This window comes from Drosophila gunungcola, unplaced genomic scaffold (genome assembly GCF_025200985.1).
Source record: "Drosophila gunungcola strain Sukarami unplaced genomic scaffold, Dgunungcola_SK_2 000174F, whole genome shotgun sequence".
Classification (NCBI taxonomy): domain Eukaryota; kingdom Metazoa; phylum Arthropoda; class Insecta; order Diptera; family Drosophilidae; genus Drosophila; species Drosophila gunungcola.
The window spans coordinates 61,536-126,797 of NW_026453335.1; the positions used below are offsets into that span (position 1 = coordinate 61,536).

At 37.7% G+C, this 65,262-nt stretch overlaps 1 protein-coding gene and 2 long non-coding RNA genes across 23 annotated transcripts; 1 reads left to right on the forward strand and 2 right to left on the reverse strand.

Moving 5' to 3' along the window:
• Positions 1-24,981: 24,981 nt before the first annotated feature.
• Positions 24,982-25,488, reverse strand: LOC128265905 (uncharacterized). Of its 2 annotated transcripts, none has more exons than XR_008268952.1 (3): positions 25,399-25,488; positions 25,185-25,346; positions 24,982-25,037 (listed from the first exon to the last, which is right to left on the reverse strand). It is a non-coding gene; the product is annotated as an uncharacterized LOC128265905 (long non-coding RNA). The 2 variants fall into 2 exon arrangements; XR_008268953.1 differs by lacking the exon at positions 24,982-25,037 and adding an exon at positions 25,092-25,107.
• An 8,368-nt stretch (positions 25,489-33,856) lies between these two features.
• LOC128265904 (uncharacterized) lies at positions 33,857-34,465 on the forward strand. The gene is made up of 3 exons (XR_008268951.1): positions 33,857-34,133; positions 34,201-34,292; positions 34,352-34,465. It is a non-coding gene; the product is annotated as an uncharacterized LOC128265904 (long non-coding RNA).
• A 15,068-nt stretch (positions 34,466-49,533) lies between these two features.
• On the reverse strand, positions 49,534-56,495 carry LOC128265902 (uncharacterized). Of its 20 annotated transcripts, none has more exons than XR_008268943.1 (17): positions 56,333-56,495; positions 56,207-56,274; positions 55,807-56,125; positions 55,598-55,665; positions 53,880-54,052; positions 53,630-53,830; positions 53,503-53,569; positions 52,955-52,982; positions 52,826-52,893; positions 52,428-52,748; positions 52,324-52,354; positions 52,198-52,257; positions 51,859-52,139; positions 51,556-51,798; positions 50,283-50,350; positions 49,711-50,224; positions 49,534-49,646 (listed from the first exon to the last, which is right to left on the reverse strand). XR_008268943.1 is itself a non-coding variant. In XM_053002133.1 (6 exons), exons 3-6 carry the CDS (start codon positions 55,853-55,855, stop codon positions 51,146-51,148), a joined length of 369 nt encoding a protein of 122 aa, XP_052858093.1. In that variant the 5' UTR covers positions 55,856-56,125; positions 56,207-56,274; positions 56,333-56,495; the 3' UTR covers positions 50,568-51,145. The 20 variants fall into 20 exon arrangements, 3 of the variants coding, with proteins under 3 accessions (XP_052858093.1, XP_052858094.1, XP_052858092.1); XR_008268940.1 differs by having other exon boundaries at positions 52,952-52,982; XR_008268937.1 differs by having other exon boundaries at positions 49,711-49,863; positions 49,926-50,224; positions 52,952-53,569.
• Between the last annotated feature and the right edge of the window lie 8,767 nt (positions 56,496-65,262).

Sequence of the window (65,262 nt, forward strand, 5' to 3'; positions counted from 1 at the left end):
TTTATTTCAAAACGGAGCACGCCCGCTCTGAGACATGTTAGACCGTAGGTGTTGAAATCTGTGTGTGTTTTGGTCATATCTATCGGCCGAAGCTCAGCCGCGCCTCCTCCGCCCCACTCTTGGCTTCTAGTGCTGTCTGTAACAAGCTATATAAATGGCGCCACCTAAACTTCGATCGTTTTATAGGAGGAATACTTAGTATGAAGGTTGTTGGCTGAGTATCGGGTATATAACAGTCCGGAAACTCGACAATAGCTTTCTTTCTTGTTTTTCTTTGGAAACAGAACAGAAAAACAGAAAATTTATATTTATATATTATACTGGGCCGACTTTTAAAGACTGTTAAGAAAAAGCAAACCGGCTGATGCGGCTACGAATCCAAAGGTCCTCGTTGCAAATGCAGCTTGAGCAATGTTGGCCCGAAAAAGAAGTTTTTTTTTCTGTAATATAGACAAAATTGCCCATAAATCGTAGACAATGGCCCATTTCTGTTTTAGAAAAAAATTTTGAGTGCAGGAATCTCCGGACCATTGTCCCAACTCTTGAGCGTGCTGCTAGGACCAATTATTATATCAATGCACACTGGCCATTAGTTCCGATTTTTGGCCAAAAGTCATTTTATTTGAGACGAAAAATTATTTATCATTCAACTTAATTTTAAACATTTTTTAAACAAAGCTTCTTATCTACACAGCCATATATTTGTTCGGGCGTTAACAAAAAAAAAGCTAAAATGTGAATACAAAACCTATTTTTGAATTAGCCCTTAAAAATACCTGTTCATCAATCCGTAGCTTAAGTTGTTTGGAAGTTGTGGGCGTGTTTTTTTAGGCGTTTTCCCGGTAAACTAACGAGTTTTCCAAAAAGTGTTAGAACAAATGTTCAGCGCGAGCTGTTTAATACAGTTAATCAAAAATTTCACCATGCAAACAAGCAAGATAACAAATGTCGTAATTTTAAAAAGGCTCTATAAATTTTATTTCTTGAATATTTTTTGAACCGACTATCGGATTGAGATGACCGAGGTGTCATTAGACGCGAAATTAAAGTCAGAACACAACAGTGCCACAAAAGTCCTCCGTCCCCAACATCTCCACTGTAAGGACAACATTTTTAAAGATTCAATTTCAAGCAAATTCAAATGATAAATAAAAAATTCTAGTGAAAAGAGATAAATACTTAGGTGATCAAACTTCTTGTGAAGTAATTGAAATTGATTCAAATGTCAAGTAAAAAGTGCCATTGAGCTGGCCTTCTTTCTTATTATGAAATATCTACAAAAACATTAAAAATCATGCATTTTTTACTTAAGGGTACCCTCTGGAAATGAAGTGATTCCTTTAAAAATAAGTTCTTTGATCAATTAACTACCAAAATCACCCGACGATTTCGCGCGGTTTTGCTTTAGTTTTCGAGAATGCGAAAAGGAGGCATTTTAGAAGTCAAGTCAAGTCTGTCCGTCTGTCCGTCCGTTTCTATGCAAACTAGTCCAAAAGTTGACTTTCTATTGCAGGCAGTATATAAGTCGGAACGAGCCGGATCGGACGACTATAGCATGTAGCTCCTATAGGGACAATCGGAAAAATAAATAAAACAAAATTATAACTTTGTTTTTAATTTTTTGTTTAGTTCTTCGACATGAAGTTATGGTAAAATATTTAAGAATTACGGTTTAAATTTCATACAAATCGGACGACTATATCATATAGCTCCCATAGATCCAGTAAAAATAAATTTGTTTTTTTTTAATGTAACTTTTCTATTTTGTAATATTTTTTTTAATTCTTTTAGACTAATTAATAATTTGACAGTTTGACATATACGCAAGTAAATCATAATTTTAATGTTTTCAAGAAAATTTGGTTTTTGCAATAGCTGCAAGGGTATATGAACTTCGGCTTGCCGAAGCTTGCTTCCTTTCTTGTTTTTTATTGGTTTTTCTTATACTTCAATGTGTTTATAATGAATTGAATCCCTTTTTTTCTCGAAATGAAGTATGCGTTAATTAAATGTTGAATTCTTGTTAAATATGTTGAAAAGATCAATCTTTCAAGAAAACAATCTGCATTATTTAAGCTTACTAGCTACACAGCTAGATTTTTGGCCAAAAAAATTAGATTTCTGGCCCAGTGTGCAATGTCAAGAGTTGTTCGCTTTGTTAATTCCATTGCCTGGAAACGTTTCAATCAGCTAGGGAACAGGGAAATTTAAGCCGAGGCAATCGCTTAATATATATTTTGCAATTACTGCTTAAGTGTAACTCTACACTGAATGAATATAACAGAGTTTAATAACACAGGCTAAACAAATTTTTGTGCTGACCCAATCTCCTTAAACCAAAATCTGTAAACATGCTGTTGTTATTAGAAAAAAATCAATGGCTTTTAGACTGATACAACAGCTAAAACACTGATAGTACCTTTAATTTAATTTTTTCTTTTATTTTGTATGCGATACAAAATGTACTGAAGTACTTTTAATTTTATATATATAAAATAAAATAACAAAATATAAGTTTTTGTTTTTTTTGTATACTATGGTTCATCAAGACAATCGTTAATCTACTATTTGGATAACTTTTGGAAAATGTAAAATGTACCAAAATATTTCGATGTTTTCAGCGATATATCGATGTTTTGAAACATCGATGTACTCACTCACAACTTTATGGCAAGTGCTGATAATTGAGTCTGAAAATGATGACCCTAACAAAGAAAGTGATTTATAAAATTTATGCAATCTTTTATGACTACTTATTTATTTTATTGTCTTCAGTAGTTAACCGGTGCAGTGCTACGTGGATCCCAGAGACCGAGTTAACGCGCATTGAAACAAGACTTTTTCGCAGAGGCGCTGCGACGGAAAACAATAATCTGCAAGAAATCGTCAATGAATGAATCGTTAATGAGTTAAATTTTTGACTCATTTCATTTAATTAATCTTAAGAAAATATGTAACCCATCTACCCATATCCATAGCCTTAACTAAAAAACCTATGTTAAGCCTCAACTATTTTAATTAATAATATTTGGTATATCTTGCCAGAAATAATTAGTAATAGTTTAAAAACAATAATCTGGAAGAAATCGTAATTGAATGAATCGTTAACAAGTTAATGGTTATGAGTCATTTAATTTAATTAATCCTATCCCATATCCAAAGCCTTAACAAAACAAGAAAGGAAGTAAGCTTCGGCAAGCCGAAGTTCGTATACCCTTGCAACTATTGCAAATATTATATATTCTTGAAAACATTAAAATTATGATTTACTTGAAGCTGTGATGATTTGCAGCTCAATTATTTGATATTTCCTATGACAGCTACATGATATCGTTTTCCGATTTTAATAAAATTAAAAGCGTAATTTTGAACAGTCAAATTATTAATTAATCAAAAAGAATTTTTAAAAAAAATTACAAAACACAAATATTAAACTAAAAAAAAAATTTTTTTTTAATATTTTAATTGTTTCCAAGGGAGCTATAAGATATAGTAGTCCGATTTTGATGAAATTTAAACCATAATTCTGATTATTTAACCATTGCTTTATGCCGAAGAACTAAAAAATAAAAAATTAAAAAACAGCAAAGTTATAATTTTTTTTCATGTATTTTTCGGATTGATCCTATGGGAGCTATATGTTATAGTCGTCCGATTTTGATTAAATTTAAACCGTAATTCTAAATATTCAACCATTACTAAATGTCGAAGAACTAATCAAAAATATAAAAAAAAAGGGCAAAGTTATAATATTGTTTCATTTATTTTTTCGATTGTTCCTATGGGAGCTATAATGAATTGAATTACACCATTTGGTTGCTATTTATATTATCTTCTCGAATTCGCAATGATAATTTTTATTTTTATTTTTATAGGTTTTGCTGAGAAATAAATGATTATATTTAAGTTTTTTTTTCCGTTCTATACGGAAATGTGACAAGATTGAAATGTGTGCTTGTGGTTAAACAATTTAGGAGAGGCCATCTAGCCATGTCCGACCGTCCGCCTGTCCGTCCGTTTCTACACAAACTAGTCTCTCAGTTTTAAAGCTATGTGGATGTAACTTTTCCAAAAATTTTCTTTCTATTGCAGGGAAAACATAAGTCGGAACGAGCCGGATCGGACGGATGAAAAAGCATATAGCTCCCATAGGAACAATCGGAAAAGTAAATACAAAAAAAATTAGAACTCTTCTGTTTTTTTACCCTTGCAGAGGGTATTATAATTTCAGTCAGAAGTTTGCAACGCAGTGAAGGAGACGTTTCCGACCCTATAAAGTATATATATTCTTGATCAGCATCACTAGTAGAGTCGATCTAGCCATGTCCGTCTGTCCGTCCGTCTGTCCGTCTGTCCGTCTGTCCGTCCGTTTCTATGCAAACTAGTCTCTCCGTTTTAAAGCTATCTGCATGAAACTTTCCCAAAAGTTGTCTTTCTAAAGCAGGTAGTATATAAGTCGGATCGAGCCGGATCGGACGACTATAGCATATAGCTCCCATAGGAACAATCGGAAAAATAAATGAAAAAAATTATAACTTTGCTGTTTTTAAATTTTTTTTTTTAGTTCTTCGACATATAGTATTGGGTTATTATTTTAGAATTACGGTTTAAATTTCATCAAAATCGGACGACTATATCAGATAGCTCCCATAGAAATATTAAAAATATAGAAAATAACTATCTAATATTTGAGCTGCAAATCATCATAGCTTCAATGTTTTTCAACATATACGCAATTAAATCATAATTTTAATGTTTTCAAAAGTATTTAATTCCTCCAATAGCTGCAAGGGTATATGAACTTCGGCTTGCCGAAGTTTGCTTCCTTTCTTGTTTATTTAAGAATTCTATTTCCCAATTCCATAAAAAAAAATTTTTTCTGCAATCTCTTACCTTATGAGCCAAAATAAATGGCAATTAAAAAGCAAATTAACTACACACTAAACGTAAACCCTTATGTACACAATTCTGAAAAAAAACACACAAAATGGGGCTAGTAGATGTAAAAGAAGTGGACTCAACCGCTAACGTAATCAATAATATCGATACCGATTTAACAAACATCTTATTATCAATAATTGTTTTCATTATGAGCGGATTCATTTTTTATAATGCCTATATGTACCACAACAAGTGCATATCAAAACAGAAGCCAGGCTAACGATCTGGATAAGATATAAATTAATAGACCGCGAAAATTTGTTATAAAAATGTGTTAAAAAAAAAATACAAATTATATACAAACATGTATATGTTGACAGGGACATATTTAAGAAAGAACTAAATGTTATAAAAAAAAACTGTACCTTATCTTGAATTATTATTATTGAAAATGAAAAAAAATAATTAAAAACTAAAAATGAATACACGAGATTGCATTATAATTACTATCGATAAGGAACTAAATTTTGAGAATAGAGTATTGCCATAGTTAGAAACGGAGCAGAACCTCTATTAATTTCAGATTTCGAATATGAATATATAAAAAGGTACAATCTAGATTTTTCTCCATAAATAGTTTTAAGTACCATTCCAGGTGTACAAGTAAGATCAATCATAAACGATAATGAAATACTTGACCTTGTTGCCCTTGACTCCTCCTGCATCGGAATATATGGGGAGTTTCACAACAGTTTGCTGCATCGTTATGTTTTCACGCCACAACCAACCTTAGGTACCGCATTGATTTTAAATCAAGTTCCTAATGTCTTGTCAATCATGCCCGGTCAGTAAAAGCAGGCCAAGTAGTGTTGGCCATAGCCCTCGTTAAAATAAAACGACGCATTAGAGAGTATCAAGTAGCTCCCAGGTCAACTATATAACTGAACGTTTAGCCAAACATTTTTAATGGTATTTCATACCTCCGCCACAGAAACTAGAGATCCCAGCACTAAAAAAGTAGTGCCTAAACGACTGCGAGGGACCACTGTGCTCGCCCAATTGCGAGTACACCTGTGCAGCCAGCACCGGTGCCCAATCACGTTAGACCAAGGAAAAGTGAACCAACAGCGCTTCCTAGAGCGCATATTTTTTTTCACCGTACACTGCGTTGCACAATTTTTTTTATTTTGCACTGCGATGCATATTTTTTTAATAGTATATAAAAAATAATGGAAAAATTGAGCGATATTAAAGTTGCCCATTTAGCGTGTAGCCTGAAAACCATGCAAAAACTAGGCAGATTTCTGTGTAAAATTTCTTTTTCTCATTTAAGAATTCTATTTCCCAATTCCATAAAAAAAATTTTTTTCTGCAATCTCTTACCTTATGAGCCAGTATAAATGGCAATTAAAAAGCAAATTAACTACACACAACACGTAAACCCTTATATACACAATTCTGAAAAAACACCCAAAATGTGTCTAGTAGATGTAAAAGAAGTGGACTCAACCGCTAACGTAATCAATAAAATTGAATCAAAAAATATCGATACCGATTTAACAAACATCTTATTATCAATAATTGTTTTCATTATGAGCGGATTCATTTTGTATATCAAAAAGGGCTGTAAACCGAAGCCAGGCTAACGATCTGGGTAAGATATAAATTAATAAACCGCGAACAATTGTTATAAAAATATTATATAGAAAAATATAAAAAATAACAAAATGTTATCAAAAAAAAAAAAAAAAAAAATTTGACCTTATTTTGAATTATTATTATTAAAAATGAAATAAAAATAATTAAAAATTAAAAATGAATACACGGGATTGCATTATAATTACTATCGATAAGGAACCAAATTTTGAGAATAGAGTATTAGCCATAGTTAGAAACGGAGCAAAGCCTCTATTAATTTCAGATTTCGAATATGAATGTATTAAACCATTGCTCAAATACACAAAAAGCTATAGTATTGAGTATCATTCCAGGTGTACAAGACAGATCAGTCATAAACTGAAATGCTTGAAAGAAATCTTTTAATGATGGTTTCAAAGAAATAATTCTTATTCCATTTAAAATGGAATGGATGAGTTATACAAGAAGTTAAATAATTTAAAAAGTGTACAGTACAGCAAATTATGGTAAATAAACATGCTGAAATATATGTAAACCGCTTGAACACAGCGCGTATACTAATACATGACCAGAGAGACCGGATAGACAGAGCCCATTGGTCTCAAGTATCTAGGTTCTTGATCTTAACTTAATACTTACAAAACAAAGGTACAATTAAACTATTTTTGTACCAACTACAATATATTAAATACTCCATTGGCAGTAGAAACTAGAGACGATCCAGAATTATCAGGTTCGCCAGCACTTGAGCCGGCTGAGACAGATGACCCCGTCTAGACAGGTCCCGAAATAGAGGAAAAAGATATTAATTACCTCACCATTCCCGCCGTCCTTATTCAATCTGAATTATCAGATCAGGACTTAACAGACTCCGATACAAACGATAGCCTTATAGAAGAAAAACCGACCACAATGGCCGATGAAACCATTGCCCAAAGGCCATACATAAGAAACATATCGAATGCCATTCCCAAGTTCAACAGGCAAGGCTACACCTTCAAAGATTCATAACAGCTTTCAAGTTTGTTAACCTTACAAAAGGCATATTCGAAGTTTTGGCTGTAGAAGTCAATAAATCTATAATAAAAGGATCGACGTTATACAGAGTTCAAAACGACACAACGATAGATGCCATAATCAAAAAACTGCAAGACACTCTAGCCGGCAAAACATCCGACGTAGTTAAAGCCAAAATGGCAAAAAAAAAATACAGAAAGGCAAACAGCAGAATAGTTTACAACAGAAATAGACAACCTACGATAGCTCCTTGAAGCTTCGTATATTGATGAAGCCCTATCGGCCGAACACGCTGACAAATTCAGCACAAAGGAAGCCATCACCACAATGGTTAAAAATTGTGAGTATGGCCGCCATAAAACAATATTGGAAGCAGGCAATCTTGCAACTATGAACGAAGCAGACACCAAGTACAGTACTGAAATGACGGACAATGCCAATTCAATATTGTACACCCAAAGATGAAACAACTATCGCGGCAATAACGTCAGAAACAATTTTCGCGTTAGGGGTAACAATAGAGGTAACTATCACAATAACGGATGTCACCAAAGCAACGGATATTACCAAAACAACGGCTATAACCAAAACAACGGTTACAACCGAAATAATAACCAAAATAACAATTATTATAGAAACAATTACAGAGGTGGAAACAACAGCGGTGGAAACAACCGTGGGGGAAACAACAATGACAACAATAATCAAAACAACAACGTTAGGGTAGCCCAAACGAATTCGGGAAACTCCCAAACACCTTTAGATACACAGCAGTAGATAACATCAAAATTCACACCATAAATCTCAGTCAGAGTACATTCGTCAGTTTCATAAACGAAGCAACAGGAAAGAATTAGTTTTTCTACTAGATACAGGAGCGGAATATCCATATTAAAGGAAAATTCCGATATTTCTCAACACATTCAAAATAATCATATAATAATCATACAGGGAATAAGTCAGGAAGTTTTCAAATCGAAAGGCTCAACTCTCATTAAAATACAAACTTCTAAATATATAATCCCCACACGATTTCCATATCGTAAATTTACATTTCGCTATTCCTTGTGATGGAATACTAGGAATCGATTTTATTAAAAGATACGACTGTCAACTAGACTTAAAGCCGTCTGAAGACGCTTCACGTGATTACCATTCGGTTTAAAAATAGCGCCAAATTCTTTTCAGAGAATGATGACTACAGCTTTCTCTGAATTGGAACCTTCGCAAGCATTTCTTTATATGGATGATTTAATAGTCATAGGTTGTTCCGAAAAACATACAGGGAATAAGCCAGGAAGTTATCAAATCGAAAGGCTCAACTCTCATTGAAGTACAAACTTCTAAATATATAATCCCACACGATTTCCATATCGTAAATTTACATTTCGCTATTCCTTGTGATGGAATACTAGGAATCGATTTTATTAAAAGTCATAACTGTAAACTAGACTTCAAGCCGTCTAAAGACTGGCTTATAATTAGACCAAATAACCTCAAATATCCGATTTATGTTCCAATAACATAACATCCCTAATTCTGCCAGCAACATTCCAATTCGTCCGAAAAATTTAAATAAATTCAGAAGAAGACAGTGTATTAATTCCGAATCAAGAAATCCAGCATGGTATTTACATTGCAAATACCATAGCAACAGTCCAAAATGCATACATAGTAGTTTACATTAACAATATTTAACATGAACCACTTTCAAACTACGATGTAGTACAAACAGACTTAAAAAAACGAGAAAAAACTTCCCGCCATAATTCAATAAACAACTTACAAAACTATGCACCCAGTATAGCGATGTATTCGGACTAGAAAATCACTACCAATAATTTTTATAAACAAAACTGAGATTAAATGATGAACCCGTATACATAAAATATTATAGAAATCCAAAAAGACGAGATTCAAAAACAAGTTCAAAAACTCATTAATGACAAAATAGTGGAACCCTCTGTATCACCTTATAACAGCCCACTTCTATTAGTACCCAAAAAGTCACTTCCAAATTCGGAAAAGAAAAAATGTAGGACATAAGTTCACAGATAAAGGAATCTTGCCTGACGACAAAAAATACGACGTCATTCAAAATTATCCAGTCCCACATAATGCGGACAGCGCTAGAAGATTCATTGCATTATTAAAGACGGATTATAAAAAATGTTGCTGAATATTCCCGTCACATAACAAAATTATGTAAGAAAGATGTAAAATTCGAACTGAATGCCAAACGCCTTCGAACATCTTAATTCAGCATTAATAAACACAACTCTGTTACAACACCCAAATTTTAGCAAAGAATTTTGCATAATTACAGATTCTAGCAAAGATGCTTGTGGAGCAGTCCTAACACAAAACAAATGTGGACTACAGCTTCCATTTACATTTACAGCTTTCATTTACAAAAGGTGAAAGCAACAAGAACAAGAACTAGCAGCTATTCATTGGGCAATAACACATTTCAGACCATATATGTATAGTAGGACACTTCTTCGTCAAAACAGATCACGTACCTACTTATATTCAATGGTAAACCCCAGATCCCAATTAACACGAATGAGACTTGAACTAGAGGAATATAATTTTACGGTAGTGTAGTATGCACACATATTGAATACTGTACCAAGAGTACTTAAAGTATACACACTGTAACACTTTGTTGCAGTGTTTACATAATCAAACATGCCCCGGTCATAAACCCATCTGTCCGAAATATGAACCGATCGCTATGCCTTGGACTAAACACCGAAAGTGCTAGCGTCGGCAAGTGTGAGAGGCAATCCGCTTCTTACACCAATGCGGGAAATTGGCAAATAGGATGCAAATATAAATTCTGAGTGAATAGAGTGAGAGTAATGGGAAAACGCGGAGGCCAGAAAAACAAAATAAATAAAATAATTGCTCACATTATGTGGCTATTATACACGAATACGCCGCCCACATGGGCAACAGCAGAAAAATTAACTGCTGAGCTTGATTTTTTAAAAGAATGCCTCCAGCTACGCTAACCAAATACCGCCAAAAAAACCACGCTCATCAGGGTGGCCATACTCCCGGAGGGTTTCCCGGCGGCCAGCCTGACCGCAGAGGAACTATCCGGGCTCCAGCAGTCGGTCATGGACGAGATGCTCACGTCAGCGTGGAGCGGCCCCGTCGTGTTCAGGGGAATCCACTTCAGGGTGGGTTACCTGATTATCGACTGCCTAGATGAAGGCTCAGCTGATTGGCTCAAGATTGCCGTACCTCAGCTGCGGACGTGGAAGGTAGTACCCCTAGAAACTCGCACGGGAGCAGACATCCCGGCAGCTTACAAAGCCACGTTGATCTGCCCGAGGAGCTCCGACCGGAACAATGAGGAGATATTGGCCTTCATTGGTTTCCAAAACCGGGTCGAGACGGACGCCTGGAAGGTCGTCTCCAGGAAGAACGACGGAGCTGGTGCACTCCTGGTCGTAGGGATGGACCAGACCGGAAGGTACGAGATAGTGGAGCGTGACCACAAGCCCAACTTCCGGTTTGGCTACGTCACCGTGAGCGGTCTGAAAAAGACTAAAAAAGCTCCGGAAGAGACGCCATATGTAAGGCTGTCGAGGATACCCTCGAACCACTGAATGTGGAGCCCAAGCTGCAGAGTGGGGAGCAGGATGGACAATCCATCACCAGCATGGACTTTGGGGACGACCAAGGGGATGGACACCCTATGTCATCCCAAGAGCTGGCCCAGGAGCTCCTCCTGGACGACAGCTGCGAAGAAGCCGAGGTTACCGTGATAGACGGTGGTGGAGAGACTTGCTCTCTCTCTTCACCAAACATCACAGAGCACCAAACCTCGGAGTGATGGCTGCAACAAGCAGCACTCGGCTAGCCCAGGTAAACATCCATCGGGCCAAAGCAGCATCTGCTGTCTTGGCGAGGATGTTCACCTCCCAACACCTCGGGCTAGCCCTTGTACAGGAGCCATGGTGGCACCATGGCATAAAAGGCCTGTACACGAAGGACACTAAGGTAATATGCGATCCAGGAGGATCTCCTCCCAGATCATGCATCGTTATAAAGAAAGATATCAATTATAGTATCTTTTCAGAGTTCATGAGCAGAGACTGCGTCGCCGTAACCATCAACGGCACAGAAGCTGCACCGAAGCTAGCAACGGCCTCCGCCTACTTTGCCGGGGAGGAGGCCTGTCCACCGCCAGGAATACCCGGGCTAGTGGATCACTGCCGGACGAACAAGATCCCCCTCATCATAGGATGTGATGCCAACGCACATCACGTGATCTGGGGTAGCACGGATGTCAACAACAGAGACTGTCCGCTGCAAAACACACAGCATGCTTTTAACAGCACGCTCGCCCTTAACAGCACGTTCGCGCCATCCGCGCTAAGCTTGCCTTTAACAGCACGTTTTGCTTAACAGCACGCTTAACAGCACGCATGTTCACGGGTGCTTGCGATAAATTTTAACAGCACGCTTGGCGCTTAACAGCACGCTCGCATGTTCACGGGCGATTGCGAAAACTTATCGATACTATCGACTTTCGACCCGACTGGCCAGCTGACCGATCTTGCTGATCAACACTGGCAACCTCGCGCTCTTATGCTTGAAACTAGGATTACTAAGATTTTAAGCTTAAATCTATATTTGGAAACTTAACACGTAATGAGAACTTAACATAATACTGCCTTCAATGGCTGAGATACTGGTTTGTTTGAGTGGTAAAATGTGAGGCGCCTTGAGCGTCCTCACAAAACGGAGCAGAGCCTCTATTAATTTCAGATTTCGAATATGAATATATAAATAGGTACAATCTAGATTTTTCTCCATTAATAGTTTTGAGTACCATTCCAGGTGTACAAGTAAGATCAGTCATAAACGATAATGAAATACTTGGAAGAAATCTTTTAATGATGGTTTAAAAAATAATTCTTAAAAGTGATTTTGACAAATCTTACAAGTTATTATCAAGAAACCGGCCAGTACAGCAAATTATAGTAAATAAACATGCTGAAATATTAGTAAACCGCTTCAACACAGCGCGTGTACTAATACATGACCAGAGAGACCTGATAGACAAAGCCCATTGGTCTCAAGTATCTAGGTTCAAATTGCGATCGAACTTAAAACTTATTAAACAAAGGTACAACTTAACTGTTTCTGTACCAACTATATTAAATACTCCATTGACAGTAGAAACTAGAGACGATCCAGAATTATCAGATTCACCAGCACTTGAGCCCGAGTTCAACAGGCAAGGCTACACCTTCAAAGATTCATAACAGCTTTGAAGTTGGTTAACCTGACAAAAGGAATATTCGAAGTTTTTTTTTCAAATCTCATTGAAATACAAACTTCTAAATATGTAATCCCACACGATTTCCATATCGTAAATTTACATTTCGCTATTCCTTGTGATGGAATACTAGGAATCGATTTATTAAAAGATACGACTGTAAACTAGACTTAAAGCCGTCTGAAGACTGGCTTATAATTAGACCAAATAACCTCAAATATCCGATTTATGTTCCAATAACATACAGTTCTGGCAACAACTCCCTAATTCTGCCAGCAAGATTCCAAGTCGTCCGAAAAATTGAAATAAATTAAGAAGAAGACAGTGTATTAGATCCGAATCAAGAAATCCAGCATGGTTTTAAATGGTATGGTAAATACCATAGCAACAGTCCAAAATTCATACATAAGACTATTAAACACAACAAACACAGATCAGGTAGTTTACATCAACAATATTCAACATTAACCACTTTAAAACTACGATGTAGTACAAACACACTTAAAAAACCGAGAAAATATTGTATTAACTCAGCTTTCAAAAAACTTTCCGCCACAATTTAATAAACAACTAACAAAACTATGCACCCAGTATAGGAATGTATTCGGACTTAAAACCGAATCGATCACTACCAATAATTTTTATAAACAAATACTTATATTAAATGATGATGAACCCGTATACATAAAAATTATAGAAATCCTCATACTACGATGTAGTACAAAAAGACTTAAAAAACCGAGAAATGATTGTATTAACTCAACTTTCAAAAAAAATTCCCGCCACAATTTAATAAACAACTAACAAAACTATGTACCCAGTATAGCGATGTATTCGGACTAGAAACCGAATCGATCACTACCAATAATTTTTATAAACAAAAACTGATATTAAATGATGATGAACCCATATACATAAAAAATTATAGAAATCATCATAGTCAACAAGACGAGATTCAAAAACAAGTTCAAAAACTCATTAATGACAAAATACCCAAAAATTCACTTCCAAATTCGGAAAAGAAAAAATGGCGATTAGTTTTTGACTATCGACAGATTAAAAACAACTCTTGTCTGATAAATTTCCACTCCCTAGAATTGATGATATTTTAAATTAGCTAGGTAGAGCAAAATATTTCTCATTCCTTCACTTAAGGTCCGGTTTTCACCAAATTGAACTCAAAAAAAGTTCACGGGATTTAACATCCTTTTCAACAAACAATGGTTCATATCGCTTCACGCGATTACCTTCGCAAGCATTTCTTTATATGGATGATTTAATAGTCATCGGTTGTTCCGAAAAACATATTCAGAAGAATTTAACTGAAGTTTCCGAGAAATGTAGGCAACACAACCTAAAGTTACATCCTGAAAAAAGTTCATTTTTTATGCACGGAGTCACTTTTCTAGGACATAAGTGCACAGATAAAGGAATCTTTCCTGACGACAAAATATACGACATCATTCAAAATTATCCAGTCCCACATGATGCGGACAGAAGATTCATTGCATTTTGTAATTATTACAGACGGTTGCTAAATATTCCCGTCACATAACAAGATTATGTAAGAAAGATGTAAAATTCGAATGGACAACTGAATGCCAAAAACGCCTTCGAACATCTTAAATCAGCATTAATAAGCACAACTCTGTTACAATACCCAGATTTTAGCAGAGAATATTGGATAAATACAGATGCTAGCAAATATGCTTGTGGAGCAGTCCTAACACAAAACAAATGTGGACTACAGCTTCCAGTTGCGTACGCCTCAAGATCATTTACAAAAGGTGAAAGCAACAAGAACACGAACTTGCAGCTATTCAATGGGCAATAACACATTTCAGACCATCTATTTATGGTAGACACTTCACCGTCAAAACCTACTTATTTTCAATGGTAGATCCAAATTAACACGAATGAGACTTGAATTAGAGGAATATAATTTTACGGTAGTGTAGTATGCACACATATTGAATACCAACTGTACCAAGACTACTTAAAGGGTGCACACTGTAACACTTTGTTGCAGTGTTTACATAATCAAACATGCCCCGGTTATAAACCCAACTGTCCGAAATATGAACCGATCGCTATGCCTTGGACTACCTACCGAAAGTGCTAGCGTCGGCAAGTGTGAGAGGCAATCCGCCCCTTACACCAATGCGGGAAATTGGCAAATAGGATGCAAATATAAATTCTGAGTGAATAGAGTGAGAGTAATAGGCAAACGCGGAGGCCAGAAAAACAAAATAAATAAAAGAATTGCTCACATTAAGTGGCTATTAACCACAATTACGCCGTTCACATGGGCAACAACAGAAAAATTAACTGCTGAGCTTGATTTTTTAAAAGAATGCCTCCAGCTACGTAAACCAAATACCGCAACTCACTCGAATAATATTAAAGTTATAAATGGAAAAATAATTAATAAACCACCATCTCCAAAGCCTTTGCCGTGTAGCGGCGCCTGAACCGCTTGTTTGTTTTGGCTTGAAAACTGGCGATTATTTTTGTATTTAGCGACCTTTGGAGAGTAGCCAGATGCCTAGCCAAATTTAGTGTCGGAAATTAGTGTATAGCAAAAAAAAGTACTAGTTAGTATTTTTGCGGGTGATGCCAGATAGTTCTGCAATCAGCTGTTGCTGAGAAGCTTGTCATAAGCCGAAATTTTTCAGCTGTCAGAAATTTCTAGAAAAGGCCGCAACCGACGCCGCTTGATTTTTGAACTTCCTTCTTAAATAAACCGGCGTGGCAGTCAGACGTGTGCAATTTTATCCGTTCCCAATCGGCAAAGTGGGGAAAAAATATATACACGCGGTATTTCGAAGTGCTCGCAAAGTGATTTTTCCCGCCAATAATTCAAGCAAAGAAGTGAGTTGTGTGGGGTTTTCGCTAAGTATTTTTCAAGTGCTGAATTTTCAATTTCTTTTAAAAGGCTGAAATTGTACGTTACCTGATACGGCCGCCACAGCCGCCACGGCAAACCAGCACGAGCGCATGTGCAAGAAGCCCAGTTAACTTTCGCCGACGTTCCGGGGAGCACCCACATCAGCCAGCAATTGAATCTGTCCTGTGGAGCACCTACGCTGCCCAGCGATTCGGAGTCGCCCTGAGGAGCACCTGCATTTGCCAGTGATCAGCAGTTGAAGCAGGGAGCACCCCCAAATTTTATTCAGTGATTAGCAGTCGCAGCAGTTGAAACAGTGAACTCTCGTTAAATTTAACGAGGAATTACCTCGGCCAAATAAGCATTATAGGCTAGGGAAAAATAAAATGTCCAATTAGATCGGCCCTAACCCAAATTCAAATTTAAAAAAAAAAAAAAAATGTAAAATCTAGGCTTGGGCTCGATCTTAACCTCATTTGTAACCTAAAAAAAAAAAAAATATCCAGCTTGCGAAAAATGTTCACGTGCATATCAGCCAATCAGCTACACTGGGAGAAATTCCTAACCATGTGTTAACGTAAATCAAGAAAATGTATTAAAAGAATGCGATTGAATATTGAAGTGACTATAATTTTGTTATGAAAAAAAAATTAATTTAATTAAATAATTAATAAGATTTAAATTAAGTTATGATTCATCTAGTGCGCGATTAATTTACGGTTCCTATCTCCCTGCAAAAGTTTTCTTAAATTCGTTTTGATTCAAAAAAAAATTAATTAGAAAATGTTTTTGAGTGCACATATAATATAATATATATTATATTATTTTATTATATACAATAATTATATAAAATAATAACCATGTCAAAGCAGAAATGCCTTGATTTCTTTTCCAGCCTACCTACGTCGGAAGATCGATCGTCCGCCGAGGAACCAGCTGTGTGAGTTGTTTTACCTTTATTTCAAATTATTTAAAAATTAAAATATTAATGCCAATTAAATTCTCATAAACAAAAAAAATATATATATATATATATATCAATGCCGAAAATTCAAGAAAGCCATTACTTCTAAAATTAACTATGAAAAAAAAAAATTTAATTTTAAATAAAATTAAAAGTAATTATCTAGCGATCCACTGATGAATGATGAATTAAGAATGAGTATTAATAATCATGAAAGAACAAATTATTTAATTTCCTTGAACATATAATTATTTATTTATTTTTAAAGATCATTTTGTTTAATATACCCTATACTTATTTTTAACTATTTTTACTATACATATGTACTTTACATTAATAATTATATACACCTGTGAAGCCCAGTATTTACCCATGAGGTTTAACGCGTATTATATTTTATTTTTTCTCGCCGAAATTGTTTCTCTCTTCCGTAAATTATCTAAGAAAGATAAAATGTTACTTGCAATTGAATTAAAAATTAAAATGGAAGCTTAATGAACTAACTAACTGAACTTGGGCAGTATGCGAGCCAAATTACATCTACGGCGACGCAAACAACAAATTTCTCTCTCTTTCTTTTACACTGTCCCCTTTCATTAATATCTCAAAACTCTTCTTTTTTAAATTTATGCATCTTTTCTTTCTGGTTAAGTATCTAGCTTTTGATATTGTCGCATGCACGCTCAATTCTGATTTTATTAATAGTAATACGTAGACAGTGTCAAGATCTGTACGAGCAAGACCTCCACCCCCCAAGCCGACGAGCTAGAGCCGGAATATTTAGCGTGCCCAGCCAATACAGATCCTTGAAAAAATTAAAGTACTTTGCACTTTAGTCGAACGTTACACGCTCAGCCGAAGAAACCTTACGTCTGCCCGAACGACTGCCCTGGACCACTGGACACCGCAGCATAAAAATACACATGCATAAGAAGACCTGTGCGAAGACCGGCACAGGCCCCGCCTGAGCTCGTAGGCTCGGGACATCTGCAGCAGAGAATTCAACAAGAGCGAGAGGCACACCGCCCCTTGCGCCTTCGAAGGAGCGTCAGCGAAGCCAAGCCGGCGACGACCAGCTGACGCGGGGAACACCGAACAAAAAAAAAACATTTTATTACCATTTGCACTGCGTTGCATAGTTTTTTAATTGCACTGCGATGCATATTTTTTTAATAATATAATATAATTTTGTAAAACTGAGCGGACTCTTTCTGCCCACTTAGAAGTATGTCCCGTAAAGCCAACGAAAAATTAGGTAGAACATGTAAACACAAAATTACTCATCTCAAAACAAAAATATCTATTTAAAAAAAAAAAAAACAATTTAATCATATTATTTCCATGAGCCTATATACATGGCACATTAATTATAATTTGAGAAACAGACCAAAAATAATTGGAATAAATTATAAAACACCCAAAATGGGTTAAGTAGACTCAACGGCAAACATTGAAAATAAGGTCGAATCTGAAAAAATTGATACGGAAATGATCACAACAATGCTAATAATAGCAGTTATAATGTTAGCAAATGCGCTTTTAAAATTATTTAAATTGCACAATAAGATTCCAAAGTCAAGCAAACGACTTGGACAAAATTTAAAACTTGCCCATCATAATTGCGATCATTATTGGCATTAATGAAATAAAAAAAAAATGTATTAACATATAATAAAAATTACATTAATTCCCAATATCATCCTTATTTTTTTTTAAACCAACAATGATCACTATATAAGCCATGACAAAGGTCTATAGGAATGACCCAAATTTTCAACATAGAATTCTACAATTGGTCTCAACGACCCCGAGGAGCATATTAGAGCTCGAATACAGTTACATTGATTTATTCAGGTTAGATATTTCACCAATGATTCATTGCTCGTGAACACAAAAAGGAATTGTATTACCAACAATTCCAGGAGTTTTTGTTGTTTAAAAAAGTAAATGAATATTTAGGACGAACACTAGATTTCGTCCCTTACAAAAAGCCTTAGTATTGAATGGGAGGAATTATTTACCCATACCCATAAAATTAAAGAAGCATTTATTAAATCCTATAAAAGTTTAATCCAAAAAAGGCCAATACAACAAGAGGAAAACGTGGAGGACAAGCCTATCTAGGTACTTTTCGTGGTAGAGGAGGCCGTGGTAACTACATCGGTCAATACCAATACCAAAACAATGGATATAACCGATACAACGGATATAATCAAAGTTATAATAACCGGACCAACAACTATAATAATAATATAATATAATAATAATAATAATAATAATAATAATAATAATAATAATAATAATAATAATAATAATAATAATAATAATAATAATAATAATAATAATAATAATAATAATAATAATAATAATAATAATAATAATAATAATAATAATAATAATAATAATAATAATAATAATAATTTTTACAAACAAAAAATTAGATTGAAAGATGATGAACCAGTTTATATTAAAAACTACAGAATTCCTCACAGTCAAAATGAAGAAGTAGATAAACAAGTCGATAATTTAATCAAAGATAAAATCATAGAACCTTCAGTTTCAGAATGTAACAGTCCATTATTAATTGTACCCAAAAAGTCACTACCCAATTCAACCGATAAAAGATGGCGTTTAGTAATTGACTACCGCCAAATCAATAAGAAAATCTTATCCGATAAATTCCCATTTCCAAGAATAGACGAAATTCTCGATCAGCTAGGCAGAGCAAAATACTTCTCATGTTTAGATGTAAGGTCAGGATTTTATCAAATAGAACTCGAAGAAAACTCTCGGAATATAACGTCATTTTCCACGAGCAATGGCTCCTATCGTTTCACGCGATTACCTTATGGCTTAAAAAAGGACCAAATTCTTTCCAAATAATGATGACAATTGAATTTTCAGGTATCGAACCTTCACAGGCTTTCCTTTATACGGATGACCTAATTGTCATCGGTTGTTCAGAAAAGCATATGATTAAAAACCTCACAAACGTTTTTGATTTATGCAGGAAACAAAACCTTAAATTGCACCCAGAAAAGTGCACATTTTTCAGACACGAAGTTACCTTATTTGGGCATAAGTCTACTGACAAAGGTATTCTACCAGACAACAAGAAATATGAGGTCATAGAAAAATACCCAGTCCCAACGGACGCAGATAGCGCTAGAAGATTTGTTGCATTCTGCAATTTTTACAGAAGATTCATTACAAATTTTTTTTCGATTTTTCACGACACATAACGCGATTATGCAAAAAAAATACAACTGATGAATCCAACATTATTACAGTATCCCGACTTTAATAACAACGGATGCAAGTAAACAAGCATGCGAAGCCGTTCTAACACAAGAACATAATGGAAACATCTACCAGTACATTCACAAAAGCAGAAAATAATAAAAACACAACAGAACAAGAATTAGCAGCTATACATTGGGCAATTTAGACCATATATATACTGAAAAAACTTCACAGTAAAAACAGACCACAGACCACTAACCTATCTAATTTCAATGACTAACCCAAGTTCAAAACTAACCAGAATGAGACCCTTTGACTAGCACTGAAACGCCACAAATGGCTTTCGACAGGATAAAGTTGGATACGATCGGTCCACTACCCTAATCTGCAATTAAACAAAATTTCTTGTAGCAATACCAATACCAAATAGAAGTAGCAAAAGCTATATTTGAAGATTTTATTTTGAAGTACGGTCCAATGAAGACGTTCATTACGGATATGGAAACAGAATATAAAAATGCAATAATAGAAGAATTATGCAAAAATTTGAATATCAAAAACATAACTTCTACCGCTCATCATCATCAGACTGTAGGTTCCAGCAGAACATTTTATGAGTTCATCCGATCATACATTTATTAATTTATTTATTGATTTATAGTTAACAATGAACTGCTAACTTACACATATATGCTAAAAATAAGTCTAACTTAAACTAACTAAATATTATATGATTCAAGAAAAGCATAAATGTTTTAAGATATCCGATCAATAGAATTTTTCAAAGATATTGCAGGATATACTGCATTATAAGGGCTCATGAAGGGCAAAGTTGGATCTACAAATTGGCAAGTGAATAGGGCGAAAAGTACGAGTAATTTTTAAGAGAACAGCGTTGTTAATATAGCTAAGCAGGAGGACAGAATTCACATCACCTATGAGAAGCTTGTGCAAAATAATTACTCCGCTGCACATTCTACGATGCTTTAAATACTTTAAATTAGTATTAACATTGAAGAATAAAGTGGCAAACGCCTCACCGGGTCCCAATTCAGCTGTCGAAGAGCAAATAATAAAAATTGCTTCTGGACTGACTCGATTAATTTTTGTTGATCAATATATTGAGGGCTCCAAACACATTCACAGTATTCCAAAATAGGGCGAACCGTGCAAATGTAAAGAGTTTTTGTTGTATATACATTCAAATATTTTAATTTTTAATTTAACAATGGCGTTTTCTCTGGGTGTACTTACAGGGTCTGCTTCAGGCGTTTAATATCTTCTTTTATAGTGACAATCCGCTCCTCTGGCTCTTTTAGCGCCATAGATCCCCGCGATATTTGCTCCTTCAGCAACTGGATTTGCTCCTGCCGCCTCACCTCCCTGTTTGAATTTCAGGGTCGCGAAGAGGTTGCGCGACTCCTCCTCCTTCGAAGCTACCTCGATGTTCACCTGCAAAGGGAAGGGGGGTAAGCATGGGCAGGGCTATTAATTCTCCGATTCGATGGATTTGATATTTAATGCTTATTTTAGTTTACTGGAAGCTGGAAAAAAAATTTAAAAAGGTATTTTTCAAAGTCCGATATTAAAGCACCTTATCTGCATCATAGCATTTCTATATTTTTCAATGTGCTTCTTCTTCCAAATACACATTTCTTATGAGTACAAAAGAATAATGCCATTGGCCAACAATTATTAACATAATCTTGACTGGGAAAATAATTGGTGAAGAAAAAGTTCGCTTTATTGCCATTACTCACTAAATTAGTTTGGAAACTAACACTCCCTCTTAACAAAATTGAGTATCTGCTATTTGACATGTTTTAAGTAATAGCAAGCTGGCGAACTTTTCCCGTATAACATACGTAAGTGGAAACCTAACACCCAGAGAAAAATCTTTTTAAGTCCAAATATTTTCACTTTGGATTAAATATTTTCGGTAATGATTTAGCCCCGAGGGGTGTTGTGTTTAAATCAAAGTATCTCACACTTTAATTTTTATTTTTAAAAAAAATTTAAGTCAACAATTTTCCTGTTGGATAAGCCAAACGTGAATAATGACATTATCAAGTTTTTAGTTTATTTTAAGTAAGCTTTTATTTTTAAACATTCAAATATTTTAATTTTTAATTTTACTATGGGGTTTTCTCTGGGTGAACTTACAGGGTCTGCTTCAGGCGTTTAATCTCTTCTTGCATAGTGACAATCCGCACTTCTTGCTCTTTTAGCGCCATAGCAACTGGATGACATGCTCCTGCCGCCTCATCTCCCTCTGCTTGAAATTCAGGATCCCGAAGAGTTTGCGCAACTCCTCCTCCTTCGAGGCCAGCTCGTTGTTCACCTGCAAAGAGAAAGGGGGTAAGCATGGGCAGGGCTATTAATTCCCGGCCGCGGGACCTGACTGATCAGCGTGTCTTTCTCGCCAACTTGACAGTTTCTTTTGTCCAGTTTGGATCGGTTCTCCTGCTCGGTCTTCTGCAGGCTGTTTATCAAGTGGTTCCGAGCGGTGAGCATCTGCTGATCGAGATCGATCTTCTCCCGCAATTTGGTCATCTCTTTGCTAAACCGATCCTAAACTTGAGATTGGGTCTCCGATTCGTTGGATTTGATATTTAATGCCACTTTTAGTTCACTGGAATTACTTATTTTAGATGTGAAAACGTTACATTTTATTTTGTTATTATTCAATCGACCAATTTCGGAATTCATGTATTATAATTTAAAACATTTTATATATTTATATAAAAACAAGTAGAAGCCATTTTAAATCCAAAATTTTTAATTTTAAATCGAGCAATTTGTTGTACTAACAGCCCAATAATTTTTGAAAGCTGCAAATAAGATTTGGTTAAAAATTAAGATTGCTCTTAATATTACGATATTTCACAGATTAGTTAAGTTCTTAAAGTATGCGGGAAAAAAAATTGAGTGCTTACTTTTGGACATGTTTAATAATAGGAACGATATACAAGAGAATTAATAGCATTTGCTATATACTCACGCAGATTCTTGGGCAATCGGTGCAGATCGTCGGCGTGAACAACGATTTTGCACTTCTCGTTCACCACCACGGCCACAAACTTGTAGACTTCTTGAAGCTTTTGGGGTGCCAAGGTGCGGATTTTGTGCATGAACTCCGACTGCAAGTTCTCCAGCTTCTTGTGCTGCATCTCCAAGCCTCGCACCTTGTTCAATCAAATCGGGAATTGAGTCAGCAGCTACTCACCAGCTTCCGTCGTTGACTTAGCTTTTGGGCGCGGCATACATTTAGTCCGCTTGACAGAGTCCTTGTCCACTTCAGGTTTACGTTCATGATCGCCCACTGTATTCTCGGAGGCTAGAAGCAAGGGCAAGGAACACGCACTGTCACTGGTTACTGCCTCCAAGGGAGTGGCCCGAACTGGGGAAGTGTTTCTCTTCGGGTCACCTGCAAGCCTGCGGATAGGTATGCGACTGGTCGGGATTGATCTGGGTCTGCGGATGGTCGGGATGCGACTGGGACTGGTATCGGGTGGAAGTAAGAGCCTATGGAAAATGTTTAGCATTCACAAGTACCACGTTAAAATGATTCACTTCTACTCACCCAAGAAGGACCAATGGGTGCGGGCTTTTTAACTTTTCCCTTGGACCTCAGCTTTGAGGCCTTATTACCTATCAAAGAAATCAGAGGTCCATTAGCAATACCTTAATACCGAAATTCAAATCTTATCACGAACTGGAGCCGACATGATGCTATTTTGCTGTAGAAAAAGTGATGAAATTGTAACCGATTATATTTTGATCAACAAAACGAAAAAATATAAAAAAAAGTTTGGCCTGTATGATTCAGGATGTAAGAGGTACACAAATATTTTCTTTTGGACTGCTTCGACTTTTGAAGTATACTGAATGATAAGGCGTAGCCCTAAGTTATACTATAAATATAACTTTTACCACTGTACCCGGTGTTTTCCAGGCTACTTTACTTAGGATGGGAGTATGAAAACAAATGAGCACTATCAAAAACTGCGAAGCTTTGGATAAAACGGAAGGCATTTCGCTCTCTGATGCACATCGTCTGTGGGCAAAATTTGCATTCAGTTGCTGTTCGTTCGCTTTCCGTGTAAGTTCTCAGTTCTAAGTTCGATCTGCCTAATGTGGTTTTAGATAATATTTGATACAAGATCCGTCAATATTAGGGACTACGAGTACCCAGCTTTAGACAGTCGGCACTTTTTAATTAAATCTAATCAGGGACGTAGACAGTCTGTATAGTACATATGTACAAACAAGCCGCCCATTTAGATACTTGGTCTCATGAGCCAGGTTGCCAAAATTCCAAAGATTGTACAGCCAGCCAAGATGGAAGTTATCGAATCTATGGTAATGATTATAATCACGTTTATGAAATATAATAATAAATATAAAGCTAATAAATCAGACATTTAAATGCTATTTAAGTAGCTTACTTGTGCACAATCTTGTTGAAATCATTGAAGGAGGCGTACATGAACAGGGTGCCAAAGCAAGCGGCCAACGAGAAGAACATTTGGGTGATGGCCGTATATCAAACATGTTGAATCAGCACCTGCGACCATTGTGGCTTTAGGAAATACACAATTCCATGCCAGGCTCCTGGCAATGTAACAGCCTGGATCAAAGTATAAGAATCTTTGCCTGAGCTCCTAGTGCCATTAGACAAAAGTGTTCCGATGATAACCCAAGTGGCTAAGAGAAACAATACCAGATCCCAGCTAGGAGTTCCTAGACCATTGTCCTCCAATGTTTCTGGTTCCCGGTGTTTTCCAGGCTATTATGCTTAGGATGGGAGTAATGAAACTAGAGAGCACTATCAACAAATGCCAAGCTTTGGATGAAACGGAAGGCCTGCAAAGTAGAACGTGGTTTCGCTCTCTGATGCACATCGTCTGAGGGGAAAATTTGAATTCAGTTGCTGTTCGTGCGCTTTCCGAGTAAGTTATCAGTTCTAAGTTCGATCTGCCTAATGGGGTTTAAGATAATATTTGGTACAAGACCCGTCAATATTAGGGAATACGAGTACCAAATGGGCCTTACAATGCCAGTGTAGTACTAAAGAGAACACCTAAATGTGCTTTTGATGATTTAATCTATCGGATTTGTTTTTAATACCCCTATGGGAGCTGTTATTTTGCTTACTTTTGCTTTAGACAGTCGGCGCTTTTTAATTAAATTTAATCAGTGACGTAGAAAGTGTGTATAGTACATATGTACAAACAAGCCGCCCATGAACATACTTGAACTTGGCAATCGCCTCCGGGTATGAAATGAATGCCAGCTCCACCCCTAACCACCTGCAAAATGTCCGAGGTACTGGTGTCATGAGCCAGGTAGCCAAAATTCCAAAGATTATACAGCCAGCCAAGATGGAAGTTATCGAATCTATTATAATCACGTCTCTGAAAATATTAAAGCTAATAAATCAGACATTAAGCCATTTGAGTAGCTTACTTGTGCACATTCTTGTTGAATTTATTAAAGGAGGCGTACATAAACAGGGTGTCAAAGCAAGCGGCCAACGAGAAAAACATTTGGGTGATGGCCGCTTACCAAAAATGTAAATTCAGCATGTGGCTTTAGAAAATACACAAATCTATGCCAGGCACCTAGCAATGTAACAGCGCGGATCAAAATGACTAACATCACCTAGGGAACAGGGCCAGAATATAAGAAGCTTTTTCTAAGCTCCTTGTGCCTTTAGACAAAATTGTTCCGATGATAACCCAAGTGGCTAAGAGAAACAATATCAGATCAGATATCAGATATCAGAAGAGAAACTGTAAGATCAGATGTATTTAGGCGGCGCAAGCAGCGGCCTCGCATGAGAGGGAGAGTGTTATGCTCACATGGTAACCGAATGGTCGGCCGCGCATGCAGACATGCCGACTCAGCATTTAGGATGTGCATGACATTGTTGTGCGGGTCGAATTGCTTTGCACTTGAAGTGCTGGGAATATTCGGACATAAACAAATGCTACAATGTTACAGTGATATAAGCGGTACAGTGTGTACCCTATATATGAGCATACTACATACCACTCGCTCACATTCAAAGTTAAAGAATGACCTCTCAGAGAGATCCTCTTAAAGTTCATGTTACTTAACATAGGTTTAACATAACATAAGTATCGTATATTGGTGTTGCATAATTATTTGTATTGTGTAAGAATCGGTATAATAATATATGTGTGTTAGCGTGTGTATGAGCCTAATACAATTCAGCCAACCTGTTATACGGATTTAATGATCCTGCTTTATTTTGGAAACAATTTTGACAAATTAGTCTTATGTCTAACTTAACGGAGAAGGAGTATTTTCATGGTCTGCCATTTCGATTGCGCCAAGAGCCAAATTCAAACTGACTACCCTTAAAATACCAGAGCTTATCTTCTTGCTCTCCGGTTCTCTCTCTCTCTCTCTCTCTTGGGCGACCGGGCCTCACTCGACGACTACGCCACTCTATAAGATATCTTGCAATGCCGTCGCGCTACGAGTAGAGCAGGAGTTCCTAGAATTCATGTTTTATCAGGAACCAATGTCTTACCAGCTACTTATGCTTTAGCGCTCATCGAATTCAAATACTTCTGAGAACTGCGACACGGCCTTCCTGACCTGCACACTTCCTCGTGTATGCGTGACCCAATAAGCTTTATTATGTTTATTATTTCATAAACATGCAACCAATAACAGCGTTTCTTGTTATATCTCAACAACATTAATTTCACAATTTCTCTTTTTTTCCAATTGGACACCAACTCGTCCTCCTCCCGCCACGTATCCACGCAGGATCATGGTGCAGTCTCACACAATTCTTTTCGCCCAGCATTATTATAGGATTTACACATACACTCCCGCCAAGCATCCCCATAGGATCATGGTGCAGCCGTATGCACATATGCTCCCGCCACGCATTCACACAGAATCGTGGTGCAGTCTTACATAATTGTTCTCGCCAAGCAACCTCGTTGGATTTACACATACACACCCGCCAAGCATCCCCATAGTATAATGGTGCAGCCGTATACACATATCCTCCCGCCACGCATTCACACAGAATCGAGGTGCAGTCTCACACAACTATTCTCGCCAAGCATCCTCGTATGATCTACACATACGCTCCCACCAAGCATCCCCATAGGATCATGGTACAGCCGTATACACAAATGCTCCCGCCACACATTCACACAGAATCGTGGTGCAGAGTAAGCCATCGGAATCGGATGGAGTTCTGCCTGCACTTTACCTTTAGAGCCTTTTGATATTTTGCATTTAATGCAATTTTCTACGAAACGCCTAACATATTTTGACATGTGGGCAAACCAATAGTGCGCATAAACTTTATCTAATGTCTTCACCCAACCCAAGTGCATTACAGCTTCGTGTACGTGGTTTATTACAGCCCATCTGTAAGCTCTGGGTATTAGGGGCAGACAGCGTGTTCTTCCGTTGCGTTGGATTTTTCGATGAAGCATACCTTTTCTCAACTCATAAGTTTTTAGTAAATATTCCTCTAATTCGTCGTTACGTAGCTTTTTGATTATTTCAGAAACATATTTTGACAAGTGGGCAAACCAATAGTGCGCATAAACTTTATCTAATGTCTTCTCCCAACCCAAGTGCATTACAGCTTCGTGTGCGTGGTTTATTACAGCCCATCTGTAAGCTCTGGGTATTACGGGCAGACAGCGTGTTCTTCCGTTGCGTTGGATTTTTCGATGAAGCATACCTTTTCTTTTTAGTAAATATTCCTCTAATTCGTCGTTACGTAGCTTTTCGATTATTTCAGAAACTTCTGGATCTCGCTGTTGTTCGGCGAGTAGCCAGTTGTCGGAGACCTCGGTTAAATTTATGCGCTTCTCGACTACCTTTTCTAATTGGGAATCTTTTGGACTGGTAGAGGATTCCGAGACAGAAAATCAGCATGAGCCATTCTCTCCCCTTTCCTATATTCAATGCAAAACTGAAAAGCCTGCAAGTACCCCCACCACCGGTGTACCCTCGGCGTCAATGTGGTCTTGGAACGACTTGCCCTTAATGAATCGCAATCCGTAAAAATCACAAATTCGAGACCCTGCAAATAATGCCTGAAATGTTTAACGGCGTTCACCACTGCAAAAGTTTCTAACTCGTAAGAATGGTATTTGGACTCGACTGGAGTTGTGCATTTACTAAAATACTCGATTACATACGGCTTTTTATCTATTCGGTGCATCAAAATGGCACCATAACCAACCATACTTGCATCTGTATGCAACTCGACAGGGTGTTTGGGATCGAAGATGGTCAATACTGGAGAACTTGTCAAAATTTCTATTATTTTCTGTCTTAGTTGTTCATGTTCGTCTTTCCATGTAAATTCCTTGCATTTTTGATTAGTTTGTAAAAATAATGGTTTTAATAACTCTGAAAATTTTGGCACAAACTGCCGGAAGTAGGAAACCAATCCTATGAACTGTCTTAACTGAGGTACCGTCTGAAGAGGTGGTAGTTCCACAAGTGCTTTTATTTTGAGACCGTTTGGTCGTATTTCTCCCGCACTAACTTCATACCCTAGGTAATTTATTTTCTGTGTGAGGAATGTATCCTTGTTTATCTTAAACGAGAAACCGGCTTCCATTAAAATTTTAAATACTTCATTTAATATTGGTCCTCAAGAACTAGTGGGATGGTTCGAAGGGAGGCTTAGCTGAGGCCACCAGGCGGGTCGCAGGTTGCGGATAGCGAACGACCTTCTGGGAAGGTTAGTTGCGAATAAGCGCAAGCAAATAAGCAACCCCGGACAAACAGCGGGTATACCGATGGAGGTATACCGACAAGACGCTTGTTTGGCCGTCTTAACACCGTAGCCTTACACAACTCACAACTACCTACCTCCATCCTATCCCCCACATCTCACCTCGGTGCCGGACTAAGGTGTCATTCGACCCGTGCCGATAGTAAGCATAGACTGGGGCCCGAGTTAACAAATAGACCAGTCGCAAACGGAGGGTTCAGGCAAGTGGCGACCGTCTGTCCTAACTACGCCTTACCGGTACGGCGGATCTCTGCCCGGGCGGACTATATACTTCTCCGCAACTCGTGGGGCCCCATGAAGAAGATCAAAAACATAAAAATCCCGCAGGATATCCCTGCAACCGGTGTCAAGGAGCCGAGGGAGCAGCCGGCATTGGGGGCAGCATCGGCTGGCAAACGGCTGAACACCAGCCGCACACCACCAACGGACACCCCCAAGAGGTCTAGGCACGGCACTGGGGCTAGTGAGACGTCCTCACGGGTACCTGTTCAAGAGGGGCCTAGCACAGCAGCAGCAGCAGAAAAGGCAAAGGTGCAGGCCAGGAAGATACCTTCCCAGCCCCACCAAAACCAGAAGCCGACAACCGCTGGAGGACGACCCTCTAGCTCGGCACCACCGGTCATCGGACCCCAACCGACATACGCGGAGGCTGCCAAGAAAGCTACGCTCATCAGGGTGGCCATACTCCCGGAGGGTTTCCCGGCGGCCAGCCTGACCGCAGAGGAACTATCCGGGCTCCAGGAGTCGGTCATGGACGAGATGCTCACGTCAGCGTGGAGCGGTCCGGTCGTGTTTAGGGGAATCCCCTTAAGGGTGGGTTACCTGATTATCGACTGCCTGGATGAAGGCTCAGCTGAGTGGCTTGAGGTTGCCGTACCTCAGCTGCGGACGTGGAAGAGAGTACCCTAGAAACCCGCACGGGAGCAGACAACCCGGCACCTTACAAAGCCACGTTGTTCTGCCCGAGGAGCTCAGACCGGACCAATGAGGAGATACTAGCCTTAATTGGTTTCCAAAACCGTGTCGAGACGGACGCCTGGAAGGTCATCTCCAGGAAGAACGAAGGAGCTGGTGCACTCCTGGTCGTAGGGATGGACCAGACCGGAAGGGATGAGATAGTGGAGCGTGACCACAAGCTCAACTTCCGGTTTGGCCACGTCACCGTGAGCGGTCTGAAAAAGATTAAGAAAGCTCCGGAAGAGACGCCCAATGACCACATCTGTAAGGCTGTCGAGGATACCCTCGAACCACTGAACTTGGAGCCGAAGTTGCAGAGTGGGGAGCAGGATGGACAATCCATCACCAGCATGGACATTGGATGGACACCCTATGTCATCCCAAGAGCTGGCCGAGGAGCTCCTCCTGGACGACAGCTGCGAAGAAGCCGAGGTTACCGTGATAGACGGTGGTGGAGAGACTTGCTCTCTCTCTTCACCAGACATCACGGAGCACCAAACCTCGGAATGATGGCTGCAACAAGCAGCACTCGGCTAGCCCAGGTAACATCCATCGGGCCAAAGCAGCATCTGCTGTCTTGGCGAGGAGGTTCACCTCCCAACATCTCGGGCTAGCCCTAGTACAGGAGCCATGGTGGCACCATGGCATAAAAGGCCTGTACACGAAAGACACTAAGGTAAAATGCGATCCAGGAGGATTACCTCCCAGATCATGCATCGTTATAAGGAAAGATATCAATTATAGTATCTTTTCAGAGTTCATGAGCAGAGAATGCGTCGCCGTAACCATCAACAGCACAGAAGCTGCACCGAAGCTAGCAGTGGCCTCCGCCTACTTTGCCGGGGAGGAGGCCTGACCACCGCAAGGAATACCCGGGCTCGTGGACCACTGCCGGACTAACAAGATCCCCCTCATCATAGGATGTGATGCCAACGCGCATCATGTGATCTGGGGCAGCACGGATGTCAACAACAGAGGTGAGCAATTACTAGAATTTATTTTAAACAATAACCTAGAGATCTGTAATGTCGGCGCCAGGCCGACATTTGTTACTAGGGTACGGGAAGAGGTGCTAGACATAACTCTAGCAACCAATTCATTTAAACCCCACATTAAGAACTGGCATGTGTCACCAGAAGAATCTATGTCCGACCACAGGACAATTTTGTTTGAGGTAGCCTTCAACACAAAAAGATGTAACCCTAAAAGAAACCCCAGAAAAACAAACTGGGACAAATTCAGGTCAACTCTAGAGCTCAATCTTTCCAACGAACCGTCAGGATACCCAAGACATCCCTTGGAATTAGATAGAGCGGTAGACAACCTAGGCCACAAAATAGTGAATGCCTTTAAAGACAGTTGTTCTCTAGGCAGACAGAAGCGGGAAACAGACGCACCATGGTGGAATGCTAGTCTTGAACGACTACGTGTAACCACTCGGAAGCTCTTCAACAAATCAAAAACTGATAGGAACTGGGAACTATACAGGCGAAGCCTGACGCTCTACAACAAAGGGATCAGAAAAGCCGAACGGAAAAACTATAGGAACTTGTGTGAGGCAATAAGTAACGTCAACGAGGGCGCGAGACTGCACAAAAAAATGGCTAAAAGTGCAACGGATAGTAATTTAGCCCTAAGTAAAGGGAATAACACCTTCACCTCCACGGATCGGGAGAAATTATAATTGCTATTTGACACGCATTTCCCGGGAAGTACTCCCACTACGAGAAACATAATGCGTGATCAACATAGAACCCCTAGGACAGTAGCTAGTGACTGGGCAGCAGCCAAGTCTATAGTTACGCCCAAGAAACTCAAATGGGCTATTGGAACCTTCCAACCATTTAAATCACCGGGATTAGACATGATCTCTCCAGCTTTCTTACAGCAGGGGCAGGAACTACTCCTAACCCGCCTTTGAAGACTAATGGTGAGCAGCCTAGCCCTTGGGTACATCCCAAGTGCATGATCGGGAAGAAAGACATCACCAGCCCAAAGTCCTTCAGACCTATCAGCTTAACTTCGTATTGTCTTAAAACGCTAGAAAAACTGGTAGACTACAATATCAGAAGAACAGCTCTCAGAGACTGTCCTCTGCAAAACACACAGCATTCATACAAAGCAGGTCGTTCAACACACACTGCACTTTATCAACTATGTCGCACTCTAGAAGGGGCAATTGACAGCAAAGAAATAGCTATCTGTGCCTTTCTAGACATAGAGGGAGCCTATCCCCCACATCTCACCTCGGTGCCGGACTAAGGTGTCATTCGACCCGTGCCGATAGTAAGCCTGGCTGGGGGCCCGAGTTAACAAATAGCCCAGTCGCAAACGGAGGGTTCAGGCAAGTGGCGACCGTCTGTCCTAACTACGCCTTACGGCGGATCTCTGCCCGGGCGGACTATATACTTCTCCGCAACTCGTGGGACCCCATGAAGAAGATCAAAAACATAAAAATCCCGCAGGATATCCCTGCAACCGGTGTCAAGGAGCCGAGGGATTCGATTTTCTGTAAACAACGCCGTTTCTAATTCTTCCTTAATTTTCTGTATATTGATATCTTTTAATTGACATATTAAAAGATTGTCCTCAAAACTAGTGGTTTCTACTATTAAAATATAACATCTGCTCAGAGCATCTACGTGTGCATTTTTGTTCCGGATCTATGAATCAGTTCATAATCATAATTTTGCAGTTCAAGTGCCCATCGGGCGATTCTAGGATTTAGTTCGACTCTGTTTAATGTCAGAGCTAAAGAATTGCAGTCGGTTATTATCTTAAAATGTTTACCATGAAGATAGATTCGAAATCTACGCAGGGCATAGATGATAGCTAGGGTTTCCAGCTCGAAGCTGTGGTATTTTGCCTCAGTCTCTGTACTTCGCTTTGAAAAGTTGAATACGGGATGGAGTTTTCCATCTCTAGCGCTGGCATCGCAATGTAATTCAACCTCATCTTTATGATTATGTATGGCTAAGAAACAGACTAGTTCTCTTTCTTGGAAAGAAAATTCCTTGTCTTTCCTTAAAGTGCCATAAAGTGGCTTAGTTAATGTGGAGAAATCTTTTATAAGCCTTCTAAAATAGGAACATAGTCCTAAAAAGCTTTGTACGTTATGTACTTTTTCGGGAATTGGGAAGATTTTAATTTTAATCCTTCTTTGGCAATAAAAAATCCTCAGACTACGCTGAGAATTACCTCTTAATTTGGTAACGAGTAGCATTCGTAGGCAGTCATTATCTAAGTTGTGTATGTTCTTAAGGTGATCTACCCAGTTGCGTGCACAAATGTTTCCGTCGAAGTTGATGGCAGCTTCTTTGGCAAACGAGAGTGAGGCTGGTGATCCAGCCCTGGACGATGGAACTCCCTGTGTGACATACCGTGCACCTTCCGCGTTGCCACCTAATCCGTTTCCTGTAGCGATTGGAGTTGGATTGAAGGCGTTGCCATCCGATGAATCTCCAATTGGCTGTTCGGGCGCAACGTGTGTCTCTGCCTGTTGTTGTTGATGTTGGATGGTGCCGCAAGTTTCAGCCTGCTGCAACGCATTCTGCTGCGCAATAAGTGTGTAACACCGTCGGAGACGCCCTCCTGTAGTGCGGGCGATGCGCTTTCAGGGTTTGTGTTGACCTCTTCACGTTCTGTTCCAGAGGCGCCAGCTTGATCTTGTCCAGCATTCTGGTCAACTTCGGCCTCTGGTACTTGGCCTCGTTGTTCAGGTGGTATCTGCCCTAGACGAGCCATCAACTCGGTTTTAATACCTTGGGTTGATAAACCCAATGCTGAAAGCCATCTTTTCAGCTGGACGACCGTAAATTGGTTTAAATTTTCCTCGTTCATGGCGTTGATTTGACCACTTCTGAAATTGTGGTAGGCGTTTGTCAACTCTTTATTCTAACACGTCTTAATGCTACCACTCGCTCACACTCAAAGTCTCAGAGAGATCTTCTTCCAGTTCATGTTTAACATAACTTAACATAAGTATCGTATATTGGTGTTGTATAATTATTAGTATTGTGTAAGTACTTTTGCTTTTTCCTGGCCGGCATGTTCGAAAAACAAAAACAAATCGCATGGGCTTCATCTAGCGAAGTTCAAAACAAAGCAGGCTGACAAAATTCTGTCCGCACTTCTGCCACTGCCGAAGTTCAAACTTTTTTGTTGTTGTTCATTTCGAAGTAATTCGGAGCAGCGGCTGAAGATGGGAGAGGGTTGGACGGAGAGAAAACGGAGAAAAAAATCAAAATGTCAAGAACAAAAGGAACTGTGTATACTTTTGAATACCCTATTTTAGAAGTGCTAGTGTATTTATTTATTTTTAAGATGATATATAATTGACACCCTGGCACCGCTAGGCAGAAATTTCGGTTTCGTTGCAACAGAGTGAGGAAGTGTTTTTAAAATTGAAAATTTTAGGCAATTATTAATTAATCAGGTAAGTGCATAAATATAAATAAATAAACAAAGCTGACGGCACTGCTGCTGATTTTCCTTAAAAAAAGTCCAAGGATGCAGAGGAACCCTATTCTTTCACGTTTAAAAAATAGGAGGAGCTGGTGGCGTTAAAATATGCTCGACTACTACAACCGCCTATGTAAGTAAAATATTTATGAAGAAGATGAGTGTGCAATTAATTCTGTGTTTTTTCTACAGATTGAGACCATCACCGCCATTCTTCGGCGAAATAATTTGCCTAAGTCGATTAAAGGAGTTTTGGCAGAGCACCTTCTTTGCGACTTCAATATAGACGGTTTAAATGGAAAAAAGGCCCTTAAGGCCTTTCCAGGATTTTTTTCCGTTATAGTCGGTATGTATAATTAAGCAAAATGTATCAGATTATTTATTTTATTCTAATATACATATCTGTTTTGTTTACAGACAGCAAATCTGCGTTGGGAGGCCAGCTGCCGACGAAAAAGGCCCTTGCGCACGCCTTATCTTGCGCAAAAAACAACGCAAACAAAAAAAAAAAACAAAAATAAATGTTAAAACACTAATTTTAATAAATGTTTATAAATTGAATTTCTGATGTTTTTATACCCTTGCAGAGGGTGTTATAATTTCAGTCAGAAGTTTGCAACGCAGTGAAGGAGACGTTTCCGACCCTATAAAGTATATATATTCTTGATCAGCATCATTAGTAGAGTCGATCTAGCCATGTCCGTCTGTCCGTCCATCTGTCCGTCCGTCTGTCCGTCCGTTTATATGCAAACTAGTCTCTCAGTTTTTAAGCTATCTGCATGAAACTTTCCCAAAAGTTGTCTTTCTATTGCAGGTAGTATATAAGTCGGAGCGAGCCGGATCGGACGACTATAACATATAGCTCCCATAGGAACAATCGGAAAAATAAATGAAAAAAATTATAACTTTTCTGTTTTTAATTTTTTTTTAGTTTTTCGAGATATAGTAATGGTTAAATATTTCAGAATTACGTTTAAATTTCATCAAAATCGGACGACTATAGCATATAGCTCCCATAGAAACAATCATAAAAATAAATGAAAAAAAATTATAACTTTTCTGTTTTTTAATTTTTTTTTTAGTTCTTCGAGATAAAGTAATGGATAAATATTTCAGAATTACGGTTTAAATTTCATCAAAATCGGACGACTATAGCATATAGCTCCCATAGAAACAACCATAAAAATAAATTTAAAAAAATTATAACTTTTCTCTTTTTTAATTTTTTTTTTAGTTCTTCGAGATATAGTAATGGATAAATATTTCAGAATTACGGTTAAAATTTCATCAAAATAGGACGACTAAATCATATAGCTCCCATAGAAATAATAAAATTATATAAAATAACTACCTAATAATTGAGCTGCAAATCATCATTGCTTCAATGTTTTTAGACATATACGCAAGTAAATCATAATTTTAATGTTTTCAAAATATTTAATTCTTGCAATAGCTGCAAGGGTATATAAACTTCGGCTTGCCGAAGTTGGCTTCCTTTCTTGTTTTTATATAAACCCTGCAAAAGTAATATGCCGCACGCATATTGTTTCAGAAGATTTGTTTATCGATCCATGACGCGTGGCTTTCATCAAAACCAAACCCCTTAACTTTGAGTTGATTCTTTCGTTTCCTTAAAATTTTCTCTACTAAAAATGCATTAGGATCTTTTACTCGTTGAAGTTCCGGTTCATTAAATGATCCATTAATAGGTTCACTCTTATAATCCTCAAAGTCATATGTTACAGGATAAGTTGCCTTTACCTTTATTATTTTGAATACCTCAGCCATAAAATTGGGTTCCTACCCTTTCATAAATACACCCTTATATTTACTTATTCGAACGTAGTCCCCACTGAAAATTTGTGTTGTGGAAATATCTTGGGCATATTATAAATTGATTTTAATATGAATTCTTCATTTTCAATGCATACATCCACTGGATTCATTTTAATGGTTCTGTGGTATGAATTATTATATTCATACACAAGATCTTTGATTTTGTGTATCCATATATATTTTTCCTGCATACTAAACGTTTTCATATTGTATTTTTTAATGATCTTTAAATCGTTGTTGTTTTTCTTTCAGCAAATTTCCAAATGTAGAATTAAAACATTATTTTCCTTTATTTGATTGAATATTTTTTGGAGCAGTTTTAGCTGTTTTAAATATAGTCTTCATTGCCTCCACTACATCCCGCATTTCAACTTTAAATTTTGTACTAATAGTACTCGAACCCGAAAATGACTTCATGATCCTGATTCTTTCTGGGTTTTTTATTGCTTTTAACTTGACACATGTCCATACCCTGTAGTTCTGAAATTCCCTTCCCTGCCTTTTCCTGGCCGGCATGTTCGAAAAACAAAAACAAATCGCATGGGCTTCATCTAGCGAAGTTCAAAACAAAGCAGGCTGACAAAATTCTGTCGGCACTTCTGCCACTGCCGAAGCTCGAACTTTTTTGTTGTTATTTATTTCGAAGTAATTCGGAGCAGCGACTGAAAAAGGGAGAGGGTTGGACGGAGAGAAAACTGAGAAAAAAATCAAAATGTCAAGAACAAAGGAACTGTGTAGACTTTTGAATACCCTTTTTTAGAAGCGCTAGTATATTTATTAATTTTTAAGATGATATATAAATGATTTTTATTGATAAATGTAATAACATTTTGGAAGTTATTGTAAAGTTGCTATAGGCAACGCCAAAATGTTAATATTTGATTATCTGCCTAATGTGATTTTAACTACAAGGCATTGTTGTGGTCGGATATACCCTGGCACGCGTCAGGCAGAAATTTCGGTTGCGTTCTCCCCATTCCCTTTGCACTTGAATTCGACTGCAACAGAGTGAGGAGTGTTTTTTAAAGTGAAAATTTTAGGCAATTATTAATTAATCAGGTAAGTGTATAAATATAAATAAATAAACAATAAATAAATAAATATATTTGCACATTTGAAATTCGGCGTCTAAGCGCGGCTAAAGTGTATTAGCTGGATGGTACTCCAATCATTGTTTAAACCGTTGTGAAATTAAATCGCGGTAAAATAAAGTTGTTAAAAAAACGCCTGCCACGGAATCCATTTGTGCAAATAAATTTATTTGCTGTTATTGTAAAAATTATGCGCGTCTCAAAAGTTCCGTTAGGTCAGGTTGAAAAGTTTCAAAAAAAAATTGTACACTGAAACCAATAATCAAGAACAAAAATTTCACGGTGTTTAAAAAATTAATAATAGGAAAAATAAAATAAACAAAAAATGTTAAAACATAAATATATAAATAAAATTATATTTATTTATTTTATTTAATATATTATTTTATTAATTTTATTTATTATTATTTTATCTGCTGTTATTAATTTTTTTAATAATAAATGAAATAAATAAATAATTATATTAAATAAAATAAATATATTAATAATAATAAATAAAATAAATATAATAAATATAATAAATAAATATAATTTTATTTATATATTTATGTTTTTACATTTTTTTTGTTTATTTTATTTTTATTTTATTTTATTTTTATTCGTGATAAAAATTTCACACAAACTGCTTTTTTATCATAATATTTTTTCCAAATAATATTTTTTATTTATACACTCTTTTCCCCGTATTTTTATATTTTTCTTTATAAATAATTACAAACAAATAAATAATAGCACAATAAAATACGTTAATAAGAAGTCATTCAATTGTCCAAATTAAAATTAGCAAAGGGAGAAAATGGTTGGCTCAAGGCATATTAATAAATTAGCTGCAAAGAAAGGCAGGCTTTATTGAGGCGATGTGCTCTACGAAGTCAAAATGAAATGAAAAGCGAGGGCGTAGATGTAGGTGCAGGGCCTAGCACATCAGTGAATAGGGAATCTTTGAAGCCACTTTTGGGGGAAGATGAAATAGGAGTTAGTGCTATTGACGAAGTTAGCTTAGTTTCACATGCACGTGATGACTGTGATTTGAATACACAATTAAAAAATTGGTATTTAAAACATAAGCCAACACGGGAATGTGCCATGGAACTTATTGAGATTTTAAATGCTCATAAGTTGAAAATAAAGCCCTTTTATAAATTTAATTGTTTCGAAAAACCCGAAATAAATAAAGTAGAGGGCGGCTCCTATTTACATATCGGATTATCAAAACAATTAAATAAATTATCAGATTTTCCCAGACGGACTTCCAATTTTTAAAAGTTCTAGGGCACAGTTATGGCCCGTTCTACTAAGAATAAATAATATCAATGGTCGCCCAGTTTTGCCCATTGGAGTTTTTATTGGCCATAATAAGCCATTTAATTGCGACGAGTTTTGTCGAAATTTACGTCCGAGATGTCCGAAATAAATAAAACGGTTTAACCATCAATAAAAAAAAATTGGTTTGGAAATAAGAGCCGTCGTTTGCGATGCTCCTGCTCGATCATTTATTACTGGCACGCCTGGACATACGTCTAGCCATGGCTGTAGCATATGCACTCAAGTGGGACAAAAAGTAGATTCTGTATTGACATTTAGTACTGAACGCGGTGAATTGATTACAGATGAAAACTTCCGTGACAGGACATACCGTCACCATCATAAAGTAGAATATTTAACTTTATTTTTTCCGCTTTAGAAAAACTTGGGGTTCTAATGGTGACTCAAGTCCCTCTGGATTGCATGCACCTTATTGAATTGGGTGTCATGAGAAAATTTTTAAAAAGACTAGTTGAAAATAAAATAACAAAAGATTATAGAGTTCCCAAACCAAATAAACTACAAATATCCGAATGTTTGAAATCGATGAGCAGCTGCGTCCCAAAAGAGTTTGCTCGAAAGCCGAGAACATTGGATGAACTGCCGCATTGGAAGGCCACTGAATTCAGGCAATTTTTATTATACACTGGCATTGTAGCTCTTAAAGATACAATTAATGATGACCAGTATTACCTATTTCTTTTATTGCACTGTGCTTACAGGCTGCTGTCCTCTCACTTACAACGAGAGTCAAACATAAATAATGCCCAACTTATGTTGGATTTGTTCGTAAAGAATTTTGCCATTATTTATGGAGAAAGTAGTGTTTCTTACAATGTTCATGGCTTACTTCATGTAAAAGAGACGATTAAGCAAATCGGAGATCCGGTTCAGGCTCTTCTTACTCCTTCGAGAACTATTTACAAACTCTTAAGAGGTTTTTCCGGAAGCCTTCGCAAATTTTACAACAAATTTATAGAAAGATTGTTGAGGATAGTCACATTCGGGTGGAAGATGACTGTATTAAGTTAGTAGGTAGAGTTTTGAAATTGAAGGGATGTACGCTTAGGAATAAAAGGCCAAATAGTTGTTGTTATGTAGGCGAACACATCCCAATCGAGGTAGATTCGTTTGAAGAGGATAAGGAAGGCATTTTTATAATTGGTAGGAGATTTTTAGACATTCGTAGCTTTTTTGGTGCGCCTGTATCCTCTTTATCTCTAGGTATTTGCTTAGCGGGAATATGGCACTCGATTTAAAAAGATTTAGTGTTACAGAGATGGTTAGAAAAGCGGTAGCGATGCCATATAGGGGCGAATTAGTGTTAGTTGCTTTTTTTTCCTTTTTCGTAGGGACATCATTCTCCCTTTGTTCATTTTATTTTGCATTTTTTTCGCAGGTGTTTAGTCCGTAGGCGTATTTTTCAATACGAATCGGGCATACCTTAAACGACGGCGCTTAAGGTATCTTTAGAAGATTCACCTGCCATGGTTCGATGACCAAAAACAAAAAAAAAAACGTATTTTATTGAAATTAAAAATAAAACTCATTTAAAACAATTATGTATTTAATAAGGCATTTAGGAAGATGGCAACTCCCAATAAAATTCAGAAGCTTATTTTCTCCTTGGATGGTAAGTAAACAAAATTAAATCTAACTAATTCAATTTTTATATTAATACAATTTGTATTTCTTAGAAGACGACTTTGTGATGGAAACCCCGCAAAACAGAAAACCCACCAAAGAACCAAATTGAAGAGCTCAAGGTCTGGGTTCGAGATTTGCAAGGAAAAGTAGAAGCCAATACAAAGACTCTCGAAGCTAATACGAACCAGTTAGCGGAGTGCACTTAGCAGATTGCAAAGCTGACGGCAATGCTGCAGGTTTTCCTTAAGGGAAAGGCTAAGCTTATTTTCTCCTTGGATGGTAAGTAAACAAAATTAAATCTAACTAATTCAATTTTTATATTAATACAATTTGTATTTCTTAGAAGACGACTTTGTGATGGAAACCCCGCAAAACAGAAAACCCACCAAAGAACCAAATTGAAGAGCTCAAGGTCTGGGTTCGAGATTTGCAAGGAAAAGTAGAAGCCAATACAAAGACTCTCGAAGCTAATACGAACCAGTTAGCGGAGTGCACTTAGCAGATTGCAAAGCTGACGGCAATGCTGCAGGTTTTCCTTAAGGGAAAGGCTAAGGATGCCGAGGTACCCGATTCCTTTCCGATTGAAAATGAAGAGGAGCTGGTGGCGTTAGACGTTAAAACATGCTCGTCTACTAAGACCGCCTATGTAAGTAAAATATTTATGAAGAAGATGAGTGTGCAATTAATTCTGTGTTTTTTCTACAGATTGAGACCATCACCGCCATTCTTCGGCGAAATAATTTGCCTAAGTCGATTAAAGGAGTTTTGGCAGAGCACCTTCTTTGCGACTTCAATATAGACGGTTTAAATGGAAAAAAGGCCCTTAAGGCCTTTCCAGGATTTTTTTCCGGGATTTTTTTCTGTTTTGTTTACAGACAGCATATCTGCGTTGGGAGGCCAGCTGCCGGCGGAAAAGGCCCTTGCGCACGCCTTATCTTGCGCAAAAAACAACGCAAACAAAAAAAAAAACAAAAATAAATGTTAAAACACTAATTTTAATAAATGTTTATAAATTGAATTTCTGATGTTTTTATACCCTTGCAGACTTGGTCCTCAAGAACTAGTGGGATGGTTCGAAGGGAGGCTTAGCTGAGGCCACCAGGCGGGTCGCAGGTTGCGGATAGCGAACGACCTTCTGGGAAGGTTAGTTGCGAATAAGCGTAAGCAAATAAGCAACCCCGGACAAACAGCGGGGTTTTTCTACAGATTGAGACCATCATCGCCATTCTTCGGCGAAATAATTTGCCTACCTCTATTAAAGGAGTTTTGGCAGAGCAACTTCTTTGCGACTTTAATATAGACAGCGTGAATGGAAAAAGGCCTTAAGGGCCTTATATATATATATGTAAATTATTATAATTACTATGATATTCAAAATTTAATTATTCAAAACTGATTGATTAATAATTGTCTGCTGGCATAATCGCATAAATTTCATTTTGATAAAATTAAAAATTGAAAAAAAAAAATTGTTTTAATTTTCATATAACTGATTTACAATATTTTGCTCTATATAAACCAATATCAGTTATATGTTTTAAGTATATAGCATAACAGTGGTTATTATTTTCGAGCAGCGCTTTCGCGCATCGGCTCGGGTTTTATATGTTTAAAATTAAAGGCTAAGTTGCATTGGCATAAATGCAGCCCTTGTTGCGTTACTTTGCTCGTCTGCAAAGCTCTTTTCGATGATTTTTAAATTTCCCTCGTGGGCTTCTTTTTCCTGCGGGGTCTTGGCTACTTTTAAGTAGTCCTTGATTAGTCGTCGATGCTGAAGAAGCTTTATCCTTTTTCCGCTTCTTTTCTTCTTTTGGTTTACTTTGTTGCGTTTTTGTCGTGCCCGGTACTCAGCTATTGTGAGGGGGCGTGGTACATCGTTGGGACACAATTCGAGGGCCTCTTGTAATCATTTTTTTTTTTTTATCTGGCTGGAGATTTCGATTGACGATTTTCGAGGGCGGCTCTGGAGAACCTAATTTTGGACAGCCGAGGATTAGGGATCGGCTTGCATCGTCCACATTGGACGGCCACACTTGTTAAGCACTGGCCCTAATTAGCCAAACTCGCCGATTTACGCATTTTGGGGCCAAAATAACGAAAATTACACAGCGCGCAGAGACAAAAATTAAACAGTCTCACTTCCTACTCGCGCACATGTCACGGTCGCCATGTAACGTTGGTTGTATGTATGTTAGACTTTATTTTATAATCACAAGAAAAGAGTGCACTGTAATGTTAATATATATTATTTTTTTATTATTTCGTCCGTTTAGATCGGGACTCATTTTTAGAATGCTCACTTAAGACTAATGTTGGCTTGGCTTACAATTCATATAGCTGCACGAGCAGCGCCGCGGCCAACGCTTATGAATCTCAATATATATGTTAATGTATACGTAAGTGTATTTAGGCGGCGCAAGCAGCGGCCGCGCATGAGAGAGAGTGTTATGCTCACATGGTAACCGAATGGTCGGCCGAGCATGCAGACATGCCGACTCAGCATTTAGGATGTGCATAACATTGTTGTGTGGGTCGAATTGCTTTGCACTTGAAGTGCTGGGAATATTCGGACATAAACAAATGCTACAATGTTACAGTGATATAAGCGGTACAGTGTGTACTCTATATATGAGCATACTACACTACATTTGGAAACTCGCTTAAAGAAAAACAACAAAATCATACCTACACACATCATAAGGTTTCTATATGTGAACGATTTAAAGAACATTAAAAAATAAAATATGAAAAATGTTTAGTATGCAGGGAAAATATATATGGATACACAAAATCAAAGATCTTGTGTATGAATATAATAATTCATACCACAGAACCATTAAAATGAATCCAGTGGATGTATGCACTGAAAATGAAGAATTCATATTAAAATCAGTTTATAATATGCCCAAGATATTTCCACAACACAAATTTTCAGTGGGGGATTACGTTCGAATATGTAAATATAAGGGTGTATTTATGAAAGGGTAGGAACCCAATTTTATGGCTGAGGTATTCAAAATAATAAAGGTAAAGGCAACTTATCCTGTAACATATGACTTTGAGGATTATAAGAGTGAACCTATTAATGGATCATTTTATGAACCGGAACTTCAACGAGTAAAAGATCCTAATGCATTTTTAGTAGAGAAAATTTTATAGAAACGAAAGAATCAACTCAAAGTTAAGGGGTTTGGTTTTGATGAAAGCCACGCGTCATGGATCGATAAACAAAATCTTCTGAAACAGTAAGATGGAATAAAAACACATACACAAAATGATTTCTTTTAAATAGTAGTTTATTTATACAGATTTATTTATTTATATTTTTGTATATATAAATTAATATATTTCAAATACAGTTTGCTTAATCTTAACTATCACCTAAAATATTTATAATTTTAAAATGACCGTAAGCTGGCGTATGTATATGTATAGTAATATATGCCTTTAATCATCTTTATAATTAAGATTTATTTTGTTAACAATCTCGTTGTTCACCAAAAGAAGTTTTCTTTTGTTTAATACATTCACATTAATTAATAATGTGATAATTTTTTTACAACCGATTTTTGAACTCCCTTTATATTTTTTAAACAATCATAAGGACTTTGATCTGAATTTTGATTAGGCTCCTTTACAACTAAGAGCGAGTAGGCTTTAGCCTTTAACTCTGCGAAAGACTTCATTATTTGACCTGCATTTTCATCCTTCATTAACCCGATTCTTTATTATTAGCTTGAGGCATATTATAGATGTTATTTTGTTTAAAGTTTGAAGTATCAAACCGATTCAGATTTTCTTTGATTAATTTATAAAAATCTTCTTGCGATGACAAATTAAAGGAATCAGTATCCATATAAATAACTTTTGATGAAGGACACTTAATCGAGAGAAAATTGTACAAATAATCATACATTAACCATTTAGAAAGTTCTAAAACACTTGAACCAATATATATGGGTTTATCATAACGAATGCGAGATTTTGTGGCTTCTATAGCAGCTAAATTGGGCCTAAAAAGTGCTACACTGTGAAAGTTGTGACTAGCTATCCAGGAGAGTTCTGTTTTGAATGGTAATGGGAAACTAGAGCTATATCTCGTCTCTTTTCCACGTTTTCCATAGTTTTTCCGTATATAGCAATTTAAATTAATTTATAGAAATTTTTTTCAAATTCATTATTAGCTAAGTTTCTATGTTTTTTATTTAAATCTATATAGGGTTTTAACCAACAAGATTGTCTAAATTTTAGTATTCTGTGAATTTTTTTATTTTAAGCCCATGTTGAATACAAAGTTGCAGATATTTTAAATGAATAATATAAGTATCTTTATTACATAAGTCTGCAATTAATTTTGATATTTTGGAGTCTGGGGGTATTTTACTTTCAGGACAAAAAGGCAGCGAATTATGAGCATCATGAATTTCAGTAGGGTATTCAAGGTCTACTTCTAACATATATCCGTAATCCCCTTCTGTTGATATATTTTTAATATCGAATTGATTAATTTCCAGATTGTTCAAAAATTTAAATTCTGATATAGGACGAGGTTGACTCATAGCCCATCCATATAAATTATTAGCATCTATGTAAGCTAAAAAGTTAATAGGCTTGTTACTATCAAAATCTTTCATGTACTTATTATTAGCACACGAAATTCTTTGAGTGCATTGAGTCAATCCCCCTCGTATAGATCTTTTAATAAAATTATACATATCAGGATTGCTTATTAAAGTTAGTTCGGTTCGCGTGAAGTTGAACATAGCATCCCAGGAAATTGATGGAGCTGTTGCGTAATTAACTGGGTCAAGCTTATATATTTGTAGGCATATTATTCTCAAATTCTCAAAAACATCTGCTCAACTCATAACATCACTTTCTAAATACAATTTTAAATATTCCTTAATACTCTTACAATAAATGTTGACCAAACCTTTTGAGCAAATTGGTAAGCCTCAAAAAAACAAGGTTGGTCAGTTAGTGAATTATAAAAATATTCAATTGGCGGAAGCACTTTTTCTTCCATTTTTTCAAAACTATCTAAAAATTCATATGGGAATACCCCTGTCTCATTTGATTAAATTTAGTTTTTAAAAGTTTAGAATTAGATTCATCCATGTAGCTAGCTAGTTTTTCTAGACTAGAATTTAAAAACCTGTTGGAATGTATGAATTCAATTTCGTAATAGTCTTTTTCATCAAATCTAATGGTTTGCGTTAAAGCAATATATAATTCCTTATTACAAGGAATCGGTTTTAAATTATTTCCTAATTCCTTAATAAATAAGTGGATGACATACCTAGTGTTTGCGCACTCAGCGCTTGTATTTAAATCACTAGTTGTAGGGCGAGAGCGGGAGCCAATAAAGCTTTCGTCTGTTCGCTCTTGCGAATTCGCCCCGTCTCTCGCCACCGTAGCATAAGTTAGGTTCTAAGAGAAATTATTGAAATATAATTGTAAGTGATCCATCGTTTATTTTCGACATAGTTTTCACAAGTTTCGCAATTAAAATCGTCTCGAACTACTGCGTTCACAAGTTTTCGCGTTGTTAATACAAAATAGTATTACATTTACATGGTGACCCCGACGTGATCAGCAGTAGAGTTCGCGAGTTTTAATATTTTTTTCGGTGAAAAACTATAAACAATACCAACAAAAACCAATTTATTCGTGTCGGTTCGGCCAATAAATTAAATTCAATAATTTCGTCGCTGGAAATTTTCTGCCGTTCTTGAAGTTGCGCCTGACGTTTCGGCAAATTTAATTGCTCAATTTGCTGCTGCCGCCAAATGGAAGTCAAAAAGGAAGTTGCAATTATCAAGTCGGCCATCCAGGTAAAGAGTGCCAAAAGTTGAAAGTTAATCTGTGGCGTTTTGTCAATTGTGTTTTGGCCCATCTTTCAACTTTTTGCATTCGTGTAAAAATCGGTAGATAGTGAGCATTCTAACCAAGAAATAAAAATTTGCATGTACTAACAACCAAAATTCTACAATAAACATAATATATTTCGAATTATATGTGAATCGCTTTGGCCAAAAAACAAGCAATAAAATACTCGTCGTCGACCCAATTAGTGCGAAATTAATTCCCCCAACTTTCGTCGTAGTGAGCACCAATTTAGGGTATAAATAAAAATAGCTGGAAAAAAGTGCAAATTGTGAAAAGTGTAGCTCTCAGAAAATTAGCGGCAATAACTTTCGCCGCAGTTTGTCCGAACATTTCCCGCGCTTTTCAGAATTTTCCCGCGCTTTTCCAATTTTTCCGCGCTTTTCATAATTTTGCGCGCATTTTGGCGTCAGGCTTATATATTCGTTGCCCTTAGTTATCGGTCAGTGTATCATTCTCCGTTAGTATTTGCCTAGGAAGAGCCGCTAGCCGCGTACACATACACACGCACACCGACACCGCTGCCGCTATTTCGAGTTATCTTTTGTCGTTTTCGTTCTCGATCGCTGCAGCAGTGCAATTTTCGGTCTGCTTAAACGTTTGATAGTTTTCTAGCGCCCCTACAGTGGGTGCGTTCGGTATATTACTGTCGCAGGGTTTATATACAAAAATGTAAAAACCCTGTTTAAATATGGAGACGCTTTAGGAACAGTTAGGGCCTTCAAGTCGCTGGGCAAAATTATCCCAAAGCCCTTGCTAGCCTGAAGCGGGTGTACGATAATGATTGTCTTGTTTTTTTGACAACATATCGACACTGTTTAATTTATAAAAAATTTCCCAGCCTTCAGCTACAGCCTTGAAAACCCTCATCGACACGGTCACAGCCTTGTATGACTCCTTGCTGTCTATTGGGGATGATATACGCATTACTAATGCTATTTTAATACATCTGGTATTAAGGAAAGGTCGATGCAGGATCTAAAAAATATGGGAAGAACAGTTAGATTATAACTGTTTAGCAGACCCAATCTTACCTTAAAAAGAATGGAAATAGGAGTTATTCGTTTGTCGCTGCCAGGAACGACTCTGTTCAATGCGTGTATTGCAACTCAGCTGAACATCAGATTGGAAACTGCGCTTCCTTCGCAGCGCTAACACTTCAGTGAAGTTCCGATCTCGCTAACAGAGCACCCTGCACTAGCCCCTGTGCCGTGCCTAGACCTCTTGGGGGTGTCCGTTGGTGGTGTGCGGCTGGTGTTCAGCCGTTTGCCAGCCGGTGCTGTCCCCAATGCCGGCTTCTTTTCTTCTTTTGGTTTACTTTGTTGCGTTCTTGTCGTGCCCGGTAATCAGATATTGTGAGGGGGCGTGGTCCGTCGTTGGGACACAACTGCAAAGCCTCTTCTAGGCTTGGTGCGTCTCTTTGCTCAACAGGAGCAGGGACCTCCCACGACGGTGCAGAGGGCGGACTGCCTTCCGCATTCATATGCCTCCTTCGTTGGTGAAGCCGGCGGTCTGCCTACCACACTTCAGTTTCCATCATTGGTGTAGAAGGATTTGCCATTCCTTCCACACATGTCCTGGTCAGTTTTTCTGTACTTTTCTTCCTTCTTTTTTTTTGTGTTGTGTTGATTTTTTATTATTATTTTGTCCGGGCCTTTGGGCTCAGGCGGCGCCGGTGCTGGTCATCGCACAGGCTGATTAATGTTAATTTTTTTTTTGATTTGTAATTTTTGTACAGTGGTGCTCATAGACTTATGCCACTGCCACTACCATAAACTGTAAACTGCCATGTAATTAATGGTTTTCTCTATAACTTTTATTTTTTTTTCATATTTATTTCGTTCATGTTTGTTTTCATAATTTTTTTTTTTTAGATGTTTATTTCGTACATGTTTATTCACTTAACTCGCGCACATGTCACGGTCGCCATGTAATAATTAGTTTTAAATCTTTTTAGTCTTTTTAAATACGTCTGCTTAGACTGAACTTTATTAATTGAATGTCTCTTGACTTAAGAATAAAGTTGGCTTGGCTCACAATTCATATAGCTGCCCGAGCAGCACCGCGGCCAACGCTTTGTATCTAAATATATATGTTAATGTATACGTAAGTGTATATAGGAGGCGCAAGCAGCGGCCGCGCATGAGAGAGTGTTATGCTCACATGGTAACCGAATGGTCGGCCGCGCATGCAGACATGCCGGCTCAGCATTTAGGATGTGCATAACATTGTTGTGTGGGTCGAATTACTCCGCACTGGAAGTACTGGGAATATTTGGACATAGGCAAATGCCACAATGTTTCAGTGATATAAGCGGTACAGTGTGTACCCGATATGTGAGCATACTACATCTCCCTCCTTTTGAAAAATAACGTAATCTATGGAGTTATTTTGTTAATTATTAATTAAGTATATATATATGTATGTTTATAAAAATTAGCAAATTATAAATAGCTTTTTTTTTAAAATAATCGATATTTCCTGGTTATTCAATACTCAAAATAAATTCTACGAAATTATAATATGAATTTTAATATCTACGGGCACGTGAATGACGACGGGGACTGATTGATGGCTGATGCTGCAATAGTTGGTGCTGCAGTGGCTCAAAGAATCTTCCATTCGGTCGAGACACGTCCTGACCTCCGGTCATGTCATTGCTAATGGGAGTATCCTCTCGATCGTGACGGCCCCTGCTCCTGTTGGCATGAACATCGCCAGGGCACAACTTCAAAAAAATGTTGAAAATTGTTGCCAATAAGAATATTGACATAATCTTGACTGGGAAAATATTACAATCCTTCAGATTGGTGAAGAAAATTTTCCAAATACTCATTTCTTATGGGTACAAAAGAATAATGCCATTGGCCAACAATTATTAACATAATCTTGACTGGGAAAATATTCAAATTTTAGATATAATTGGTGAAGAATGAGTTCGTTTCATTGCCATTACTCAGTAAATTAGTTTGGAAACTAACAATCCCTCTTAACAAAATTGAGTATCTGATATTTGACATGTTTTAAGTAATAGCAAACTGGCGCACTTTTCCCGTATAACATACTTAAGTGGAAACCTAACACCCAGAGAAAAATCTTTTTAAGTCCAAATATTTTCACTTTGGATTAAATATTTTCGGTAATGATTTAGCCCCGAGGGGTGTTGTGTTTAAATCAAAGTATCTCAGACTAGTTTTTTTTTAAGAACGGTACAACGTAGTTTTAAATCAAAAAAAATTTAAGTCAAAAATTTTCCTGTTGGATAAGCCAATTAAACGTCAATAATGACATTATAATGTTTTTATGTTTATTTTAAGTAAGCTTGTATTTTTAAGCATTCAAATATTTTAATTTTTAATTTTACTATGGCTTTTTCTCTGGGTGTACTTACAGGGTCTGCTTCAGGCGTTTAATCTCTTCTTGCATAGTGACAATCCGCTCCTCTTGCTCTTTTAGCGCCATAGATCCCCGCGCTATTTGCTCCTTCAGCAACTGGATGACATGCTTCTGCCGCGTCACCCCCCTCTGCTTGAATTTCAGGGTCGCGAAGAGGTTGCGCGTCTCGACTAATTTCGGAATTCATGTATTATAATTTAAAACATTTTATATATTTATATAAAAACAAGTAGAAGCCATTTTAAATCCAAAATTTTTAACAACAATACATTTTTAATTTTAAATCTAGCAATTTGTTGTACTAACAGCCCAATAATTTTTGAGAGCTGCAAATAAGGTTTGGTTAAAAATTAAGATTTGCATTTGCATTAGCATTTGCTATATACTCACGCAGATTCTTGGGCAATCGTCGGCGTGAACAACGATTTTGCACTTCTCGTTCACCACCACGGCCACAACCTTGTAGACTTCTTGAAGCTTTTGGGGTGCCAAGGTGCGGAATTTGTGCATGAACTCCGACTGCAAGTTCTCCAGCTTCTTGTGCTGCATCTCCAAGCCTCGCACCTTGTTCAATCAAATCGGGAATTGAGTCAGCAGCTACTCACCAGCTTCCGTCGTTGACTTAGCTTTTGGGCGCGGCATACATTTAGTCCGCTTGACAGAGTCCTTGTCCACTTCAGGTTTACGTTCATGATCGCCCACTGTATTCTCGGAGGCTAGAAGCAAGGGCAAGTAACACGCACTGTCCCTGGTTACTGCCTCCAAGGGAGTGGCCCGAACTGGGGAAGTGTTTCTCTTCGGGTCACCTGCAAGCCTGCGGATAGGTATGCGACTGGTCGGGATTGATCTGGGTCTGCGGATGGTCGGGATGCGACTGGGACTGGTATCGGGTGGAAGTAAGAGCCTATAGAAAATGTTTAGCATTCACAAGTACCACGTTAAAATGATTCACCCCTACTCACCCAAGAAGGACCAATGGGTGCGGGCTTTTAAACTTTTCCCTTGGACCTCAGCTTTGAGGCCTTATTACCTATCAAAGAAATCAGAGGTCCATTAACAATACCTTAATAGCGAAATTCAAATCTTATCACGAACTGGAGCCGACATGATGCTATTTTGCTGTAGAAAAAGTGTTGAAATTGTAACCGATTATATTTTGATCAACAAAACGAAAAAATATAAAAAAAAAATTTTGGCCTGTATGATTCAGGATGTAAGAGGTACACAAATATTTTCTTTTGGACTGCTTCGACCTCTGAAGTATACTGAATGATAAGGCGTAGCCCTAAGTTATGCTATGAATATAACTTTTACCACTGTACCCGGTGTTTTCCAGGCTACTTTGCTTAGGATGGGAGTATGAAAACAAATGAGCACTATCAAAAACTGCGAAGCTTTGGATAAAACGGAAGGCATTTCGCTCTCTGATGCACATCGTCTGTGGGCAAAATTTGCATTCAGTTGCTGTTCGTTCGCTTTCCGAGTAAGTTCTCAGTTCTAAGTTCGATCTGCCTAATGTGGTTTTAGATAATATTTGATACAAGATCCGTCAATATTAGGGACTACGAGTACCCAGCTTTAGACAGTCGGCACTTTTTAATTAATTCTAATCAGTGACGTAGACAGTCTGTATAGTACATATGTACAAACAAGCCGCCCATTTAGAGACTTTGTCTCATGAGCCAGGTTGCCAAGTGGTTCCGAGCGGTGAGCATCTGCTGATCGAGATCGATCTTCTCCCGCAATTTGGTCATCTCTTTGTTTAACCGATCCTCGACTTGAGATTGGGTCTCCGATTCGTTGGATTTGATATTTAATGCCTCTTTTAGTTCACTGGAATTACTTATTTTAGATGTGGAAATGTTATATTTTTTTTGTTATTATTCAATCGACTATTTTAGTAGTTCATTTCGAAAATGTGTTATAATTTAAAACCTTTTATATATTTATATAATAACAAGTAGGAGCCATTTTAAATCCAACATTTTTAACAACAATACATTTTTAATTTTAAATCGAGCAATTCGTATAAATGTTGTACTAACAGCCCAATAATTTTTGAGAGCTGCAAATAAGGTTTGGTTAAAAATTAAGATTGCTCTTAATATTACGATATTTCACAGATAAGTTAAGTTCTTAAAGTATGCGGGAAAAAAAATTGAGTGCTTACTTTTGGACATGTTAAATAATAGGAACGAGTTAAAAGAGAATTAATAGCATTTGCTATATACTCACGCAGATTCTTGGGCAATCGGTGCAGATCGTAGTCGTGAACAACGACTTTGCACTTCTCGTTCACCACCACGGCCACAAACTTGTAGACTCCTTGAAGCTTTTGGGGTGCCAAGGTGCGGATTTTGTGCATGAACTCCGACTGCAAGTTCTCCAGCTTCTTGTGCTGCATCTCCAAGCCTCGCACCTTGTTTAACTCGATTACCCGGTGATGCGATTTTTCCTTTCTCGAGGACGGCTGGAATACTGAGGGTCAGGAGACAGATTAAATTTTTCAAATCGGGAATTGAGTCAGCAGCTACTCACCAGCTTCCGTCGTTGACTTAGCCCTTGGGCACGGCAAACATTTAGTCCGCTTGACAGAGTCCTCGTCCACTTTAGGTTTACGTTCATGATCGCCCACTGTATTCTTCTTCCAAGGGAGTGGCCCGAACTGGGGAAGTGTTTCTATTCGGGTCACTCGCAAGCCTGCGACTGGTCGGGATTGATCTGGGTCTGCGGATGGGCGGGATGCGACTGGGACTGGTATCGCGACTGGTGGGTTCGAAGCCACGATTAAAGGCTCTGCCTCGGGTGGAAGTAAGAGCCTATGGAAAATGTTGAGCATTTACAAGAACCACGGTAAAATGATTCACCCCTACTCACCCAAGAAGAACCAATGGGTGCGGGCTTTTCAACTTTTCCCTCGGACATCAGCTTTGAGGCCTTATTACCGATCAAAGAAATCAGAGGTCCATTAGCCATACCTCAATACCGAAATTCAAATCTTACCACGAACTGGAGCCGACATGATGATATTTTGCTGTAGAAAAAGTGTTGAAATTGTAACCGATTATATTTTGATCAACAAAGGGTCTTTATTCCTTTAAACTTACGTGAGAAACAGCTCCGCGGAGAACACACCCTGTCCAATAGACGTTTAATTGACTGCTGTTTCCCCTGTGGCCACACAGCTGCTGCCCCATTCTCAAGTTCAAGGTTACATGATATTCACACAGAGCCGGAAAAAGGGATCGACCAAATCACGCGATCAGGACGATTAGAGCCAAAACTGGGGAAGTGTTTCTCGTCGGGCCACCCGCAAGCCTGGGGATCGGTATGCTACTGGTCGGGATGGAACTGGGTCTGCGGATGGTCGGGATGCGACTGGGACTGGTATCGCGACTGGTGGGTTCGGAGCCACTATTAAAGTAAGCCTCGGGTGGAAGTAAGAGTATATGGAAAATGTTTAGCATTCACAAGTACCACGTTAAAATGATTCACCCCTACTCACCCAAAAAGGACCAATGGGTGCGGGCTTTTCAACTTTTCCCTCGGACCTCAGCTTTGAGGCCTTATTACCTATCAAAGAAATCAGAGGTCCATTAGCAAAACCTCAATACCGATATTCTAATCTTACCACGAACTGGAGCCGAAATGGTGTTATTTTGCTGTAGAAAAAGTGTTGAAATTGTAACCGATTATATTTGGCATGTATGATTCAGGATGTAAGAGGTACATAAATATTTTGTTCTGGACTGCTTCGACTTTTGAAGTATACTGAATGATAAAGCATAGCCCACTATAAATATAACTTTTACCACTGTACCCGGTGTTTTCCAGGCTACTTTGCTTAGAATGGGAGTATGAAAACATATGAGCACTATCAACAAATGCGAAGCTTTGGATAAACGGAAGGCCTGCAATATGGGGGGCGAAAGTGGAATGTGGTCGTCTGTGGTCAAAACTTGCATTCAAATTCACTGTAACCGCGCAGATCGAAAGGACTAACAAAATCAAATAGGAAAACAGGGCCAGAATACAAGGCTAAATGGTACAATACTAGATCCCAGCTGGGAAGCTTTGGATAAACGGAAGGGAAATAGGGTCAGAATATAAGAAGCCTGAGCTTGTAGTGCCTTTAGACAAAATGGTTCCGATGATAACCCAAGTGGCTAAGAGAACCAATACCAGATCCCAGCTGGGAGTTCCTAGACCATTGTCCTCCAAAGTTTAGGGTTCCCTGAGTACAGTTTCTCTGTATAGGATGGGAGGTTAGTTAATTGTTATGAAGGGGACTTTATTCCTTCAAACTTACATGAAGAACAGCTCCACGGAGAACACACCCTGCCAATAGACGTATCATTGGCCACACAGCTGCTGCCCCATTCCACCAGGCAATAAGTCCAGGACAGGACCTCACTAAAACTGGCCACCAAATACCGGATGGTCAATACCATAATACAGGCATAGTAGGTGGTAGCCATAGCGGTGGAATATACCTGGCCATAATCAATGCCTGCAAAACATTAATTGTTATGAAGGGGACTTTATTCCTTCAAACTTACGTGAAGAGCAGCTCCGCGATGAACACACCCTGCCAATAGACGTATCATTGGAATCTCCTGTGGCCACACAGTTGCTGCCCCATTCCACCAGGCAATAAGTCCAGGACAGGACCTCACTAAAACTGGCCAGGTGGTAGCCATCGCGGTGGAATATACCTGGCCATAAGCAATGCCTGCAAAGCATTAATTGGGGGTAATGGGTTATAAACCTTTAACGCTTTTGCTTTCCCTGTGTTACAAAATGTGTTGCTTATTTTTTTTTAATTACTTAAAAAAAACTTTTCTTATACATTGTGTAGACTCTAAATTAAGTTAAGTTAAGAAAATAGCGATTTTATCACTTTTGAACTTTATCATTTAAAAATATTTATCATATATATATTTTCCTATCACTTTCTTTTATTTTTTTTACAAACGATTTTATGACTTTTTCCAATTATGTTGAAACTGAATCGAATTCTTTTAAAGTTAACTTTTCCTAATGTAAGTTTTTTCAGCGTTTTACACAAATTTAGCATTAAGTTGAATAACTTGTGATTTGTATCATTTTTATACCCTTGCAGAGCGTATTATAATTTCAGTCAGAAGTTTGCAACGCAATGTATGAGACTTTTCCGACCCTATAAAGTATATTTATTCTTGATCAGCATCACTAGCATCCGTCTCTCAGTTTTAAAGCTATCTACTTGAAACTTTCCCAAAAGTTGTTTTTCTATTTCAGGTAGACTATAACATAAAGGACCCATAGAAACAATCGGAAAAATAAATGAAAAAAATCATAACTTTTCTGTTTTTAAAATTTTTTTTTAGTTCTTCGACATATATTAATGGTTAAATATTTCAGAGTTACGGCTTAAATTTCATCAAAATCGGACGACTTTAACATAAAGCTACCATAGAAACAATACAAATATTAAAAAAAAATTGTTAAAACTTAACTATTTTGTTTTGTAATATTTTTTAGAAATTCTTTTTGACTATTTAATAGTTTGACAGTTCAGAACTACGCTTTTAATTTTATTAAAATCAAGTCAAAAAATTGAGCTGCAAGTCATCATAGCTTCAATGGTTTTAAACATATACGCCAGTCAATTATAATTTTAATGTTTTCAAGAACATTTAATTTCCTTTCTTTGTTTTAAATTAATTAAAATATACTTTTCTTAAACAGCGTTTAAAAAAATGTACCCTAAAGTTAAGAAAACAGTGAATTTTATAATTTTTTAACTTTACCATTTAGAACTTTAAAAATATTTTTATTTTTTATACTTTCTTATCACTTTCTTTTTTTTTATTTCCTAACGATTTTATGACTTTTTCTATTGAAATTAAATCTCAATATGATCAACATAGTATTTTTTTCAATTTTGTTGGAACGAAATTACATTACTTAATGTAAATTTTTTCAGCGTTTTAAACAAATTTACCATTAAGTTAAATAGTTTAATAGTTTCTGCTTTGTATCATTTTTTTAACTTAAATACATAATAGATTTGTGTTTTTAAACATTTTTCACAAAATATAACCCCACTTGCTAATTATCACTTTCATACATTTTTTTAAACAATTTTATGACTAAATTTTATCAAAATTTAAACTCAATATGATCAATTAATTTTTTAAAAATTAATTTTTTTTTTTAATTAAATGAAGTAAGAGTATATGGAAAATGTTTAGCATTCACAAGTACCGCGTTAAAATGATTCACCCCTACTCACCCAAGAAGGACCAATGGGTGCGGGCTTTTCAATTTTTCCCTTGGACCTCAGCTTTGAGGCCTTAGTACCTATCAAAGAAATGAGAGGTCCATTAGCAAAACCTCAATACCGAAATTCAAATTTTACCACGAACTGGAGCCGACATGATGTTAATTTTGCTGTAGAAAAAGTGTTGAAATTGTAACCGATTATATTTCGATCAAACTTACGTGAAAAACAGCTCCGCGGAGAACACACCCTGTCCAATAGACGTATCATTGACTGCTGTTTCCCCTGTGGCCACACAGCTGTTGCCCCATTCTCATGTTCAAGGTTACATGATATTCACACAGAGCCGGAAAAAGGGATCGACCAAATCACGCGATCAGGGCGTTTAGAGCCAAAACTGGGGAAGTGTTTCTCGTCGGGCCACCCGCAAGCCTGGGGATCGGTATGCTACTGGTCGGGATGGCACTGGGTCTGCGGATGGTCGGGATGCGACTGGGACTGGTATCGCGACTGGTGGGTTCGGAGCCACGATTTAAGGCTCTGCCTCGGGTGGAAGTAAGAGTATATGGAAAATGTTTAGCATTCACAAGTACCACGTTAAAATGATTCACCCCTACTCACCCAAGAAGGACCAATGGGTGCGAGCTTTTCAACTTTTCCATCGGACCTCAGCTTTGAGGCCTTATTACCTATCAAAGAAATCAGAGGTCCATAAGCCATACCTCAATACCGGATTTCAAATCTTACCACGAACTGGAGCCGACATGATGTTATTTTGCTGTAGAAAAAGTGTTGAAATTGTAACCGATTATATTTGGATCAACAAAACGAAAATATATAAAAAAAAAATTTGGCATGTATGATTCAGGATGTAAGAGGTACATAAATATTTTGTTCTGGACTGCTTCGACATTTGAAGTATACTGAATGATAAAGAATAGCCCACTATAAATATAACTTTTACCACTGTACCCGGTGTTTTCCAGGCTACTTTGCTTAGAATGTGAGTATGAAAACAAATGAGCACTATCAACAAATGCGATGCTTTGGATAAACGGAAGGCCTGCAAAATGGGGGGCGAAAGTGGAATGTGGTTTCGCTCTCTGATGCATATCGTCTGTGGTCAAAATTTGCATTCAAATTCACTGTAACCGCGCGGATCAAAAAGACTAACAAAATCACATAGGAAAACAGGGCCAGAGTACAGGGCTAAATGGTACAATACTAGATCCCAGCTGGGAAGCTTTGGATAAACGGAAGGGAAACAGGGTCAGAATATAAGAAGCCTGAGCTTGTAGTGCCTTTAGACAATATTGTTCCGATGATAGCCCAAGTGGCTAAGTGGACAATACTAGATCCCAGCTGGGAGTTCCTAATACCGGATGGTCAATGCCATAAAATTGGCATAGTAGGTGGTTGCCAAAGCGGTGGAATATACTGTAAAAGCTTATATATCTAGCACCCACTATACCAAGAGTACTAAATGGGAACACACTGTAACACTTAGTTGCAGTGTTTACATAATTCAAAGTCCTGGTCATAAACCCAAGTGGCCGAAATACGAACATGTCAGCATAACTGTATCACGAGTGGATTTCATCTATGTGCATATCCTACGCGCTCCAGCCTAAGTGAGCATAGCTATATATTTAAGAATACATAACCGTCTCTCCGCTGCCTATGTTGGCATCGCAGCTACGAGACTCAGAGCTCTTTAGCTTCTAAGTAAATTTGTAAAACGGGGGAAACTCCTGAGAGCTGGAAGCGGCAACTACAGCTGCTCCAGTTAAATAAACAAATAATCGTTTAATTGAATTGAATGGAATTGCTACATGGAAAAACCAGGATAACAACAATACATGGAGACCGTGACAGGACTCGAGGATAAAAACAATACATACAACAACCGCAGTGTGTATAGTGTGATGAGTGCTAAACGCAGTGGTGTGGTTAAAAGACTTAAAGCCAGAAGGGCTGAATTACTGAAGCTACTAAATAGCGGAAGTAAAATTAACTGGAACAACTCGGTAAAATTACACGCCGAAGTTGAACATATAAAAAACCTAATAATCGAAAGAAAAAGTCAAATCACAACCACCCACACATCCACCTACCCTGCAATCCAAAGTCTACTTAAAATTCAAAAACAATTCCATCCGCCACAGAAACTAGAGAGCCCAGCACTAAAGAAGAAGTGCCCAAACGACTGCGAGGGACCACTGTGCTCGCCCCATTGCGAGTACACCTGTGCAGCCAGCACCGGTGCCCATCGTAGAAGTCCAGGCTGTGCTGTGCAGCCAGCACCGGCAACGTCTTACCACTCAAGTAAGACCAAGGAAATGTGAACCGACAGCGCTTCCTAGAGCGCATTTTTTTTTTACCTTACACTGCGTTGCACAATTTTTTTATATTGCATTGCGATGCATATTTTTTTTATAGTATATAACAATTAATTAAAATTCTGAAAAAAACACACAAAATGGGTCTAGTAGATGTAAAAGAAGTGGACTCAACCGCTAACGTAATCAATAAAATTGAATCAAAAAATATCGATACCGATTTAACAAACATCTTATTATCAATAATTGTTTTCATTATGAGCGGATTCATTTTGTATAAAGCCTATATGTACCACAACAAGTGCATATCAAAAAGGGCCGTAAACAGAAGCCAGGCTAACGATCTGGATAAGATATAAATTAATAAACCACGAAAATTTGTTATAAAATATGTTTAAAAAAAAATACAAATTATATACAAATAAGTATATGTTAACAGTGACATATTTAAGAAAGAACTAAATGTTATGAAAAAATTAATTTATTATTGAATTATTATTATTGAAAATGAAATAAAATAATTAAAAACTAAAAATGAATACACGGGGTTGCATTATAATTACTATCGATAAGGAACCAAATTTTGAGAATAGAGTATTAGCCATAGTTAGAAAATGTAAGAACTTTTTCATAGGCTGGGATAGGCTTCAGTCCGGCCAGAGTCCTCTACAGTTATATTTGTAGAAACACAGGAGACGAAAACGGCACTGGGAGCTGCCGCCGGGATTTTGTTATCGGGATCACGTGGCCGGCCTCGTCGTCCGTATTGCGTAGAGAAAACAGACCTCGAAAACGGGACCGGCGTAGATTTAACTTGCGGGGATTTCGACTGGGGAGGGCGCGGCAAGTGCTCGGATTGCGCAGATTAAACCTTGTCCGACGTGGATGGGCACGCGGGCAGCTTTGGCTTCCGCGTTGCGTAGAGAAAACAAACCTCGAAAACGCAACTCAGAAGCCTCACTGGCCCGAAAAAGCCCCTCGGTGAAATTCACTAAATTTTACAAGCCTGTCCCTAACCTGGACGTGAGTAGAAAAGACCGGCGGTAGTTTCCCGCGCTTTTCCCCGGTCTGGTAAGCGTTCGTATTGCGTAGAGAAAACAGAACTCGGAGACGCAACACGTGAACTTGCCCGACCGGGAGTAGCACATGGGTAGCTTTGGTGTCCGCGTTGCGTAGAGAAAACAGACCTCGGAAACGCAATGCGCCAACCTGGCCAACCCGAAAAAGCACTCCCCGAAGTTCACTAAATTTTATTAGCTGTCCCTAACCTGGACGTGAGTAGAAAAGGCCGGCGGTAGTTTCCCGCGCTTTTCTCCGGTATGGTAAGCGTTCGCATTGCGTAGAGAAAACAGACCTCGGAGACGCAACACGTGAACTTGCCCGACCAGGAGTAGCACGTGGGTAGCTTTGGTGTCCGCGTTGCGTAGAGAAAAACAGACCTCGGAAACACAATGCAGTAACCTGGCCAACCCGAAAAAAGGGCACTCCCCGAAGTTCACTAAATTTTATTAGCTGTCCCTAACCTGGACGTGAGTAGAAAAGGCCGGCGGTGGTTTCCCGCGCTTTTCTCCGGTATATTCCTTTTATTTATTCTTTTATTCTCCCTCACCTTCGCACTCAGTACTGCCTGCCTCTGATCTCTTTTGCTTATCTTACTCCTGAGCTTGATGTCAACGTCCGCTGGTTCCTTCCGCTGAGTTTACCTGGTGGTCCGTCCTGTTCGGCTGCCTTAAATGAAAGAGAGCGATCTCAGCGGATCGCTGTGCCACGTCGACACGCTTTTGCGCTTTACAGCACGCTCGCGTTATCAGCACTAAGCTTGCCTTTAACAGTACGCTCGCGCTTAACAGCACGTTCGCGGCATCCGCGATATGCTTGCTTTTAACAGCACTCTTTGCTTAACAGCACGGGTGCTTGCGATAATTTTAACAGCACGCTTGGCGCTTAACAGCACGCTCGCATTCTCACGGGTGATTGCGATAAATTTTAACAGCACGCTTGGCGCTTAACAGCACGCTCGCATGCTCACGGGCGATTGCGAAAACTTATCGATACTATCGACTTTCGACCTTACTGGCCAGCTGACCGATCTTGCTGATCAACACTGGCAACCTCGCGCTCTTATGCTTGAAACTAGGATTACTTAGGTTTTAAGCTTAAATCTATATTTGGAAACTTAACACGTAATGAGAATAATAATAATAATACTGCCTTCAATGGCTGAGATACTGGGTTTGTTTGAGTGGTAAAATGTGAGGCGCCTTGAGCGTCCTCACAAAACGGAGCAGAGCCTCTATTAATTTCAGATTTCGAATATGAATATATAAATAGGTACAATCTAGATTTTTCTCCATTAATAGTTTTGAGTACCATTCCCGGTGTACAAGTAAGATCAGTCATAAACGATAATGAAATACTTGGAGGAAATCTTTTAATGATGGCTTAAAAAAATAATTCTTAAAAGTGATTTTGACAAATCTTACAAGTTATTATCAAGAAACCGGCCAGTACAGCAAATTATAGTAAATAAACATGCTGAAATATTAGTAAACCGCTTCAACACAGCGCGTGTACTAATACATGACCAGAAAGACCTGATAGACAAAGCGCATTGGTCTCAAGTATCTAGGTTCAAATTGCGATCGAACTTAAAACTTATTAAACAAAGGTACAACTTAACTGTTTCTGTACCAACTATATTAAATACTCCATTGACAGTAGAAACTAGAGACGATCCAGAATTATCAGATTCACCAGCACTTGAGCCCGAGTTCAACAGGCAAGGCTACACCTTCAAAGATTCATAACAGCTTTGAAGTTGGTTAACCTGACAAAAGGAATATTCGAAGATTTTTTTTAAAATCTCATTGAAATACAAACTTCTAAATATGTAATCCCACACGATTTCCATATCGTAAATTTACATTTCGCTATTCCTTGTGATGGAATACTAGGAATTGATTTTATTAAAAGATACGACTGTAAACTAGACTTAAAGCCGTCTGAAGACTGGCTTATAATTAGACCAAATAACCTCAAATATCCGATTTATGTTCCAATAACATACAGTTCTGGCAACAACTCCCCAATTCTGCCAGCAAGATTCCAAGTCGTCCGAAAAATTGAAATAAATTAAGAAGAAAACAGTGTATTAGATCCGAATCAAGAAATCCAGCATGGTGTTAAATGGTATGGTAAATACCATAGCAACAGTCCAAAATTCATACATAAGACTATTAAACACAACAAACACAGATCAGGTAGTTTACATTAACAATATTCAACATTAACCACTTTCAAACTACGATGTAGTACAAACACACTTAAAAAACCGAGAAAATATTGTATTAACTCAGCTTTCAAAAAACTTTCCGCCACAATTTAATAAACAACTAACAAAACTATGCACCCAGTATAGCGATGTATTCGGACTTAAAACCGAATCGATCACTACCAATAATTTTTATAAACAAATACTTATATTAAATGATGATGAACACCTATACATAAAAAATTATAGAAATCCTCATACTACGATGTAGTACAAACAGACTTAAAAAACCGAGAAATGATTGTATTAACTCAACTTTCAAAAAAATTCCCGCCACAATTCAATAAACAACTAACAAAACTATGTACCCAGTATAGCGATGTATTCGGACTAGAAACCGAATCGATCACTACCAATAATTTTTATAACAAAAACTGATATTAAATGATGATGAACCCGTATACATAAAAAATTATAGAAATCATCATAGTCAACAAGACGAGATTCAAAAACAAGTTCAAAAACTCATTAATGACAAAATACCCAAAAATTCACTTCCAAATTCGGAAAAGAAAAAATGGCGATTAGTAATTGACTATCGACAGATTAAAAACAACTCTTGTCTGATAAATTTCCACTCCCTAGAATTGATGATATTTTAAATTAGCTAGGTAGAGCAAAATATTTCTCATTCCTTCACTTAAGGTCCGGTTTTCACCAAATTGAACTCAAAAAAAGTTCACGGGATTTAACATCCTTTTCAACAAACAATGGTTCATATCGATTCACGCGATTACCTTCGCAAGCATTTCTTTATATGGATGATTTAATAGTCATAGGTTGTTCCGAAAAACATATTCAGAAGAATTTAACTGAAGTTTCCGAGAAATGTAGGCAACACAACCTAAAGTTACATCCTGAAAAAAGTTCATTTTTTATGCACGGAGTCACTTTTCTAGGACATAAGTGCACAGATAAAGGAATCTTTCCTGACGACAAAATATACGACATCATTCAAAATTATCCAGTCCCACATGATGCGGACAGAAGATTCATTGCATTTTGTAATTATTACAGACGGTTGCTAAATATTCCCGTCACATAACAAGATTATGTAAGAAAGATGTAAAATTCGAATGGACAACTGAATGCCAAAACGCCTTCGAACATCTTAAATCAGCATTAATAAGCACAACTCTGTTACAATACCCAGATTTTAGCAGAGAATATTGGATAAATACAGATGCTAGCAAATATGCTTGTGGAGCAGTCCTAACACAAAACAAATGTGGACTACAGCTTCCAGTTGCGTACGCCTCAAGATCATTTACAAAAGGTGAAAGCAACAAGAACACGAATTTGCAGCTATTCAATGGGCAATAAAACATTTCAGACCATCTATTTATGGTAGACACTTCACCGTCAAAACCTACTTATTTTCAATGGTAAACCCCAGATCCAAATTAACACGAATGAGACTTGAATTAGAGGAATATAATTTTACGGTAGTGTAGTATGCACACATATTGAATACCAACAACACTTTGTTGCAGTGTTTACATAATCAAACATGCCCCGGTTATAAACCCAACTGTCCGAAATATGAACCGATCGCTATGCCTTGGACTACCTACCGAAAGTGCTAGCGTCGGCAAGTGTGAGAGGCAATCCGCCCCTTACACCAATGCGGGAAATTGGCAAATAGGATGCAAATATAAATTCTGAGTGAATAGAGTGAGAGTAATGGGCAAACGCGGAGGCCAGAAAAACAAAATAAATAAAAGAATTGCTCACATTAAGTGGCTATTAACCACAATTACGCCGTTCACATGGGCAACAACAGAAAAATTAACTGCTGAGCTTGATTTTTTAAAAGAATGCCTACAGCTACGTAAACCAAATACCGCAACTCACTCGAATAATATTAAAGTTATAAATGGAAAAATAATTAATAAACCACCATCTCCAAAGCCTTTGCCGTGTAGCGGCGCCTGAACCGCTTGTTTGTTTTGGCTTGAAAACTGGCGATTATTTTTGTATTTAGCGACCTTTGGAGAGTAGCCAGATGCCTAGCCAAATTTAGTGTCGGAAATTAGTGTATAGCAAAAAAAATACTAATTAGTATTTTTGCATTTTTGTAATTATTACAGACGGTTGCTAAATATTCCCGTCACATAACAAGATTATGTAAGAAAGATGTAAAATTCGAATGGACAACTGAATGCCAAAACGCCTTCGAACATCTTAAATCAGCATTAATAAGCACAACTCTGTTACAATACCCAGATTTTAGCAGAGAATATTGGATAAATACAGATGCTAGCAAATATGCTTGTGGAGCAGTCCTAACACAAAACAAATGTGGACTACAGCTTCCAGTTGCGTACGCCTCAAGATCATTTACAAAAGGTGAAAGCAACAAGAACACGAACTTGCAGCTATTCAATGGGCAATAAAACATTTCAGACCATCTATTTATGGTAGACACTTCACCGTCAAAACCTACTTATTTTCAATGGTAAACCCCAGATCCAAATTAACACGAATGAGACTTGAATTAGAGGAATATAATTTTACGGTAGTGTAGTATGCACACATATTGAATACCAACAACACTTTGTTGCAGTGTTTACATAATCAAACATGCCCCGGTTATAAACCCAACTGTCCGAAATATGAACCGATCGCTATGCCTTGGACTACCTACCGAAAGTGCTAGCGTCGGCAAGTGTGAGAGGCAATCCGCCCCTTACACCAATGCGGGAAATTGGCAAATAGGATGCAAATATAAATTCTGAGTGAATAGAGTGAGAGTAATGGGCAAACGCGGAGGCCAGAAAAACAAAATAAATAAAAGAATTGCTCACATTAAGTGGCTATTAACCACAATTACGCCGTTCACATGGGCAACAACAGAAAAATTAACTGCTGAGCTTGATTTTTTAAAAGAATGCCTACAGCTACGTAAACCAAATACCGCAACTCACTCGAATAATATTAAAGTTATAAATGGAAAAATAATTAATAAACCACCATCTCCAAAGCCTTTGCCGTGTAGCGGCGCCTGAACCGCTTGTTTGTTTTGGCTTGAAAACTGGCGATTATTTTTGTATTTAGCGACCTTTGGAGAGTAGCCAGATGCCTAGCCAAATTTAGTGTCGGAAATTAGTGTATAGCAAAAAAAATACTAATTAGTATTTTTGCTTTTTGTAATTATTACAGACGGTTGCTAAATATTCCCGTCACATAACAAGATTATGTAAGAAAGATGTAAAATTCGAATGGACAACTGAATGCCAAAACGCCTTCGAACATCTTAAATCAGCATTAATAAGCACAACTCTGTTACAATACCCAGATTTTAGCAGAGAATATTGGATAAATACAGATGCTAGCAAATATGCTTGTGGAGTCCTAACACAAAACAAATGTGGACTACAGCTTCCAGTTGCGTACGCCTCAAGATCATTTACAAAAGGTGAAAGCAACAAGAACACGAACTTGCAGCTATTCAATGGGCAATAAAACATTTCAGACCATCTATTTATGGTAGACACTTCACCGTCAAAACCTACTTATTTTCAATGGTAAACCCCAGATCCAAATTAACACGAATGAGACTTGAATTAGAGGAATATAATTTTACGGTAGTGTAGTATGCAAGTTATCCAACCCGTGAAACCAGGCCACTTATGGCTTTTATAAACAATAATTTCAATCTCTGCATTTGCCTTTGTCTTTGCCTTTGACTTAGAGGTCCGATCTTGGTTCCACAGCTAAGTTAAACAAATCAAAATTAAAGTAAACATCAGCTTCCGTTCGAAGCTCAATCAATTACGCCTTTTGCGTTTCAAGTGTCCGACAAATTGCATCGGCCAGCATAATTGAATTTCACAATAAGATGCGACAGTTTCATCTTAAGCTTTAATCTAAACATAAATTAAAGTTCAAAAGTTCTTAAAGAAAAGCTCCTGGCCGAGGTTCGTTGGATTTGATTTGGGATTGGAAAAGTCAGTCCTATTTTGATCGAGACCGCGATCGGTTAAGAAATATTAGAAAGTAACAAA

Coding starts and splice junctions, on each gene's coding strand:
- LOC128265902 (XM_053002132.1), bottom strand. CDS start 55,855: ATGATACGTCTATTGGACAGGGTGTGTTCTCCGCGGAGCTGTTTTTCA. Junction 55,666..55,806: donor TCCGCGGAGCTGTTTTTCAC/GTAAGTTTGATC, acceptor TTTCTTTGATAG/GTACTAAGGCCTCAAAGCTG. Junction 51,791..55,597: donor CACCCATTGGTCCTTCTTGG/GTGAGTAGGGGT, acceptor TCAGTATTCCAG/CCGTCCTCGAGAAAGGAAAA.